At 35.2% G+C, this 72,089-nt stretch overlaps 2 protein-coding genes across 10 annotated transcripts; both read right to left on the bottom strand.

Annotated features, from left to right (window-relative positions):
- Positions 1-16,431: 16,431 nt before the first annotated feature.
- LOC113769498 (putative lipid-binding protein AIR1) lies at positions 16,432-16,878 on the bottom strand. The gene has a single exon (XM_027313954.1). It carries the CDS (start codon positions 16,876-16,878, stop codon positions 16,432-16,434), a length of 447 nt encoding a protein of 148 aa, XP_027169755.1.
- Positions 16,879-40,557: 23,679 nt separating this feature from the next.
- Positions 40,558-54,828, bottom strand: LOC113768466. Of its 9 annotated transcripts, none has more exons than XM_027312833.1 (14): positions 54,729-54,828; positions 53,605-53,755; positions 53,475-53,525; positions 53,069-53,339; positions 52,910-52,984; positions 52,769-52,827; positions 52,531-52,666; positions 49,306-49,402; positions 49,142-49,208; positions 47,424-47,522; positions 42,951-43,040; positions 42,323-42,477; positions 41,902-42,003; positions 40,558-41,167 (listed from the first exon to the last, which is right to left on the bottom strand). In XM_027312833.1, exons 4-14 carry the CDS (start codon positions 53,319-53,321, stop codon positions 41,053-41,055), a joined length of 1,248 nt encoding a protein of 415 aa, XP_027168634.1. In that variant the 5' UTR covers positions 53,322-53,339; positions 53,475-53,525; positions 53,605-53,755; positions 54,729-54,828; the 3' UTR covers positions 40,558-41,052. The 9 variants fall into 9 exon arrangements, with proteins under 9 accessions (XP_027168634.1, XP_027168635.1, XP_027168631.1 ...); XM_027312834.1 differs by having other exon boundaries at positions 53,616-53,755; XM_027312830.1 differs by lacking the exon at positions 53,475-53,525.
- Positions 54,829-72,089: the final 17,261 nt, after the last annotated feature.

Here is a 72,089-nt window from a genome sequence, read left to right as displayed (position 1 = left end):
TAATTTCATATGAACATATAATTTACAGTAATCAAGTAGTCAAGTAGTCAAGTAATCACGTAAGCAGGTAATCAAGTAAATTGATAAACAGTAAGTAATTACGGTTAACGGTTAACGGTTAACGGTAAGTAGTCACGATTAATTCATAGACATATTAAATAAATATGCCCTTCAAGGATTTCATGTCGAGTAATTCAAGTAGTCACGTAAATATGCTCTTCTAGCATTTCATATCGAGTAGTTCAAGTAGTCACGTAAATATGCTCTTCAAGTATTTCATATCTAGTAACTCAAGTATACCTTACTTAGATATGCACGAGTGTGGTAAATACTTAACATGTAGCACTTAACACTTAATGACTATGGGATAAGCATGTCATAGACTTATTCAAATTATGTACTCCTATATGGAACATTCACCTATTCAAAACAAGTGAGCAAGTACTCAAACAAGTGTTTAGGCATCCACCTCGAGTTCCTCTTGAAGGTCTCCTTGAGCGCCTGAGCAAATAACCATCAATTATTATACACTATCACTTAGAACCCCTACTTATCAAAGAAGGTTGTACTAGTGTACAATCTAAGGAGAATTCATGAATTGAGCCTTAATTATTTATAATCGAGGCTCGGAAGTGGGTTTCAAAAACACAAGAGAAATCTGATTTTTGCCTTTGAAATCAAGTGTAAAACGGTCTAGCAATATCGGAGGAAAATGGAGAGTTCGAAACCCTCAATTTCCTTTAAGTTCGAAAATTTCAGATTCGGCAAGCAAACTTTAAAAAATAAGATCTCACTCTCTATAAGTCCAAAATTGGAAAACTTGGTACCGTTGGAAACTGCTTCCAAAGTAAAAGTTTCTAGAAGGTATTCAAAATTTGTTTCAAAGTTGCTGTTTTGGCTTGCGAGACAGTTTCGGGGTTGGTTTTCGGCAAAATTCACACAATGTGAACCAGCCTCTGAAATTTGGAACTCAATTAGAGTCATAAACAAAGTTTAAAACACAATAAGCATAACAAGAATAGAAGGTTTGAGTACCAAGATAAAATAGCTCAAAGTTGCTGAAAAATCGAAACTTTTAGGCAATTTCCAGGCTCAAATCACAAACTTTGGGACTTTGGTTAAGTATTGAAACGGACTCAGAATGTCACCAAATTTGGTAGTAGTACACTACCATATAAGGGTTATTCCTCTGTCGAATTTGATAGAAAAATTCACTCGGCAAGTTGGTTAACAAAACCATCAAAGTTCCAAGAATTTCCAAGGCAAATCTGCCTTGTACTTCAATTTTTCTTTCCTCAAACCTTTGGCCAATAAAAATGCCTAAAACATGTCTCATTTTTGATAACCAGGTCAAATAAGAATCCAAGATACATTTGGTAGGTGATTAATGTGAGAACCCGTACATTTTCTTATTTTCTAGGTTTTATGTTAATTAATTGCATGTTATTCTGCATTTTCTTTATTAGGAAAATTTTTGAGGTAATTTGTACGAGTAAATATAGTTTTTCGATGATTTTTCTAGTATCGGTTAGTTTTTGAGAAATTAAGAGCGTATACCGGTTATGGGACCCACTAATGCGGTAAGTTGATAAAATTCGGCCAATTAGGTTAAGTTTTGTATACCGGGATTAATGTATTAGGTGATAAGAGGTAATTAGAGGTTACTTAGTTGTATTATTGTTGGATTAGCATTGGAGGGAAAAAGGATAAGCTTTAGGGCCAAAAGGTGACAAGTGTCACCATGCCATTTATTCTTGGACTTTGACTAACTTTCCTACTTTACCATTTAATCAAAATTTGACCAAAAATTCATCACATTTTGCTCCCCTTTGACCGAACCTCTTGCTCAAGAAAAGAAAAAAATCCTCCAACTTCCTACTTCATAATCTTGCTCCAATCTTCAAATCAAACCGATAAAACTTCAAATCACTCCATAAAATCCCTTTGCTAAGTGGTCTTGAGGTAGTTGGTGAAGTGGTTTGAGAAACAAAGGTGCTTAGTTGGCTCTTCTCTTGAGTTGCAAGATGAGTAGCTAAGGAGTTCGTTCTTTGGTCTTGCTAATGTTAAATTGGTAGCTTGTGTTAGTCAAAGATGTGATTTGGTGAAAGATTTCATGACTTTTAGGTGAGATTGGTGACTTTTATATTTATTCTTGAATTTTTCTATTTTCATATTTTTAATATTGTGTGGCCATGGATGATGACTTGGGATAGTTTAGAATGAAGCTATTGTGCGTAAATTGTAGCTAATTGCGGAAAATTCCAGATTAGGGTTTCATTTTTCCCCAATTCTGCCCGGAACTGTTTCTCCTAGTTAGAGGCCGAATTATCCTTGGATTAAAACATAAAAGTTGTAGATAATGAAGTTTTATAGTTGCCTGGAAAATTTCAGCCCAATCAGAGCAACGTAGCCTGTGAAAAGACCCAAATACCCCTGCTGCCCTGTTTCTGTCCGAAACTGATAATCCGCTTCTGTAATTGGTTAGTTTGACCGGGAATACTACTGATTTGGTTGTCAATGTCTTCTTAAGAAATATACCCTGGTATCTTAGCTTTCAGATGGTTTTGAAATCACTTGAATTGGAGTTGTATGTGCTGAGATATGATTGAATGAATCAGGACTGCTAGTTGAACTGCGAACTGGAAAATCTGGGTTGTTTTGGTAAATTTGACCTAGATACGTTGCAAACTGGACTGAGTGGCCTTCTTCAACATTGTAACCCTTTCTCTTAGCTTAGAAACGGTGTAAATTGCACCTGAATCCAACTAGTGTCGCTTCAGTTGTGTTAGTTCCGCTAAGCAACAGCAAATCTGCCTTTTATTTTCCAACCTAAACGTCATTTCCGCGCATGTCCTAGCTTCATTTGGTAATCATATGACCTTGAGCCTATTGAGTGGCTATTTATGTTGTGTGTAATGTTGGGATTGATTGAGGAAAACAATGAAGTCATAAATGGTTGGGAAATAGGTAAATACAAAGGGCGTGCTGCCCAAATTTTCGCTCGAGGGCTAAGTTTCTATTCGAACTTGTTTATTTTTCGTTTGGCAAATACTATGACCGTTTTCCATCTTAAAACATGATCCTTCTTCAATTGGAAACTCCAAATGTGTACTTACTCTTACCCAAATAAAGAGGAGTGGTTTAGGGTTTTCTTGGGTATTTTGACCTCCTTTTTTTCATGAATTTCATTAAGACCTTTAGTGTATAATATCTACTTGAATATGAGATGATTTTGAACCATATAAACGATTCCGAAAATAGTATTTCTTAGCCTATCTAGTTGGATTCCGACTTGTCTTTAGTTTGGTTTTACGTTTGGTCTACGAAACCCTAATTATTCTTGTCCACGGGTCCAAATGTCCTCGTTTCACTTTAAAGTCTTTTATACGTTCTACTCATCAATTGTTGAGTTTCTTTGATTTCACCTAATTGTTTGTGCTAGATGAGCTGTCATATTCCTTCTCGTTTAATCTTAGGTTTTCTCGGTGACTAAGGATAATATCCGGAAGAATATTTTGCAGGTTGTTTTGCGTACATAGGTGAGTGTTCCTTATTTGTTATATTCTCCTTGACTTCATGACTTGTTGTTATTGTTTGATAATGTGTTAAGTGTTTCCAATGATTTCCAAAACGAATTTTCTAGGCGAGCATGTACTTTATCGCGCTCGACCTAAATGAAACGTGAAATTTTTGACGATTTAATGATTGATACATTAGTTGTGCATGATGTAAGCCTTTTGGCTGAACTGGGCCCTGGCCTTCGTTACCGATCGACTCGAGCCAGAAGCGGACTCGGTCGGGCGATATGGTGACCCTGGGTGTGAACGTTGGTATACTTGAGTATTACCTTGTAGGTTGGTGGAGCTTGGCCAACCTCCAGGAGGGGGTGAATGAAATGAACAATCGAACGAGAGTTTTACTTACAAAAATGCATTTTCAAATGATTGGAGGAATAAGGGGAATGACAGGAGAACGAACGAACGAACAAATGGCTCCCTGTGAGCCCGTATCCTTTTAATGTATGTGTTATTATCGCTTTCCATTGTAAATGTTTCTTGAATTATTGATTATCGATGGTTAATGTATTGGCTTTGTTGTTGAATATGTGTTCGGAACCTCACTGAGCTTTTAGCTCACCCCTTTAGTTTTGTTTTCCTTAACAGGGGGATGCGAGCAAGGACGAGAGCCCAGTGTAGGTTAGCCTAGTCTAGTTTTTTTTGTTTTGTAATGGTTCTCGTCCTAGTGCTTGGCACGGGTTGGATGTATGACGAATTGAGAACCTTTGTAAATTCGATATTTGTACTTCCTTTTGAGATAGAAATGTATATAAGTTTCGCTTTAAGTTTTGGATTGTTATTTCGTTTGATCTTGTGGTTTTATTTCAGATTTGATTGAGGTTCGACTGAGTCCCGACGAGAGCTGGGCAGGCGGTCCGCCGAACCCTTTGGTTCGCCTTAGGGGGAGGTGGGGCTGTCACAGGTGGTATCAGAGCCTGCTTCGCGTGGTCTCTGCGCGGAGTGAGCCTGGACTGAGTGGTGAATAGGTATGAAGGATTAAGTGCTCGTTAGAGCATAAGCTATGAATTGTGAATTGTTATAGGCCTTAAATGTTGTTATGACATCTGAGGACCATAGATAGGTACGTCAGGTGGAAATTTCGATTGTAGATAGTTTACTCTTGGGACTGGCCAGCTCGAGATGTGAATTATCTTATTTCGGATTCTCGTGCCCGAGTACTCCAAAGTTGAGGTGATGCTAGCTACTAGGTACGTTAGGCTTGCATTTTGGGAACATGAACAGGTTTTGTCTGGCTAGAATGAGCACAAGAGGTCAATGGATAGCTAGTTTGGATAGTAAGTGACGTGAGAGACCGGACGGGGTTATTCAGCTGAAACTAGGACGATATCACCTTTTCTTTCGATTTGCCGTTATATTATTGTTACACATGACGTTAGTTGGTGTATTTGTGCATATGATTATCTGTCTAATTTGATATGCCTTTGTGTATTTGATCATCTGTCTTCTTGATATATGGTGTGTTATGTGTGTATATGTTTAATTGTGTATTTGGTATGCTGGAATTTGTTACTTTAGTCAATTTACTATGTTTATTCACTAAATTACCTTTTTGGGGGGAAAAAGAAAAGAAAAGAGAGAGGGAAAACATATATATGGACGGGAGACGTAGTCGTGGACGTGAACGTGGCCGTGGGAATAAACGAGCTCAAGAGCCAAGAGAGGAAAGGGAAACAACAGCTGCACAAGAGCAAGGACCGAGGGTTGAAGCCGGGGACCAAATGGCGACAGCAATTCAACAAATGACAAACATCTTAGCAAGGTAGGTGGACCAACAAGGTCAAATACCTGTGAATCAACCTCCGAACCCTGAAATAGGAGAAGATCGGGCTCTTGAGAGGTTTTAGAAGTTTGCCCCACCAAAATTCATTGGAGGGTCTGATCCGGATATAGCCGAACAGTAGCTGGAGGCCATGATCAACATCTTTGCAGTTTTGAACTATACTGAACAAAGGCAAGTGAACTTTGCGGTATTTCAATTTGAAGGACTGGCCCGAGCATGGTGGAATGTGATTAAGGCAAAGTGGGAAAGAGAACAAACTGTATGGACATGGGCTAACTTCCTAAAGGAATTTAATGAAAAGTATCTTCCACCTTTAGTCCAAGAAAGGAGGGAGGATGAGTTTATTGAACTACGCCAGGGAACCTTAAGTGTGACCGAATATGAAACGAAATTCACCAAACTATCCAAGTTTGCTTCCGAATTAGTGGCCACGGAATCGAGAAGGGTAAGACGATTTATATAGGGATTGACTCTGGAAATTCAAAAAGCACTAGCAGCGGTTCAAGTGAATACATTTACGGAAGCCCTTGAGAAAGCCCAACGAATCGAGAATGCAAAAGCACAGATAAAAGCCTCCCAAAATCGGAACAAGGGTACACCTGGTAGTGTGACTGAGGAACCAAGTGAATCGATGTCCCTTCCAAAGTGCAGAAAGTGAACTTTTTGTCCCACCCACCATGGACAATAGGGGCGTTAGATGAACGATCTACAAAAGGAAGTCAAGTAGGCCATGGAGAGATTTTTCAAAAAAGCCAACAAGTGGCTTCTTCCTTGACTTGTGGCTACTGTGGAAAGGCCAATCACACTGAGAGTGATTGTTGGAGGAAAGGCCGGAAGTGTTTGATTTGCGGAAGTGGTGACCACCAGGTTAGCAACTGTCCGAGGAAACAGTCACGTGAAAGTGGTACCCAACAACTGGAGGGCACTAAATCAAAACAAGCGAATGAAAGAGGGAACCGAACAAAAGTACCGGCAAGGGTATATGCTGTAGACAACCAACAAACTCCTGAGCCATCTGAAGGTAAAAATTTCGAGGGCGAAATTCTTTTAAGGGGGAGAGGGTGTGAGAACCCGTACATTTTCTTATTTTCTAGGTTTTATGTTAATTAATTGCATGTTATTCTGCATTTTCTTTATTAGGAAAATTTTCGAGGTAATTTGTATGAGTAAATATAGTTTTTCGATGATTTTTCTAGTATCGGTTAGTTTTTGAGAAATTAAGAGCGTATCCGGTTGTGGAACCCAGTAGTGCGGTAAGTTGATAAAATTCGGCCAATTAGGTTAAGTTTTGTATACCGGGATTAATGTACTAGGTGATAAGACGTAATTAGAGGTTACTTAGTTGTATTATTGTTGGATTAGCATTGGAGGGAAAAAGGATAAGCTTTAGGGCCAAAAGGTGACAAGTGTCACCATGCCATTTATTCTTGGACTTTGACTAACTTTCCTACTTTACCATTTAATCAAAATTTGACCAAAAATTCATCACATTTTGCTCCCCTTTGACCGAACCTCTTGCTCAAGAAAAGAAAAAAATCCTCCAACTTCCTACTTCATAATCTTGCTCCAATCTTCAAATCAAACCGATAAAACTTCAAATCACTCCATAAAATCCCTTTGCTAAGTGGTCTTGAGGTAGTTGGTGAAGTGGTTTGAGAAACAAAGGTGCTTAGTTAGCTCTTCTCTTGAGTTGCAAGGTGAGTAGCTAAGGAGTTCATTCTTCGGTCTTGCTAATGTTAAATTGGTAGCTTGTGTTAGTCAAAGATGTGATTTGGTGAAAGATTTCATGACTTTTAATTGAGATTGGTGACTTTTATATTTATTCTTGAATTTTTCTATTTTCATATGTTTAATATTGTGTGGCCATGGATGATGACTTTGGATAGCTTAGAATGAAGCTATTGTGCGTAAATTGTAGCTAATTGCGAAAAATTCCAGATTAGGGTTTCATTTTTCCCCAATTCTTTACGGTACTGTTTATCCTAGTTAGAGGCCGAATTATCCTTGGGTTAAAACATAAAAGTTGTAAAGAATGATGTTTTATAGTTTCCTACAAAATTTCAACCCAATCGGAGCAATGTATCATGTGAAACGACCGAAATACCCCTGCTGCCCTATTTCTGTCCGAAACTGATAATCCGCTTCTGTAATTGGTTAGTTTGACCGGGAATACTACTGATTTGGTTGTCGATGCCTTCTTAAGAAATATAGCCTGGTATCTTAGATTTCAGATGGTTTTGGAATCACTTGAATTGGAGTTGTATGTTCTGAGATATGATTGAATGAATCAGGACTGCTAGTTGAACTGCGAACTGGAAAATCTGGGGTTGTTTTGGTAAATTTGACCTAGATACATTGCAAACTGGACTGAGTGCCTTCTTCAACATTGTAGCCCTTTCTCTTAGCTTCAAAACGGTGTAAATTGCACCAGAATCCGACTAGTGTCGCTTCAGTTGTGTTAGTTCCGCTAAGCAACAACAAATCTGCCTTTTGTTTTCCAACCTAAACGTCATTTTCGCGCATGTCCTAACTTCATTTGGTAATCATATGACATTGAGCCTATTGAGTGGCTATTTATGTTGTGTGTAATGTTGGGATTGATTGAGGAAAACAAGAAGCCTTAAATGGTTGGGACATAGGTAAATACAAAGGGCGTGCTGCCCAAATTTTCGCTCGAAGGCTAAGTTTCTATTCGAACTTGTATATTTTTCGTTTGGCAAATACTATGACCATTTTCCATCTTAAAACATGATCCTTCTTCAATTGGAAACTCCAAATGTGTACTTACTCTTACCCAAATAAAGAGGAGTGGTTTAGGGTTTTCTTGGGTATTTTGACCTCCTTTTTTTTCATGAATTTCATTAAGACCTTTAGTGTATAATATCTACTTGAATATGAGATGATTTTGAACCATATAAACGATTCCGAAAATAGTATTTCTTAGCCTATCTAGTTGGATTCCGACTTGTCTTTAGTTTGGTTTTACGTTTGGTCTACGAAACCCTAATTATTCTTGTCCACGGGTCCAAATGTCCTCGTTTCACTTTAAAGTCTTTTATACGTTCTACTCATCAATTGTTGAGTTTCTTTGATTTCACCTAATTGTTTGTGCTAGATGAGCTGTCATATTCTTTCTCGTTTAATCTTAGGTTTTCTCGGTGACTAAGGATAATATTCGGAAGAATATTTTGCAGGTTGTTTTGCGTACATAGGTGAGTGTTCCTTATTTGTTATATTCTCCTTGACTTCATGACTTGTTGTTATTGTTTGATAATGTGTTAAGTGTTTCCAATGATTTCCAAAACGAATTTTCTAGGTGAGCGTGTACTTTATCGCGCTCGACCTAAATGAAACGTGAAATTTTCAACGATTTAATGATTGATATATTAGTTGTGCATGATGTAAGCCTTTTGGCTGAATTGGGCCCTGCCCTTCGTTAACGATCGACTCGAGCCAGAAGCGGATTCAGTCGGGCGATATGGTGACCCTGGGTGTGAACGTTGGTATACTCGAGTATTACCTTGTAGGTTGGTGGAGCCTGGCCAATTTCCAGGAGGGGGTGAATGAAACGAAAGAACGAACGAGGGGTTTATTTACCAAAAATGCATTTTATTTAATTGACCGGAGGAATAATGGGAATGACAGGAGAACGAACGAACGAACGAATATATGGCTTCCTGTGAGCTCGTATCTTTTTAATGAATGTGTTTATCGCTTTATTTTGTATTTGTATCTTGAATTATTGGTTATATGTAATGAATGCATTGAACTTCTTGTTGCCTATGTGTTCGGAACCTCACTGAGCTTTTAGCTCATTCCTTTAGTTTTGTTTTCCTTAACAGGGAACGGCGAGCAAGGACAAGAGTTCGGTAGAGTCTAGCCTAGACTGGTTTCTTTGGTTTTGTAATGGTTCTCGCCCTAATGCTCGGCGGGCTGGATGTAGGGTGAATTGAGAACCTTTGTATATTCGATATTTGTACTCCCTTTTGAGATAGCAATGTATATAAGTTTTGCGTTAAGTTTTGGATTGTCGTTATATTTATTCCTATGTTTTATTTCGATTTTAATTGAGGACTGAAGTGAACGACTGAGTCCCGGCGAGAGCTGGGCAGGCGGTTCGCCGAACCCTCTGGTTCGCCTTAGGAGGAGGTGGGGCTGTCACAGTTGGTATCAGAGCCTACTTCGCGTGGTCTCTGCGTGAAGTGAGCCTGGACTGAGTGGTGAATAGATATGAAGGATTAAGTGCTCGTTCGAGCATAAGCTATGAACTGTGAATATTATAGGCCTTAAATCTTTTCCGTGGTATCTGAGGACCGTAGATAGGTACGTCAGGGAGAAATTTCGATTGTAGATAGTTTACTCTTGGGACTGGCCAGCTCGAGACGTGAATTGTCTTATTTCGGATTCTTGTGCCCGAGTACTCCAGAGTTGAGGCGGGGTTAAGTATTTGAGATTTGCATTTTGGAAACATGAACAGGCTTTGTCTGGCTAGAATGAGTACGAGAGGTCAATGGACATCTAGTTTGGATAGTAAGTGACGTGAAAGACCGGACGGGGTTATCTTAGCTGAGACTGGGACGACTTCACCTTTTCCTTTTGATTCGCCCGTATATTGCTACCACCTGACGTTAGTATGTGTGTTTGTGTACATGGTTATCTGGCCAACTTGATATGTATTTGTGTATTTGCTTATCTGTCTTCTTGATATGGCGTGTTATGTGCGGATATGTTTATTTATGTATTTGGTATGTTGGATTTTGTTATTTTAGTCAATTTACTGCATTCATTCATTAAAGTACCCTTTTGAAAAGAAAAGAAAGAGGGAGGGGAAAAACTATATATATATATATATAGAAGGAAGACGTAGTCGCGGACATGGTCATAGCCGTGGAACAAAACGAGGCTAAGAGTCAAGAGAAAAAAGGGGAAACAACAGCTGAACAAAACACGGATCGAGAGTGCCACTTATATTTAAGAATTTATTATGACCCATTGTTTTGTCCGACAGGCTATCATCTGAGTTCCAGCAATTCTGCGAGATGGCACATTGGGTTGAGATGTATAAGGAAATCGTGGTTCTTCGAGACGAAATAGAAGTCCAAAAGAAACTAGCCGCATACTGGGAAGGGCGATGGAAGCACGAGTATTCAGAAAAAATTGAGCTCTTGCACAAGAACTTAGAGCTAAAAATGAAATACGAAGGAATTTCCTAGGAGGCCTTAGCAATGGCACCAAGCACTACTTCTATGGGGGTTCCAGAGAAAACTCAAAGGACAGAAATTGCAAGGCTACAAGTGAAGACCTTCCATGCAAAGAAAAGGAGCGCATCTCTTGAGAGTCAAAGGCCAGAACAGGGTAAGCAAGGTAGGCCATTTGCTAAGAAGGGTCGTGGAGCGGGTGGTGTGAAAATTTTGGAGACACTTAGGAAGGATACTCCAGGAGGAGACCCGAGTGGAAAAGGACCACTGAGAGGTATCTCACGAAGAGATCAAACCTCAATTCCTTTTCCATTTTGTAGCTATTGTAGAAAATCCAATCATATTGAAGTGGGTTGTTGGAAAAAAGGGGGAAGATGTCTGCGCTGTGGGAGCGCCGAGCATCGGATTGCTAATTGCCCGGTTCAATTGCGTGAAAAGAAAGAAATCCAGCAGCCAACCCAGACCGACCCTGGACCGTCAAATAGAGAAGGGACTGGAATGAAGACCCTCGTTTCTTCTGAGAACGTAGAAGGTACAGGCCATTGGTTACTTTAGATTTGATGGATCCCATTAAAGGGAAAATTTCGAGGACGAAATTTCTTTAAGGAGGAGAGAGTATGAGAGCCCGTAAAATTTTTCTTAATTTATACCATTTAATTCTATTCCTTTTCATGCATTTTCCTTATTTTATTTTACTACATTAATTTTCTGGACACTTTATAAGTGAATATAGTTTTTCCAACCATTTTTCTAGTATAAGTTAGTTCGGGTTAAATTTGAAGTGCGTTATGGACGTGGGACCCGCTAGTGCGATAAACTTTTGGTGATTAACTGATTTTTGTACGAAGTATTATTTTTGTACGTTATGGACGTTGCCTGCAAAATTTCAGCTCAATCGGAGCAACGTAGCCTGTGAAAAGACCGAAATACCCCTGCTGCCTGTTTCTGTCCGAAAATGAAAATCAGCCTCTGTAAGTGGTTAGTTTGACCAGGAATATTACCGAATTGGTTGATGATGTCTTCTTAAGAATTATAGCTCTGTATCTTAGCTTTCAAATGGCTTTGGAATTACCTGAATTGGAGTTGTGTGTGCTGAGATATGAGTGAATAAAGCAGGACTGCTAGTGGATTTCTGTAGTGAATTTCGAACTGGAAAATCTGGAGTTGTTTTAGTAAATTTAGCCTAGTTAGGGTGAGAACTGGACTGAGTGGTCTTCATGAAAGTTGTAGGTCTTTGTCTTAGGTTTTCAACGCCTCCAAGAATGCCTTAAAAGGACTTTGGTAGCCTATGATATGGCCATTTAAAGGTAGTATGGTTAATTAGCCGATTAGTTGGAACTTGGTTCTGGGAATTGGGAATTTGACTAGGTTACACTACAATTTGGACTAAGTGGTCTTCATCAAAATTGTATCCCTCTGTCTTAGTTTCGAAACGGTATAAATTGCATCCCAATCCGATAAGCGTAGCTTCGGATGTGTCCGTTACGCGAAACCCGTCAAATCTGTCTTTTGTTAAACTTCATTTCCGCACATGTTGTTAGCTTGATTTTTGTACTTATATGACTTTGAGCCTATGGAATGGCTATTGAAATGAGATGATATTGTGTGTGACTTTGGGATTGATTGAGGAAAACAATGAAGCCATAAATGGCTGGAAAAATAGGTAAATACAAAGGGCGTGCTGCCCAAATTTTCGCTCGAGGGCTAAGTTTCTATTTGAATTTGTATATTTTCGTTTGGCAAATACTATGACCGTTTTCCATCTTAAAACATGATCCTTCTTCAATTGGAAACTCCAAATGTTTACTTACGCTTACCAAATAAAAAGGAGTGGTTTAGGGTTTTCTTGGGTATTTTGTCCTCCCTTTTTACATTAATTTCATTAAGACATTTAGTCTATAATATCTACTTGAATATGAGATGATTTTGAACCATATAAACGATCCCGAAAATAGTATTTCTTAGCCTATCTAGTTGGATTCCGACTTGTCTTTGGTTCAAGTGTTTCCATTGGAAAATTTTATAACCCTTTTGAGTTGGGTTTTACGTTTCGACTATGAAACCCTAGTTATTTTTGTCCACGGGTCCAAATGTCCTCGTTTCACTTTAAAGTCTTTTATACGTTCTACTCATCATTTGTCGAGTTCTTTGATTTCACCTAATTGTTTGTGTTAGATGAGCTGTAATATTCTTTCTTGTTTAATCTTAGGTTTTCTTTGTGACTAAAGATAATATCCGGAAGGATATTTTGCACGTTGTTTTGCGTATATAGGTGAGTGTTCCTTGTTTACTATATTTTTCTTGACTTTATGACTTGTGTTCTTGTTTGATAATGTGTTAAGTGCTTTAAAGGATTTTCAAAACGAGTTTTCTAGGCGAGCGTGTACTTTACCGCGCTCGACCTAAATGAAACGTGAAATTTTCAATGATTTAATGATTGCTACATTAGTTGCGCATGAATGTAAGCCGTTTGGCTGAACTGGGCCCTGCCCTTCGTTACGGATCGACTCGAGCCAAAAGCGGACTCGGTCGGGCGATATGGTGACCCTGGGTGTGAACGTTGGTATACTCGAGTATTACCTTGTAGGTTGGTGGAGCCTGGCCAATTTCTAGGAGGGGGTGAACGAAACGAAAGAACGAACGAGGGGTTTATTTACCAAAAATGCATTTTATTTAATTGACCGGAGGAATAATGGGAATGACAGGAGAACGAACGAACGAACGAATATATGGCTTCCTGTGAGCCCGTATCCTTTTAATGAATGTTTTTATCGCTTTATTTTGTATTTGTATCTTGAATTATTGGTTATATGTAATGAATGCATTGAACTTCTTGTTGCCTATGTGTTCAGAACCTCACTAAGCTTTTAGCTCATTCCTTTAGTTTTGTTTTCCTTAACAGGGGACGGCGAGCAAGGACGAGAGCTCGGTAGAGTCTAGCCTAGACTGGTTTCTTTGGTTTTGTAATGGTTCTCGCCCTAATGCTCGGCAGGCTGGATGTATGGTGAATTGAGAACCTTTGTATATTCGATGTTTGTACTCCCTTTTGAGATAGCAATGTATATAAGTTTTGCATTAAGTTTTGGATTGTCATTATATTTATTCCTGTATTTTATTTCGATTTTAATTGAGGACTGAAGTGAACGACTGAGTCCCGGCGAGAGCTGGGCAGGCGGTCCGCCGAACCCTCTGGTTCGCTTTAGGGGGAGGTGGGGCTGTCACAAAAAGTACTCAATATTCATCCAAGAAAATAAGCGAAAAAGGGCAAGTTTTTCATGGCAAAAACTAGGGTTTTTCTCAATCAATTTGTGGGAGGTGTCTTGGCAATAGCTAGCACTAATCTAATTCGACCTAAGAAGGTTTTAGTTGAGAAGGTTCGTGTGGATTACTATCAGAGGCCAGACATTTGTGCAACTACGTGGATCACTTTACCCCTCTGCATCAAATCTCCACTGATTTCGAAAAGATCTATATAGATTGAGGTAATCTTCTTGAACAACTCTTTGTCACTTAGATTTAATCAAAGGTCGATCTACTAAAGGAATAAAAATTTTTAAATTCTCTGCTGTACATGTCTCTCTATGATTCCTTACAGAACATAATAGTTGGATACTCAACAAAAATTACTTTTATAATCTGTATCATTGCTACCTGTAAAAGTAACACAAAGTACCAGGCATTGAATGAAATACAATATTTGCTTCCAGATAAACATAAATGCCCCCTTCCATTTCCTTTATTCTCAACCATCAGCAATGTGAACAGAGAAAAATCAGAACTCTTCTTTGTTAGTTTGCTCCAATTGTCCAGCTCCTAAAGATAAAATGACACGAATAATAAGTGCCATAGAGGGCAAAGTTACAACAAATATATACATTAGTCCAACTATAAGCTTTTGTTGCCGCATATAGTAAATGAAAGTAAATCGTTTAGTTTCATAAGAAACCAATAACATGAACTCTAACTCAGACAATGCTCTCCCACTCCCCCTAAGTCATCCCTCATATGTGAGACAAAACAAGTAATCTTTTTACTAAAGAAACAAGACCGAACAATTGAGAACAAAATAACAGTCATCAGTGTACTTATCACCACAACTAATTGAAAGGCTTCACAGGAATGCTCATAGATTATATAACCAATAGTCAAGCAATAGAAGTACTACCAAGGAAAGCTTATAATTATTATATATGTATATAATGTATATTTAAGTATTTAATGAATTGTAACAACCCTGAATTCTCTCACTTGACAAGTTTTATATCAAAATCAAATTATAGTTCAAATTAAATTTTGACATTGACACTATCTTTTCTTGAGAACTCAGTATGTATCAACGATAAGATAATAATCCTATATGCAAATGTTTATTTGGAGCATTAACCCAAAAGATCAAAGTTTCCAACCAAGTACCCGAATCAATTTTAATATGTGCTATACAATTTGAGTTTCTCTTTTGCCTAACTGAGGCATGAAAGAAGACAGTATTAGCATCACCATACTTCATCCAATTGATGGACGATTTTTGTCTCCAGAATTCACCTTCAATCGCCAAATGCCTACATAAATTGCCCTAGCCTCATTGAGCCTCATCTTGGATTCCAAATCTCTAGAAAGATCATATTCCTTCTCCGTTCGAATAAGCTCCTGTTAGTCAAAACTACATTCCAAGAAACATTCCCAAATTTTTGGTAATTCCAACTATTAAGCCTCCTTTTAACAGCCATTAATTTACAAAAGAAATGGCCCATTCCCAAGCCTAAAGCCGACTGCAACCAAGCTACTCGAACCACATACAAGAAATCCTCATAACGAGTCCAAATATTCAAAAACTTGAAAGGAATCTTTTTCACTATTGTTCCTCCATTGGTGCAATTAATGAAAAGAGATCAACGATCAGATCTACGCATTTCATAAGTGTGACAAGTGAGTAAGATTAAAAGCATTTAACCAAGCAACATTAGTTACAGCTCTGTTTAAGCACTGGCAAACTCTCCCATTGGTCAAAGTAAATTTTGAACCATCAAAAGCATGAGGAGCAGCTCCACCTACACGCTCCACTGAAGGAGAAATAATATTAAAATTCCCAATAACCAGCCAAGGATCCAACATAGAATCTGCCAATAACTCCATCACAGCCCACGAATTTCTACTACCAGTTCTAGAGCACATAGCATACACAACGGAAAAGCATAACGGCTGACTACAAGATAAAGAGATCTGAACATGCACCAGCGCACTGATCAGGTCAGGATGAAAGTGAACAGTCCATAAAATTCTTCCAAAACAGCCAAATCTTGCCACCAATAAAGGACTTAGCTTCATCAAAATACAACTTGATTTAACGAGGACAAATGATGATCACCACACATAAGTTCAATCAAAGCTAAACAAAAAATAGCATGAGTTCGACAATGATAGGCAACATATCTCACTGAATCCATTTCAGTGTCACCTCTAATGTCCACACTGAAAATCTAAGAGGCATATAACATATCAACACAATATTTAAAGTAGTACTAGAAATTAAATGTGCTGATCTTCGACTGAAAGACACCTGCAGAAAATGACTAGCCTTGAACCCTTCAAAGTGCATGGATTTGATCTTCAAGAACGCATGAAATATTCAATCTCAAACATATATAAGCACACGTTTTGAGTACATATGTAACATTAATTATTGTAGAATATATAGTGAAGTGAAGGTACTTTAGATTTTCCAACCTTACATTATTCAAAAAGAACACAAGCACGACGAATACACTCTCACACATGAGAGTCACAAATCACAAATTGAAATGAACGCACGAACAGCGGGAGAAAATATTCTGAAGACGAAGAGAACGAGCCTAGTTTGCATGCATGCATGCAGGGGCTAAGGGCAGATGAAGCCGTTAGGAGTATTTCTACCGCAATTGTTGAGAATGAGACTGAGAGAAACTGGAACGTTTAGATTGATCCCCAGCACATTTGCTCGAATGGTGGTGCAAAGGCAAACTGCTGCCTCAAGGTCTGCTAGGCCTTGAAGCAAGCTGCAGCACGGTAGGGTAGGAGGAGAACCGATGGTGACTCCAATCAATCCAAGCACATTTGCGCACACACCCAGTTTTAGAGCATCTCTAGGGCACCTTCCTGCTGATCCTGCTCCTGATCCACTGTCATTCCCGCCTCCCGTTCCTGTTCCTTTTCCCATTCCACCGCCTCTGCCTGTGCCCCGTCTTGGGTTGCCGCAGGTGCCACATGAATATGAGGGGGTGAGTAGAGTGAAGACGAGAAGGTTGATGAGGAGAAAGGTTGCTGAGAATGGGGTTTTGGATGCCATGAGAATTTCTCAACTTAATTAGACAGGATATTTGATGTTTTGTGCAAACTTAATTGGATGATTTGAGAATCGGCTTGTAGGATAGGGTATTTATACTTGAAAAGGGTAGGTATTTTCGGTTAAATTAATACTTAACAATCACAAGAAATTGCTGTTTTCTTCCTGAATGAGGGTTCGAGTGGAAATTGGCTAGAGAGTCATAATTGCGGATGCATGACATGCGTGGAGTTGGAAATCTCGGATAATAACATCATATTATCAATAATGATCAATGGCAACATCAGGCACTGGTACTAATTGATCGTATCAATTTGCACAGCTTTGTGTTATACATCACTGTATCAATTGAGAAATTTATGTTATATTAGTTCAGAGCAACCTTTCAAAATTTCCACTTCACCTCCTATGTTATACATCACCGTATCAGGCATTGTGATTTCGTCTATTATCACATGGCCCCTTTAACGTTTCAAAATATTCACTTCACCCCTTATGGTTTTATGTAATGTGAAAATTCGACAGAAAATAACCTATGTAATGCCATTAATTGAAATATTAATAATACCTTTACTTCAATGTTAAATCAATCGATGGCTTAACTTCCTTGTATAAAAGTATAAAAGGATTACGTGAATAAATGTAAAAATCATAGAAGGGTAAAGTAGATATTTATAGAAACCATAAAAGAGTTACATGGAAATTAAGATTTTATCACACGTGCTTTTAGAGCGTGTTTGGTATAATTATCGTAATTGTACATTTCGTCCATTTTTCACTTTATATATAATCATGGGGGAGTTATATAGCAATTTTAAAATTTTAGGGAGGTCATCTGCCATTATATAAATTCACAAGGGGTTATAAGTAATTTATCCAAAATTTTATATTGGTCTAGAGCAACTACTAGACATGCTTAATAGTAGGTCCAAAACTAATAAAAATAAATAATAAAAACTCTATGTGGACATATAAAAACTCAATTTGCTAATTTACATGTTAGGTGGGATCCACTTGACACATTAAATGAGATCGAGTGGGATCTTTGTATATCTATGTCAAATTCTTTCATTGGTTCGGGAACAAACATGCCAAATAGTTGCTTTGGAACGGCATAAAACTTTCCTAGGTCAGTAGGTTACTATTACCCTCAAACTTGACATATTAGATGAGATCGAGTGAGATCTTTGTATATCCATGTCAAATTCTTTCATTGGTTCGGGAGCAACATGCCAAATAATTGCTCTGAAACAACATAAATTTTTCCAAGTCGGTAGGTTACTATTACCCTCAAACTTGACACATTAGATGAGATCGAGTGCGATCTTTGTATATTCATGTCAAACTCTTTTATTGATTCGAGAACAAGATACCAAATAGTTGCTCTAAAATGACATAAAATTTTCCTAGATCAGTAGGTTACTATTACCCTCAAATCACAAGGCAGGCCAAGAAGTCAGTGGCTATTATTTTCAATTCGTAGTAGGTGATTATTATTTTCAATAACATCTTCGCATGCGACTTTGAAGGTCTAATTGCGCTTGTGAATTGAAATTGATCTGGACATCGCATATTACATACTTGTGACAACCCCACCTCCCCTTAGAGCGTACCCTAGGGTTTAGTGAGTCGCCTGCCTAGCCTCACCAGGACTCATTCACGCTTAATTCGAGAAAAGAACTTACAACCATAGAAAAGAAATAAAATAACGATTTCAAACTTAGCATATACACTGATGCTCAAATCCAACTACAAGTCTCATACATGCCCAAATACATTAAAATGTTTACAATCCAAGTACAATCAACCCCTAGTCGGGTGCTAGCGTGAGAACAATTGTAAAATTCAAAAAAACTAAACCACACTAGTTTGTACAAGTCTCACGCCTCGCTCGTACCCCTGTAAGGAAAACAAATGGCGTGGAATGAGCTAAAAGCCCAGTGAGGTTCCAAATAGCAAGTTGACCATTATTTAAAAGTACAAGTATCAATGTAGAAAAATAGCGAGCATAATAAGTTCATAAAAGTGAGCAATAACACTTCAAGTAGCAAATCTCAAAATAGGCGAGTGTAAAAGTTTTTCAAAAGAAACAATAACCCAAGAGTAACGATCATGTCAAAATATAAGGATACGGATGGCTCTCAAGAGCCAAGTTCCTATTGCTTCACCAGAACTTGATCAAGTAGTAGTTGACACTGTGACGACCCCACTTCCCCCTAAGGCGAATCAAAGGGTTGGCGGGCCGCCTGCCCAGCTCTCGCCAGGACTCACGCAAGCATTCTAACCCAAAACCTTTCGAAGAATAACCTAATCTATTACAAAATAATTTTCCCGAAGAAGACCGTCACTAAAACCACATTAACTTCAGAGATAGCGGTGATTTAAAATAGCCAATCGAAGCTCTTAAACGTCCCACATGCTACAATCCAAGGTATAAAGTCGTACAAAACCGGATAGATAATTACATACATCACTAATACAAACTTATAAGCCAAACGCTCGAATTAGGGTTTACACATTTTCCAGCTTCAAGTGGCAATCCAAAATAAAAGTACATTATCCAAATTAACGCATTACAGCCCACAAAATAAGTCATAGCATTCAAATGCATTCCAAAAGGAAAACATGAGTAAGTTTCAAAGCTTTCAATTTCCAGCACCTGTTAAGGAAAACAAATAAACGTGGGGTGAGCTAAAGCTCAGTGGTGCCCCAAAGCATGCAATCACATAAGGCAAGTAACGAGTATGAAATTTAATAATTAAGAAAGCGTAGAACAGCACAAAGTAGGATACAGGGGCTCTCAGGAGCCAAATTCCTCGCTTGATCTGAAACCACCGTAGTTGACCCTCCGTCAACTCTCACTACTTATGATCCATGTAGAGTATCTCATTTTGTTTCCTAACCCGTCACCGTTCATACCCCTGTCCCGGGCCCGAACACCGACTAAGGAAGCAGTATACTCGAGATATACCCTTATAAAATTGGGAACAGTATACATGAGTATACCCTCAGGAATTGGTCGAGGGATTCACCCAGCGATGTTATGTCCAACACGTGGTTACTAGGTCAGGATAAGAGGCCCTCCCACCTTTAAGGTGTGGTACATTCCCCTGCCTAGTGATTTAGTACTTGAGATAGGATAAGAGGCCCTCCCACCCTCAGGTGTGGTACATTCCCCTACTCAGTACTTAGCACATGAGATAGGATAAGAGGTCCTCCCACCCTCAGGTGTGGTACATTCCCCTACTCAGTGCTTAGCAAGTATTCCAAGGTTTTAGCACTTGAGATAGGATAAGAGGCCCTCCCACCCTCAGGTGTGGTACATTCCCCTACTCAGTGCTTAGCAAGCGCAAGCAAGATATTTACGAAAAACACTTCACACAAGTCACCACTCGAACGGCTAGTGTGATAAAGTACACACTGCTCACTTCAATGGATCAGAAATTATTTTTCCCAAATTATCACGTATTGAGTCAAGAAAGCACTTTAACCAAATAAGCATAGAATAAGCAGGGACACTCACCAAGAGTGAAGTTCAGATGTCAAGTTGAGAATCAAATTCCGCGTCCTCGCAATATCCTAAAATACCAAATTTTGAAACTATAAGTTTTCTATTCAATTTTTAAACTTATTCGTATAGGGAATTATCTAATATATTACTAGTTTACTTTCTCAAGAAATTTCAAAAATCTACTTAGGTTGAAACTTGACAAAAGTAGTAAGAATGTTTCTTATAGTTTTCCTTGAGATACTTTTCCTTAGAAAAGGGTAACTAGTATTATTTTCTTGAAACAATTCGACCATCCACTTAGGATTGAAATTTTGTAAAAGTAGGAAATGTTTTATATGGCTTTCCTTAAAAATATTTTTCTTTAAACGAGTGCGGCTAGTACTATTTTTTTTTTTTAGAATAAATTTTCCTTGCCGAGGAAGTTTTCTGCTATTTTTAGTTAAAGTCACTAAAATCTTGTATTGGGAAATTTTCCTCTAGACAATTAGCCAGGGACAATTTTAAGGAAAGAAAAGGAAATAGATCAAGACTTAGGGTTTTAAAACTAGTGAAATCATTTTCTAAAAGTAATAAGGCTAGTTTACGCTTAAAGGAGAAATATCGAGTTGGCAAGGTTTAGAAAATCCCTACACGAAATTTCTAACTTTAACCTTCAGTGCTAAGTTCTATCGTACCATACTAGAGTGAAGATATATTTAAATAGCTTGCTTAAAAACTTCTCAAGTTCACAGGACCAAAATGGATTCCTTACGATTCCGATTTACAAGCGCATAATATTTAAGATTTGTCAATATAACCAACTCACATTTCAAATAGAAATCTCACTAGGGCTTCGTCAATCATTAGCCCTAGGTTTTCAACAGATTCAATTCTGATCAAGAATAAAACGAATGACCAAGGCTTCGTCAATCATTAGCACTTGGTTTTGGCAAGCTCATATCACATCTTAACTAAAACAAAATGAAGGTAAGGCCTCCAGAAATTCCAGCAATTAAAGTTCATCATCCTTTAATATTTATAACCCATTCAAATGGCCAAGGGCTTCATCAATCATTAGCCCTTGACAACCATCAATCACTTCCAACCACAATTCAATCAGGAATTCAAATCACAATTAAGCTAAATGTTCGATCCAAGTCAAAATTCAGTTTCATGAAGAAACAGGACATTCAAGCAGGACAGCCTACTTTGAGGAGTCACGGACAGCAGTACATATGGAGGAAAAATATGACATTTTTACAGAACAAAGGCCCATGATTCTAGTTTCAAATGCCACTAACGTCACCTTAAACGGATTTTCCTACACCAAGATATAAGCATTTTACTGAGACTGGTCAGTAAAATCCGAAAATCTGAAATCTCATTTTTCACTTGTGAAAAACTCCTTTTTCTCTTTTAACACCATAAGGTTTTTATTCAAACCATCCATACATTTCTTATAGAATCCTAAAACAACATATTCCAGGCATTTCCCACCATTATGTTTCAAAGAAAAGTTTCGAAACCAAGCTGAAATTCCAACTCAACCTTCGGCTATCACAAAGAAAAATTCCAGCATTTATATTCCAACATTCTTGGTTCAGTCTTCCAATATATTGCATATTTCATCGCTAAGCAACTTACACAGCTTAAAATACACATCTCTCATGCATTTCTAAACCATTACATTCCAAGGAAGAAATAAAATAACATTCCAGAACCCATTAAAATTTCCAAAAACAAACTGAAAATTCCTGCTCAAACCTCTCGGCTATCAAGACTTTTCCAGCACTTAGAGGTTTATAAATCCAGCTTTTCCTTGGCTAAAACATGGTTTTAGGTTCTCAAATTTGACATGCAAAAACTTGTCTAGCTAATTAACATATCCAGTTCAGAGTTAAGTTCAAACAACAGTCGTAAACCTCAAAAATTTCCAAGTTCAAACCTCGCGGCAGTTCACAAAATTTTCCAGCAATTAGATGTTCTTAATTCAGCTTTTTCCTCGGCTAAAATCAAAGTGTTAAGGGCTCAAGTTCAACATGCCATCACTTAACTAGTTAATTAACATATCTAGCTCAGGAATTAAATTCGATTAACGACGAAAGTCATCCAAAATTTCCAGAAATTTCCAGCTAGCCTCGGTTGCAGCTGCATGAAGACTGATTGCATTTTATTTTATTTTTTTTTTTTTTTTTTTTTTTTAAATCATCATCTGAGGTCTAGATTCCACATGCAACACCCTAATCGACTTAATCATTCACTTTTTAGTTAGCTAATCATGATCTCAAACTCAGATTATCAAAATTGGACAGATTAGAAACTGCATTGCCTTATTAACCTCTCAGCCGAACCATTTATCCTTCCAATCAAATTTTTCTTTTTCCAATGTCTCATCCGATGGTTTAAAATCAACATGCAAAGCTTTAACCAGTTTAATCAGCTAGTGATTAGTTGATTGGGCACCAAAACAAGCTCAGATTACTATGACTAAACAGGATTACATCTGCATTTCTGATTAAAGCTCACGGTAATTCCATGTTACCAACGCAGATTTTTCTCAAGCTTCAAATTTCATCATCCGAATGCATAATCCAACATGCAACCTCTTAAACACTGTCATCTACCACTGATTAGCTTAATCTAGCACAGAAATTACCTCAGAAGCAAGCTAAGCTTACGCACAAGAAGTCTGAAATTTTTTTTCTTCCTCTCGGTTCTCACGCACGGCCTGAAGTGCTGGTTTGCTTGGCTGTGGCAGCCGGTGGAGCTGGTGGTTGTTGCGGCTGGAAAACTGGGTGCAGCTGGAAGAAATGAAAGTGCAGAATGGGTGGAACTCGCTCACGGTTTCTCCCTAGTTTCACTCTAGCTCACGGACAGAAATTTGGAAGTGTTGCAGCTCGCGGATTGCAGCTCTCTCACTCTCTCTCTTCGTCGATGATAACAAGGCAGAGGGGAAATGTTGTTGTGGGTTTGGGGTGTGGTTTGGAATATGAAATGAAGAGGAAGAGGGATGGTGCCGCTGTTTTGAGTAGGAGATTGCGTGTTGAGATGGTTAAAATTTCTATTGGTCGGATGTGCGGTGCTTGTAATGCTGTCAGAGGGATTGTTTGGTTTTGCATGAAAATGTTGTGGTTGTATGGGCATTTTAGTCTTTTCACTTTTCTTCCTAACCTCTACTTAATTCCTCAATTCTAACTTAATTCCAAAAATTATCCCCAAGTGTGATTTGAATGCCTAATTATACACTAGTCATGCAAGACTTTAATTATCGTAATTTCATGCCTTGAGTATGTTTCGCATACTTGTATCATATTTATCTAAAATTCATTGATTTTGTCTTACCGTGAAAAATTTCCTTTAAACCTATAACGCTAGCAACTAATTGAAAATAGTCATTGAGTTTCAAGTAATTTATTTTTAAAGTAATAAGATTAATCGGCTCAAGTATCATTAATTTTGCATAAAGGAATTTAAGTATTCTAACATTTTATGTTAAGGCGAAAAATTTAATCTAACTCTAAAGATATTATTTTAGTTTAGCAAAACCAAGAAATTTCATAAATTAGAAAAATTATATTATTTTTCACATAAAATTGTTTTTACGTACTTATCTGCAAACAAGTGAAAATAATGCTAAAATTTATTAAAGAATTAAAAGAAATGCAAATGAAATATGCACAGGCTTATATATATTTTTGGGATTCTCACAGACACTCCGTCAACTTTCAAGTAAAGGAACCAGTCCAGTAAAGCACCACTTAGCTACAATCTCCGTCTACCAACCAAACCCCCTACTGGGCCCAAAATTCTCAATAAACACTGGTGGTAACACTCGAGTATATTGATTAGTCGAGGAGATAGCACTCCACTCGACAAAACTAATGACCCAGGGTTCGTTAGTGAATCGACCAAGCCCTTGCCGGCTCGACTCGACCAACTAGCCACAGGGTTTCTGGAATTCCAGACAAGATACAACTCATATGCATGTATATCAATTCAATTGAAATCATTGAACAAGAATATGTCACATTAGGGCAAGTGCGATAAAGTACACTCTTGCCCTATCAATCCACTCATATATCATGTAATCACATTGGTCAAGTATTAAACACAAATGTCAAGTTCAATCAAGTATTCGGAAGCACTCACCAAAGATGTAGTGCCTTTATGGGTCACGGTCAGGTATTACTCCTTGTTGGGAGTCCAAATCTGCGATAAAATATCGTTGATGAGCTTTGAAAATCAACTAAGGTTTGAAACTTAAACGTTTCGTTTAACAAGAATCAAGTAATTGAAACTCATTTAGAGAATATTCAAAAAAATCTTGCTCGCTTTTCAAACTGTAAAACTTTGAAACAATTATACTTTGAAATACCATTTGAGTCGAAGAAACGAGAAAAACGTATTTCTATTAGTCGTAAATTTCATTTTTCCAAGGGTACAAGTTTCGGCCGAATTCTAACTTATATACCTTTATGAAAGAAGACTTGAATATCCTAAATGATTCAAGTGATATTCGTTCTCAAATCCTTACTCAAGTCGCACTTACATCTACCTAGCCCTCGAGTGCAAATTTGGGCAGCACGCCCTTTGTGTTTACCTATTTTTCAGCCATTTATGGCTTCATTATTTTTCTCAATTCAGCCCCAAAATCATACATAAATAATCTAACCACAATAGCTTTTCAATAGGCTCAATGTCATTCAATTACAAAACAATGCTAGAAAATGGACCAGAACTAATGTTTAAGACAATTAACAAAATGACAGGTTTGACGTCTCTTAGCATTTTGGTCACCATCGAAGCTACACTTATCGGATTGGGGTGCACCTTATACCGTTTTGAAGCTAAGACAAAGGTTTACAACTTTCACGAAGACAACTCAACCCATTTCACAGTTGATCTAGGTCGAATTTGCAAATTACAGAACCAGAATTCATTATCAGTCTGGTTATAAGCACTGGATTTAAATGGCAAGAACTCAAACTACAAAATTCCGATTGAGAAGTTTTCAGATGCGTTGGAAAGCTGAAACATAGGTTAAAACTTTTATGTTTTGGCCAAATGCTGATTTGATACAGATCAAAGTGAAAAACGAAGCCAAACCTGTGAAATCTCAAAACTGCCTGCTGAAAAGAACATTTGGCAGTCGGGGGTATTTCAGTCATTTAACATGATACAGTGCTCCGATTGAACTGAAATTTTATAGGAAGCTATATAACATCATTTCCTACAACTTTCATGTTTTGATCTAAGCCTGATTTGGCCTCTAACATGGACGAATTACACTGGTCAGAACAGAGCAGATTCCACTATCAAAACTGGAAATTCAACTTTTAAGGCTAAAAATTACAATCAAGCCACTAATCATCTCACAAATTCCATATCCAAACCAATTACCAACATTTGAAAGTTAAACAACATATTCAAGGCTTAAAATTATCAAACCCTAGCTGAAATTTCATGAATCACCACCAAAACTACAAAATCTTCCATAAAACCTACTACAAACAAGCATAATCTCATTCAAGTGCAAGATTAAAGAAATAAAGTAGCTTCTTGCCGAAAGTACCTTTAAACCTCAAGAAAGATGGAAGTTTAGTGCTTTTCCTCCAAAAATCTCTCCACTCAAGTCCTTAATCTTCCCTAGTGAACCACTTTTATGGAGTATTTTTCAAGCTTGTGGATTGAAACTCAAGATTCAAGCATGAAGTTGGGGTTGAAGATGAACTTTTCTCTCCTATTTTTCCTCTCAAACTCACGGCCAAGATGGAGAAAAAAGTGCAGGAATTTTGGTCGAAAACAAAGTTAAGAAGATAGGAAAGTTTGTTGGTTAAACTTGGTTGGCCAACACTTGTCAAGCCGCCATTGGTCCTCTTGTTTTTTTTTCTTTTTTCCTTTTCTTTTGGTCAAAAATGGTGGCTGTTTTATAGGATATTTTAGGGATGATTAGCTGAAATAAAAGCAAGGTGATTAAGGTAATAAAGTAGTGTTCAAGTGGTGTACTCACTCGGTGACAAACGGCACATGTCGGTTCACACCGTTTTTCCTTAACTCACACGTACTAGGGTTTTCACTTATAATTCACTAATTTATTATTATTACTTCTAATCACACACTTTTTCTTATTTAAAATCCACTTTTAACCACCAAATTTAGTACACACTCCGTATCGATTACTCACACTACCAAAAGACGTAAGAACCCGTAAAAATCCTAATTTACCCTAACGATGAAAGTAAAGGGGAAATTCTTAATTCTATTCTTTATTTCAACTATTGAGGGAGTAAATAAATAGTAAAAAAAATATTATAAAGTAATTTAATCAAAATAAGAGGGAATTTTAAGAAAACATGAGCGAATTTTCCAGTCGTCACACTCTCTCCTCCTTAAAAGAATTTCGACCTCAAAATTCATACATGTATTCATAAATAACTTAGAGTATTTTCCTTGCATATCCGTTTCTAGCTCCCAGGTCTCACCGTAGCCAAAATTTAGCTAAACAATGAAAAACACGAATCGTACCTTCTACTACCTCCGATGGTTCAGGTACTGCCTGTTGGTCCAAGGCGTACACTCTAGGGGACATTAACCCTAGGTATTGCTCAAAACTTGACGAAGTACAACTAAGTACGTATGCGTGAATAGTAAGGGTCCCCAATCTCACTAATATTTTCAATATATCCCAAGTCCAGACTATTCGCATCCCCCTTGCCTTGGCTTTCACCATCCAAACTTATCCTCATATTACTCGGGATACCGACTTATCATAAAGGTATCACTCTTTGGTACTCGGGTATAGGAATTCGAAAATATGATAATTCACTACTCAAGTTAACTAGGCTCAAGAGGAAATCAACAACTTTTGAGATTCCTACCCAACATACATATCTAAAGTCCCCAACAATAGACATTTATTTCACACTTAACAAGCCAATCCCCACAGTCCGAGAACCCTCTCCCAGCACGAGCTCGATAGGAGCTCTGATACCATCTGTGACGGCCCCACCTCTCCCTAGGGTGTACCCTATATGACGCCCCCACTTCTCCCAAAAGCGAACCCGAGGGTATCGGCGGGACGCCTGCCTAGCTCTCGTCAGGACTCACTCACTCGTATCTCTAGAAAATAACTTACATCCATAGAAAAGTAAATAACACGGCAATTCAAGCTTATAATATACATTAATGCCCAAACCAAGATACAAAGCTTCTATACATCAAAATACTTCATAGCGGTTACACTTCAAGCACAAATCACCTAATCGGGATATAGCGCGAGTACAAATTCAACATTTAAAATAACTAGACTACACTAGTCTGTACACGTCTCATGTCTCGCTCGTACCCCCTGTAAGGAAAACAAATGGCGTGGAATGAGCTAAAAGCCCAGTGAGGTTCCAGACACATAAACAAACAATGAGTTCAATACATTAACCATCGATAGCAAGTAATTCCAGAAAGATGACAATATAAAGCAATAATAACATTCATTAAAAGGATACGTGCTCACATGGAGCCATTCATTCATTCTCTTTTCATTTCCTTATTCCTCCATTCGTTTGCAAATGCATTTTGATAAGTAAAACCATTCATTTCCATTGACATTCGTTCATTCATTTCATTTCACCCCCTCCTGGACATTGGCCAGGTTCCACCAGACTACAAGGTAATACTCGAGTATACCAAACGTTCACCCAGGGTCACCAAATCCCCCGACCGAGTCCGCTTCTGGCTCGAGTCGACCGACAACGAAGGGCAAGGGCCCAGTTCAGCCAAACGGCTTACATTCATGTGCAACTAGCATTTAATTATTTAATTATTAAAATTTTCGCGTTCATTTAGGTCGAGTGCGATGAAGGACACACTCGCCTAGAAAACTCATTTTAAGTAATCATTGAAGATATTTAACATGTTATCATTCGTTCGTAACAAGTCATATAATCAAGAACAAGCCACATAGTCAATGAAAATATAACAAACAAGGAACACTCACCTATTTATGCAAAATAATGTCCAAAATATCCTTCCAAATAACATCCTCAATCACCAAGAAACCCTAATATAATCAAAAGAACACATTATACTTCAACCATCAAAGATGTAAGTGATTCAAAGAAAATTTGAATACGTACTCGTATAAAGTATAAATATGATTTTGGTAGTGAAAAGAGGACATAAGTAATAAGTAAAATATTTGTAAAACTTATGCTCACTCGTAAAACTTTAAAATTTCCATTTGAGTCGAAGTGACAAAGAAAACGTATTTCTATTAGTCAAAAATTTCATTTTTCCATGGGTACCAATTTCGGCTAAGTTCTGACGTATATACCCCGATAAAAGACGACGCAAATACCCTAGATGGTTCAAGTGGTATTCGCTCTCAAACCTTACTTAAGTCGGAAGTATCTCTACCTAGTTCTTGAGCGTAAATTTGGGCAGCACGCCCTTTGTATTTACCTATTTTCCAGCCATTGATGGCTTCATTCTTTTCCTCAATCAATCCCAAAGTCATGCACAATATAAGCTCCTCACAATAGCCGTTCCATAGGCCCAAAGTCATTCAAGTACAAAATCAAGCTAGGAACATGTGCGGAAATAAAGTTTGAGTCAAGAAACAAAAGACAGATTTGACGTTGTTTTACGTAACGGACACAACCGAGGCTACGCTTATCAGATTGAGGTGAAATTTATACCATTTTAAATCTAAGACAGAGGGCTACAATTTTGTTGAAGACCACTCAGTCCCGTTTGCAATGTATCCAAGTCAAATTCACACATTACTGTACCAGATTCCTACCGACAAGCTAGTTAACCATACTATGTTTCAATGGCCATAACTCAGGCTACCGAAGTCCGATTGAGGTGTTCTTAGGGGCGTTGGAAAGCTAAAACATAGGGATAAAAGTTTTATGTTTTGTCCAAAGACTGGTTTGGAACAGATCAAGGTTAAAAATGCTGCCAACATGAGGAAATGTCAAAACTGTCTTCTGGACTCTACCTAGGGCAGTCTCAGGGGTAATTTTGTCTTTTCATGAGTTACAGTGCTTTGATTGAGCTGAAATTTTGTAGGAAACTATAAAACATCATTCCCTACAACTTTCATATTTTGTGATAAGGCTGATTGGGTCTCTAACATACTCAAACAGAAACGGGCAGAACTGAACCATAAGAAATCTCAATTCTGGAATTTCAAGAATATAATGTGCAACTTCATATTTCTAGTTTAAAACCACTACTACTACCTCCTATACAAGCCTACATACACCATATACCATCCAAACAACCATCATTCCAACAACCAAAGCTGAATTTTTTTACACTATAGAGCTGGAATTTACCAAAACTAATACTAAAACCATGAAAGTTACCTAACAAGCCATAACTTTCACTTGTAAACCAATAAGTAGCATAACCATGAAATAATACCATCCTTACCTAGAATTGGAGAAGCACAACAGCCCCTAGGAAGCTTGAACCACCAAAACTCTCCACTCCAAGATGATAATCCACCCTCCTAAGCAACTTCTATGGATTATTTGGTGAATCTATCGGTTAGTTTGCAAGATTGAGCAAGAAAGCAAGCTTGAATGAAGTGGTTTCTTTCTCTCTTTTTCCTCTCTAAATTTCATGCACAATGAAGCTTAGAAGACAGAAATTGAGCTCCAAGAAAGGGATAAGAAGCTTAGACTTGAGTTGGTCAAAAATGGGTGGATGCTTGCCAAGTGCCATCACAAGATTACATCTCACTTTTTTTTTCTTTCTTCCTTTTCTTTAGTCAACAAAGATGGCTGGATTAAGGGGTAATTTAGGGCTGATTAGTCAAGTAAACATAAAGGGATTAAGGTAATAAAGTGATGGTCAAGTGGTGTATTCCATCGGTAACAAACGGTACCCGTCGGTTCAACCCGTTTTTTCTTACATCGCGTATACTAGGGTTTTAACTTATAATTCACTAACTTATTATTATCACCCCTATTCACACACTTAATATCATCTAAACTCACTCTTAATCACCAAATTTGATCCCCATTCTGTACCGGATAATCACACTACGGATAGGCATAAAAACCCTAATTCGCGCTAACTTAAAAACCAAAGGGAAAACCCTTAATTCTATGTTCATTTACACTTATTGTCGGGTTATTATAAAGTAATCTATTCCAAATAAAAGGGAATTTTTGAAGAAAAATGTGAGGGATTTTAGAATTCCATTGATTACAATTAGGGTTTCAATTAAAAATGAGAGATTCAAGAAAACCGGTTAGTCACAAGTAAACGAGGGTTTTTATTAGACTTTAAGGTTTCTAGTTTTTAAACAAAAAAAATTTAAGGGTTTAACTCAAAACCAAAACGAAACAATTTCCTACCATTCGGGGTATCACACCCTAGGGTTTAGTGAGTCGCCTGCCCAGCTCTCGCCAGGACTCATTCACGCTTAATTCGAGAAAAGATGAAATGACTGAATCAAATGTTCTTTTCAGCAGGCAGTTTTGAGATTTCACAGGTTTGGCTTCGTTTTTCACTTTGATCCGTATCAAATCAGCATTTGGCCAAAACATGAAAGTTTTAACCCTATGTTTTAGCTTTCCAACACATCTGAAAACGCCTCAATCGGAATTTTGTAGTTTGAGTTATTACCATTTAAATCCAGTGCTTATAACCAGACTGATAATGAATTTTGGTTCTGTAATTTGCAAATTCGACCTAGATCAAATGTGAAATGGGTTGAGTTGTCTTCGTGAAAGTTGTAACCCTTTGTCTTAACTTCGAAACGGTATAAGGTGCACTCCAATCCGATAAGTGTAGCTTCGATGGTAACCAAAATGCTAAGAGACGTCAAACCTGTGATTTTGTTAATTGTCTTAAACATTAGTTCCGATCCATTTTCTAGCATTGTTTTGTAATTGAATGACATTGAGCCTATTGAAAGGCTATTGTGGTTAGATTATTTGTGTATGATGAAATTCTTAATTCTATTCTTTATTCCAACTATTGAGGGAGTAAATAAATAGTAAAAAAAATATTATAAAGTAATTTAATCAAAAGAAGAGGGAATTTTAAGAAAACATGAGCGAATTTTCCATCATCACAATACTAAATCCGGTAAGGATCGCATATGTCCTTTTTGCGTGCAAGTTCGGAATGCGCGTGAATTTTAGGTATCATTTACTGTTCACTTCACGTTCATAAAATTTTGTAAAGCCTCAATCATCGAAGAGGCTAGATAAAACTGGCAAAATAGGTGTTGCTACACTGAAATATTTGACAACTAGTTTTCAATCCCCGTTCGTAGAACAGGAATGCAAAGAAGGTCTACGCTTTAATAGTAATCTTAAGTTTTAAAATCGTATGATAAATCATTGAGATAAATAATTTAGTTTCCTTAAAATCTAAGAGGGAGCATTGTGATTTTTTGAAAAAATAAATTACCAAATAAGTCATAGCCCTATTTTTTGGCTCAGAATTATCAGTACATATTTGTATAACATGTTCTTCTATATAATCATCGGAGTGCCATGAATTTTAAGAATACTAAAAACGAATTACATCACTCAGACCTATAAAGGAAAAAAAATAAACTGTAACTTGGAGATGCAATAATAATAATAATAATAATAATAATAATAATAATAAATAAAAAAATGAAAATCAAATGAAGCATTGAAAAGTAATCTCATCCCTATTTTCACCGGTTGTGGCATTTGTTAACCACAAATAGGCATATCAATGGATCCGGTCTTAACCAAATCTAACCCAAACCCAATGTACTTGGGTAGGGTTTGGATTTAATTTCTCAAATCCAGACCCTATCTAGACCCAAACCCTGTAAAAGAGTCATGGGTCTGGATAGGATTTGATTTTCTAAGATCTATATCCAAATTCAAACTCATACCAGAACCTACCCAAACCCATGTATATATAATTAAATTTTACACACACGCATATATATATATATATATATTAGTAAATTTATAAAATATTCTCATATTTTATGGTTATTGGATCAAATACTATAAGACTTCATAACTGTTTTCTTTTTTCAACCTAATCCTAGTTGTCAATAATTAGTACAAAATTTTTCAAAAAAAAGGAGAAAAAGTAAAGGCAAATAAATGAAAGATTTGATATAGATACAGTTGAAATTTTAATAATAAATAGAAGCAGTCGAGGATAGTTATTTTTTTTGAGTTCATAATACTGCATTCAACTTCTTGAATATTAATTTTATTATTTAAAAATAAAAATTGGATGGCATTTATATTTTTTTGAAATCTATATATTTTTAATGTATTTTTATTTTAGAGCGTTTACAAAAATACAATGGATATCCATTGGATGCCCAAATCCAGGAGGGTCTGTGTTTGAATTTATTTTTTCAGACCCATAAGGGTTTTGGTCTGGGTCTAACTAAATTTAATGGGTCCGGATCTGGAACAAAGGAATCCAATCCAAATTCTATCCATTGACATGGCTAACCACAAATCAGGATGTTACAATTAATACTTCTTTTTTTTATACATAAAATGAAAACCCTTATTTTAACTCAAACTTCCTTGAAAACAAAAATACATAATACTTTCACTCAGTCAGTATCTAAACCTGTTCTGACACAATTGCGTCACTTGATGAGCTACCTAATTTCTCCTCCAGTAATCTACCGTTCTTTAACATCCACAATTGCCCATATGCCCAAAAATTTTTGACAAAATTTTTCCCTCCCCAAATTCCCATCCCTTCTGCACAAAACGAAAAAACAAACCAAAGTTATGCACCAAATAATGGAAAAATGTACCAAATTATGGAAAGTATAAGCACATACACAAACTCTATCAAACCTTGTATATCATCCATTATGTGAAACAATACAAATAATTAATCAGAAATTACTACTAAATTATACTTACTCTTGTGTATGCTTTGCTTTTCTTTTTCTTTTCAATAAATTTTGGATTTGTAGTTGCTTGCACGAAGATATGGGAGATACAGTCTTGCTAATTGTTGTGGCAAATGAGGCTTTCGTGAGTCTTTCAGGTTATACTAAAGAATCCAGAACTAAACCTCCAATTGATATAGTCTAACACACACAAATAATAGAGTTCACTAAAAAATTTAATGAAATTTGGGAAAAAAAATTTACTTACCTCATCAAAAGATCATTATGTAAGGACAACTATAAGATCATCACGAATTTCTTTTGAGACGTAGTAGTAATCAAATTAAAGAATTTTTTCCAAATGATATAATAACGGTAATTGAAACATAGGCAAAACATTCGAGATATGTACTTATAGGTGCAAGCACAAGTGCAAAACAGAATATGTAAAGATCTTGTAACCTTCGATTGCTATCATCACCAACTGCTATCTTCACCAATTTTCAAACGAATATTATGTTCAACAGTTTTTCAATAATTTTCTTGGCAAGATATGGTAACCATTAACAACAAACCGAGAAGGAAAAGAACAATTATCCATTGACACGATGGTTTTTTTATTTTTAAATTGACATGATAGCTTTTTTTTTTTTTTGAAATCAGAAGATACATAACAAAACAATGGTTCTTGACATCGATTATGATGAGGATGGCATATAATAAGGATAATCCTAAATCTTAAATTTTGTAAAAGAAAAGATAAATAACAGATTAAGTTGTTAGTTAAAATGTGAAATAGGTGAGGCATTTGATTGGAAGGAGAGTTGGATTGAGTTATAAACTAAGAAAGTATGTAATTTAGAAGATTTTGAAAACAATATCTCCAACTTACAAAGAAAAAAGGAGGAAGAAGAGAGGGGGATGTGAGTCATCGGATTTGGGAGGAATAAAAAGAGATCGTCGAGTGTTTCAGGAGAAGCGCTGACAGTAATTGCTGTCTGCTTAAGCCAAGTAGAAAAGAGAATGACTTATTATATATATATAACGTCCCTGTAAAACCTCCCTGTGCGATTCAGAAAATTTGCATGCTTAGAGCGTTGAAAGAATGGAAATGATGTTTTGACCATTTCTGATTCCGACAGAGCTTGATTTCAACCATTAATAAACACAGTCAATTCTTACCAATTATTTCTTAATTTAAAAAAAAATGAAAAAATGGATCAATCTTCTGTCGGGCCAGTTAACGCTGTGTTTGGCTTGGGCTCATTTGACATGGTTGTTCTGTAAAGCCCGTAAAGTTTGACGCTCAACCAGATTAGTGGTGTATGATATTTCAGGCGTGCACTCTTTGTTTGCGGCTGCGGATATTCTGCTGATAAAGTTCGGATATCAGAAGGGCTCCAGGCCCAAATAAACACTCATAGGAGTGCCTAAAATCGTAAAATCTTCTAAAAGTTCAATAGTCACACTGCAAATAAAATCGTCACCACTATTAGGTCTTATGTGTTTATTTTTCTTTATAACGTGGCCAGAATTATCGTGTTTTTAAACAAGCTAACCTCAAACCAGTTCACTTCTTCAATCTATAATGGCTATTTGTGAGTTTGGGATAGAAAAGAAAATATGGGAAATGTTAAGTTATGAAAGAAAAGAAAGGAAAAAAATAAAGTCTTATGTTGTCTGGGAGTTTTAAGAAAGAAATGGAAGTATATTAGACATACATGTCATTAAAATTTCTTTCAATAGCCATCTAAGGACAAAATCGGCATTTAAAACATTAGTGAGCTTTTTTTTTATTAGCAGTAGGACAAATTAGTGAAGCTTATTCTATCTTTCCGTCGTTTCCTTCCCATATTTGGGTTGAAAGCTTCCTTCAATTGGTTACAAAAGTATTCCATCCTTAAAAATCTCCCGAATGACAAAAATCTTCCTCAATTTCTCACTTTCCATTTTTTTTGATGAAATCTCAACTCCCAAATCAGCTGTCAATGAAATCAAGACAAGAGCCTAAAAATTCTTAATTTAGGGGTTCAGGAATAAATTGATTCAAATCACCTTGTTTTTGAGCCATGTTGAATGGACATGAAAGTTAATAGGTCCAAACCTCAAGAATTTGATGATAATTACTTGATAATATTTTTGAACAAAATATTTTGCCCCTTCAAAACAATCAATGAATCAAATATCCAAAAATCTTGTGTTTAGATAAGAGATTATTTAAAATATTATTTGAAATAATTACTATAACACTTATTGTAATGTGATATATATGATATAAAAAAAGTGATTAGAAAGATCAAAATGTGTTTGTAATGCCAGAAAATATATTTTTGACAAATAATTCCTATCCAAAACACACTTAATTGCCCGCAATAGTTTAAGACACAACGAAAATTTTGTGTTCTATCTCAATTAGAGTATACATAAAAAGGCACAAAAAGTACAAAGATAAGCATGCCGAATAATTTGCATTGACTTTGTAGCCTTCAGCACCTAAGGTTTGTGTCAAAGACTTCATCAGGAACATGCAGTTTAAATAGACGTGTGATTTAAGGCAAGTTTGGGAGTTTAAGATAGAAAAGACAAGAAAAGAAACCCTAAGTTATGAAAGAAAAGAAAAGATGAGAAAAGAGAAGAAGAGATTTTAATGTTGTTTGAGAGTTTAAAGAAAGAAGTGGAAAGATTTTAGATATATATGTCATTAAAAATTTGTTCAATAACCATTTAAGGACACAATTGGTATTTCAAAAAAAAATTATAGTCACTCTTCCACTTTCCATCCAAATCAGCCCAAAATGGGCAGAATGTTTTTCTCTACCGTAGCCTCAAAACAAATCCAACCAAATCAGCTCATTTCCCTTCTTTTCTGACACAAAGAATTTCCCAAATGGTGAAAAATTGATTCTGTTTATCACTTTCTTTTCTTTTCTGGCCAAATCTCTCCTCCCAAACGCACTACTAGTTAAAGATGGACAACAATTTTGGGTCTTTTTTATGTTTATATGATTGTTTCATACTTGTAATTATTTGGTTAATAGTACTGAATATTAGCTTCAAAATGAAATATGGGTGAGTACATGGATTAAGTTCCTGTTTCTACAAAACTGGTTAAATTTGGTGCATAATTTTCTGTAACTGACGTATGACAAGGTTGTCATTAGATTCCTTTTTTTGGTGCCTGATGAAGTTGTAGCCACTTAATTGTCATGTGATGGTAATGGGATCGCAATTCACTTCAATTTTTGGGATAATTTCTTTTCTAGGCCGACGGACGAAGGTATATCTGCTTCTTCTTCCATATTCCAATCCTAGTACTCCATTCTTCTTACAGAAAAAGGAGCTCGAAAGGCTAATTCCTAACCAAAAAAATGATAAAAAGAAACGAAACTGCATTTAGCACAAAAGATGTTATCCTTTGATCCAGTTTTCTACAGGCACTTGCATCTAACTTTAAATAAATTTTAGGGCAAAATACACTTTTACTTTCCTATGGTTTAGTAATCCTTCACATAACTCCCCTATAGTTTCAAAGTTATATAATTCTCATAGTTTGAATTAAAGTGTCAAAATGACGGAACGATTATTTGTAATGAAATTCATAAAAATGTCGAAATTACCCTTATTTAAAAACTAAATACCAAAACATTTAAATATAATATGCATGATATTCTAATCCCATATGATTTTATATTTACCATATAACCCCCTTATAATTTAGTACTTTACCATATAATCCTTTTATAGTTTTCAAAATATATACATAATTCCCCGATAGTTAATAAATTTTAATTGACTCTGTTATGGATTGTAAATTCCGTCAATTTTACACCTTAATCCAAACCATGAAAGTGTTATGTATAACTTTTGAAACCATATAGGGGTTATATGAAAAAGCGCTAAATTATAGGAGAGTAAAGTTACTTTGCCCTAAATTCTATTGGAAACCATACTTCGGTTGCAGCATAATGGGAGTTAAGAGAAACGTACTTGGATTGCTTTGATAGCTAATCCACTTCTACTCCCACTCTAACAGAATTCTATTATCCTAGATGGAGTCCCTCTCAACAAGAATTCTATCATGTAAAACTAGAAGAAACCAACTGATCTGACTCTGAAGATTCATTTTGCAGGTTAATTATGCACCAACCTCCCATTTGGTATACATTACGGAACGGCAATGGCAATAACTATCAAATATGGCAGTGAGTTTTGACAAAACCTTAGTGGTTGTTTGGTATTTGTAATCAAAAGGAAAGGTATTAAATTTTTTTTTCTTTTTCTTTTCCTTTCCTTTCCCTTTCTTCTTCCTTCTGATAATAAACCCTAACCTCGTTCAACCACCATCACCACGACCACCGTCGCAACTCCACCATTTTAACCTAATCGAAAGTATGTTGCCAACCAAGCAGCATTAGTTACAGCTCTATCTAAACATTCAGAAACCATAAAAGGAACCTTTTTCACTGCTGTTCCCCCGTTGGTGCAATTGATGAGAAGAGGACGACGTTCGGATCTGCCCATCTGATAAGTACAACAGGTGAGCAAGATTAGAAGCATTTGACCAAGCAGCATTAGTTACATCTCTTTCTAAGCGCTGAAAAACCTGTCCATTGGTCCAACTGAACTCTGAACCATCAAAAGCAGCATCTGATAAACCACATATGTTTGTAAAGACAAATTGAAGTCTTCCATTTCATGAACACAAGAAGCAGCTCCACCTACACGTTCCTTTGAGGGAGAAACAAGTTAAAATCCTAATAACCAGCCAAGGATCCAACATGGATTCTGCCAATAACTCCATTGCAGCTCATAAATCTCTAGGACCAGTCCAAGAGCACATAGCATACACAACAGAAGAGTATAATGGCTGACTAGAAGATAAAGAGATATGAACATGCAATAGCTCATCAGCTAAGGATGAAAGTGAACAATCAATAAAATTCTTCCAAAACAACCAAATCTTGCCACCGAGAAATAGCATGAGTTCGACAAACATCAGCAGCACATCTCACTGAATCCATTTGAGACTTTTGAGTATCACCTCTAATAGTCCACACTGAAAACTTAAAAGAGGCATATACATATCAACACAACATTTAAAGTGGTACTAGAAATTACTTTAATTTCTTATTAGAATAATGGTTTACAATGTTACTTTACTTATCCCGGAATTGATCATTGTGCATGTGATGAATTTAAGATTTTTTTTTCAACCATAAAACATCCATTTTTAAAAAGTATCCACTAGTTTATAATTCACTTTAAGGCTGAAGAGTTTTAAAACTTCCTATAATTTTCAATTAACTAGTACAATAAATACTCAATCACATGGAAAACTAGAAAAAGTCTTCTTCAAGTGACAAAGCACTAGAATTTGGTATAGATTTGAAATGATAATTTTTCAAAAACAACGGATGGTTTTGAGTTGGAAAAAATAAATTTTGCCATTATGCTTTTGTACGCTATAGAAAAAGATCAATCAATTTTTATCACATTAAAATTTAAAAATAAAAGCCTAAAACAAGTATTATAAAGCACCTATAATAGTGAATCAGAGTGTTGCTTAGCAAATTGACGATAATATTTTGCTTGACATGAATTGCTGAGCTTTTAAAATAATTCTTAATTAGTTCTATTCATGCTAATTTGTAATTGCAAAAAGTTGCTAAAAAACAAAGAACAGTAGTTTGTGCAGAATAATTGGGAATAATATAAAATAAGTTTCTTGAAAATGAAAGTCTACTCTACAAAGTTTTTCATGTTATGTTGACTTTAAAGCAATTTATAAATTGCAATAATTACCCTTCGTTGAATAATTAAACAATGGTTTAGAAGTGAAACAATATTAAGTTGTAAATATTTCCAAAAAACAATTCCATTCAGGATTCATCTAGTTTCATCAAATCCATTAGCTTGAGAACTCATAAAACTAAAAACTCGTGATCACACATAAAACACGACTGCAAAATTCCAGCAACAACCTAAATCTTTTATTGGCATATTTGCATGTAACCAAGTTGCATGTAAGGTTGAACAACTAACTTATAACCTATGGCTATTTAAGAAAAGAAATATAGCTTTAAGACCTATGGTTCTTTAATCTAATTTCAGTACTAGATCGGTTATCATGAATACTTAAACTTACATCTAAAATAATTACCAAAACCAATAAGATAAATCTCATAAGCTAGCATATGAACTAGATCAAAGAAATTTGTTTTAAGACAGAAGTATATATGCATGAATAAAACTTCTCGCAAACTTTGCACCCCAAGTACCAATAATATCATTTTTATTTAATAAACTTACACACTCCTAGCCTTGCCTCTCTTTCATATCTCGCTTTATAATGTAGTCTCATCTTCCATTAATGACGAAATTTGGAACCCCATCATTTACACTTAACGAATAATCATGTAGGTTACAAAAACATTCCAACTTTGCCATCTTTGTTAATAGGTTTGATATTAATCCAATTAATCATTAATCAAATATTCTAGAACTCGTTCCTTCTCATTACTTAATTAAATTCTAAACTCCCAAATGACAAGTTTTCCTTCTCTAATATTAACCTTCAGAATTAATTCAAAATCATCAATTTTTACTCCAAATACTTAATTCATTCTTATCATTCGTTTCTTTTAATTAATCTAACCTGGTGGTTTTGGTTACAAAAGAACCATTACCATCCATATGCTACACGTGAATATACCCTCTCACAAGTTATTAGGCCTAATGTTTTTGTTCTTTGTTCATTATTTGCTCCAGTCAGTAAGTTGTCATGTTATATTCGTAGTTTATATTTCTAGAAGAACAGCTCTTTTATAATTCGTTCCAACTCCTTGAATAATCTCAGAATAAAGTTTTTTTTTTTTTTGCTTCAACATTAAAATTACATTCCGAATTTTAACTATACACTTAAAAATTTAAACTAGAATATGTGGGGTGTCACTTCTTATGTGCTTGTTTCTCTTTAAAATGTGACCAGCATTATGGCGTTTTTAAACAAGCTGACCTCAAAATTGGTTCACTTCTTCAATCTGTAAGTGAAAGCGAGACAAGACCCTGAAAAATCTTGGATTCAAGGGTTCAGGAATATCCATTACAAATTCCCTATCCTTAACATCAACACCCACACTAGAATGGCTAAAAAAAAAAATTCCCCAAACACCTACTAAATCAAGGAAGTAGATTCTCACCCTGTTCTCCTCAACATTAGATGTCGTTCATGGCACCAATACATCTTGAATCCTCTGAAATTCACTTTGAAAAATGCAATATGGAGCTTAAGGGGCAGCAATCAAATGCAACATTGATCTTGTATGCAACCATTTGTTGCTTTTATAAAGAAAGACGATTTTTATAATGTATCAAATTTTTCCCCATATATTCATCACCTTTTACACATAACAAGGACTTCTACACAGAGGTTTTCTATTAACAATTTCAGATTCTACCTTCACTTCTTTTGAACAGAAGCATACCAATTATTTGGTAAGTTGGCAAAGAAAAAATTCCCTTCTCCAGAAATTAGGAGACTACACACAAAATTTACTTTGTACAAGTCTCCGTCATCAGGTCAACGATGAATCATGCGGGAAAGGGATTGGAAGATTCACCAAGGCAAAAGCAGAGAAAAGAAGCCCAAGAAAGTAGGAAAAGAAAGACGAGCATGCCAGAAAAACAGCAAGTAGATAATTCTTCAACGGGTCAATCATGGCCAGGTAGTGTTCTTTAACCAGTCTGCCTGGGAATCTGCTATCTCATGAATTCGTTGTGTTTTAAATCACCTTCTAAGCTTTTTGGGGCGGAATTACCCGTTATTTGTATTCTCTTCGTTCCATGAAGGATCCACAATTGGTAGCCCATACTCTTCAGGTTTGAGGGCCAAAGCAAAATCAGGTAGCGTTGGCGCTGTCTCCATGATTCTACAATGAATTTTTCTAATGTAAGTATTACCTAGTATGCAAGTAACGTGGAATGTACCTAGAATTGAGTTATACATAATGCGTAGTCTTTGATATGTTTCTGCATAATGCATGAGTATACCCTCTATTCATAGAAATATATCTGCGACACATTTTTGTGTACCAGAATTAAGAAGCTGAAATATGAGCTATTCAAACATAATGAGAATCCAAATAGAATTTTATGAGCTGCATCAGAACGTTATACACAGATGGGAAATGGTTTCCAAAGTATGCTAGAAAAGATCAAGGTTAACTATTACTGTAATAGATAAAATTTACTAAAATGCTATTGACATCATGGATTGAGAGGGAAACAGACAAACGAGGAGGTCATAGTAAATGGACTCCCTTGTGAGTCATACAACAGAAATAAATCTAAACTTAAATATTTCAAATATAGCATAGATCCATGTTCTGATGTAAACTTGCTCCCTCTACATATTACCTTTACTTAGCAAAGAAACGAAGAAGAATGGCAAATTAAGTCTACATGTAAGAGTGGGTTCCATAGTGTCAATCACAATGTACTCTCCTACTTGTCTCGCCTGAAGTGCTATTAGTAAGGAAATGATTTTCCAAAGATTAGTTAGTTCTGCGATCGGTATCCTAGACAGCATCCCCCACTGTATGCTGGGATGTGTAATGCAGCTTCTCCCAACCAAATACCAAAGTGAGCAAAAAAGAACACTTACTTCTCATGGGAATACAGATCCCTGTTGATTCGCACCTTGCTAGAAGTATCCTTTGGAATTTTCTCAGAGAGGAATTTCATGGTTCCCCAAAGAGGTGGATTTCTGCATTAGAAATGGCAACAGGTCAAATTCAAAACAAACATTTTGCTGCTATCTTCACAATGAACTATCATGACTGTGTTGAATTTGTAGAGTTTATAGAGGAGACTCATTAACTTAATAACATTCTTCTCCTTTTAATTTCAACTTGCGTACAACCATTCAGTTCCAATTAGAAGGGCAAGAGGAGAACTACCAAAATTAATACCATGAGGATGGCAAGAGAACCATAACTTACCCTAATGCACAGACATAAATACACGTACTTTAAAGAATTCTGCTATATATTTGGATCCATTGAAAAAGGATGCCAGAGGATTACCTAGATAGAGGTATTGCAAGGTTAAAAGCTTCACATGCCTTTTTACTTTCTTTCAGATACTCGTCCGCTGCTTGCAGAGCAGCCACTGCCATTCCATGAGATTTTTCTGTGTTACCCTCATCAAGAATCAGACCATGGTAATAGTAAGCTGCAGCCTGGATAAGAATGCAACGTTGCACGAACTTAAGCTTTAACATCCACGATGATAAGCATAACAACTCTGCTGACCTAATGTCCCCTCTCCCTCTCCCCCTCCCCCTCCCCCTCCCCCTCCCCTCTCTCTCTCTCTCTCTCTCTCTCTCTCTCTGGAAAATGTTTCTTTTTGCCCTTAATCAACTTTAGTAGGCAATGAAATCATCATCTCCATTTTCATACTCTAGTGGTGAACTTAAAACAACAAAACACTTTATTTTTTTTATGTTATATTTTATATTAACCAGTTACCAGCCACATAATGATAGTGTCTGGGCAGTGATCTACTGTCAAATTGCAGAAACAAAAGCACTCTGGCATAAACGTCTTTGCCAAGATTGCCAACCAATTTAGATATCAGGTGAATGAAATTATCAAGCTCTAGAAAGAAAAAGGAACTAAACGCAAATAGTAAGCAAAGGCAATCACAAGTTACCTTCGCCTCAATATACTTCCATTTAGTGAAAAGTCTATGCTTTTCTCCCCAGCCATTTGATAATGGAAGATTCATTAAATTATCTTGAGCCTACAAATAACAAAGATGAGATAAATGTTCATGTTGCCCAGTAATCAGAATTCACCATGATAGAGTTGCATGACTTCAAAGCTTTCAAAAGAATACAGAATTGAAAAGAAAAGAACTAAAATAGAGATTTAAAGCTGAAAAGAAATTCAGAGTAAGAGAAAAAGTGAAATTGAAGCTCAAAGTAGATAATTACAATAACCATATTGATATTAAACAAGCAAGAAAAGGGCTGCTAAATTCAATCACCATGTAACAAGATCAAAAAATAGCCACAAGAAGTTAATTCAAGCTAAGATTCCTATTCAAAAAGCAAATTCTGCAATATCGGTAAAATAAATGTATCCAGAGAATGAAGAACATAGTTGAAGACATAAATTCATCAGAAAGTTCAACCAGGCTTAAAACCTAAAACTCTGTCGACTATAATTCACCAAAAAGGTACATTCAACCTCATTGAACTAAATAACAACTTAACCATCCTTTTGAGACTGGTTTTATCCAGAAACAACCCCATGCTTCATAAACCATATCTCATACAAAGATGAGTTACACGACCCGTCCAGATAAGTTATAAGCACCAAAACGTATAACGAATAAAACAGGCACCTTGTCTGTTGGTGAAAGAGGAAATCCGTGTATTCACATAAAAGTTTCAAGACATGACAATATTAAATTTTACCAATGCATAACAGGTCAAAAAGATGAGTCTGGAAAACAAGACTAGAGATATGAGGGCAGTATATTTGCAAGGCGCATGCTAACACTTATCACTCATTTGCTGTTCTGTTATTCATGTTTATATGTGACTATTGCTCATAACATTGGAATCCCTTTGATATTCAGAAGAAAAAGAAGAAAAAGAAGGTGACTATGTGACTATTGCTCATAACATTGGAATCCCTTTAAGTCCAGTGTATGCTAAGCCTTCTTTTGCCAACTGGAGCTACTCTTTACTTCAATTCTGGTAAAAAGAAGAAAAAGAAGGTGACAAGGCTTGACAAAATATCCATCAAGTAGAAAACTGGACTAATTCGTAGATTTGCTCAGTCAGTAGTAAATGCAGACTTCCTCCCTTAAATTGCTTCTATCAATTAAAGAAAATGCCTAAAATGAAAAAGTATGAGCAATGACATAGTTGACATAACTTTATGAGTATACCGCATATTGATTAAAAACTTTTTAAGTGACGAGCATCAATTGGCTTTTCAGCAGCAAATGAAAGTACTTCAAATGCAACAAATATTTTTATGAAAAAAACACTCCGAAGGAAGCCTTATTGCTGATCAAATCCATATAGGGGCAGCTTAATTATTTCTGCATCACAAGTAACAGCCAGTTCTTTGTCAATTTGCTGCCTCCTCGACAAGCTATGAGATAGTTTCCTTACTTCTTTTCTGATATAATGTAGTTTATTGCTTTAGTATAAATGCTTTAATAAGGGTGAGCATCGAATTCGAATTTGGTAAATCGGTAGAATGAATTTGGCAATTTCGGAAAATTCACTCCCACAGATTTCAACCTTTTTCGATTTCGAATTTCTTCTATTCTGATTTAATTTGTATTGAATCCAATTCAGAAATTCAGTAAATGTTCCGTTTTTCAGAAATAGGTAGTAATAATAATAATGATGATGATGATGATGATGATGATAATCGTGATGATGATCATGATAATAATCATGATGATCATGATCATGGTCATGATGATAATGATAATGATAATGATGATAATGATAATAATGATGATAATGATGATAATGATAATAATAATGATAACGATAATGATAACAATAAGGATAATGATAACGATAATAATGATGATAATAGTAATGATGATAATAATAAAGTTAAGGATAATGATAACGATAATAACCATCATTATCATGATAATAGTAATGATAATGATAATAATCATGATAATAGTAATGATGATAATAATAAAGTTAAGGATAATGATAACGATAATAATGATGATGATGATGATGATGATAATAATAATAATAATTTGTTGATCAGTTGATCAACCCTGTGGATCATGTGATGAATTAACCCAAGTCACAAATTCAACTAAGCAACTGGTGACTAGAGGAAGAAGTTCGATGGATGATGGCTTAGACTTCAAAGATGAGGGCCACAACTAAAGAATAAAAGGGCAAAAATAGAAATGGGAGGAAATGGAGAGGACTGAAAGCAGGCCGGTGCTGGTGGCAGGTAGTGGACTGGTGGTACCAGACTTGAGTGGTTGCAGTGAGAATAAACAAAAGAAATAGAGATTTGAGAAGAAGGGAATGAGTAGTGGTAGGAAATGGGGGCTGTTTCATTAGGTCTTGTTTCTTCAATTTATCTGTACATATACATCAAAAGACATAGATAATCACGAAATCAAGTGCAGAAACCCAAAGTGAATTCAAGATAAGAAATTCCAAATTCAAAAGTGCATAAAAAATTTCCTACCTACTTCGAAGCTATGAATTCAGAATTCCCTGATTTACTGTCCATTTTACCAATTTCAAATTTTCGAATTCAAATTGAATTCAGTCGGTTAATCAGTATTTTTTGAGTATGCTCAACCCTATGCCTTACAGCACTTTCAGGAATGGAATCTAACCAGTTATCACTACCTAGAATCCAGCAACTAAAGCTTTAGCTTAAAAGATGGGAGTGAAACGCCTTGTCCTGATACTCTCCATTTTAAGTGTGAGATAAACAAGAAAACGAAATTGTTGGGATGATAATGACTCCATCAGATGACATCTTTCCAAGATTAACTAGGAGGAAGAGTTCTTATTGTTCGCTGACCACCTAAATTGCTTATAGGAATTTGATAGGCTTGATTTGAGCTGACTAATTATAACGACTATAAGATTCTGTCAGGTTTGTTGTAGAAAGTAGACCAACTCTGCATTTGTGCACATATAGACCTCTTGTACATCTTAAAAGTGTGAAAATATACAGGATAATTTCTCTCAGTACTATTGTATCAGAGCTATTTCAAGGCAGTAGGACTGGTGGTTGAGGACAAGATGATCAAGAATCTCTATCATTGTCAAACTCCTAGTCTGACGAAAAAGCATGCATATGGTTACTTCAGAGAAACCTCAATAGCATTCCCAGGTTGCTATTATTCCAACTCAAGAGAGTAGCCATGTATTTACAATGTCCTTAGCTACAGATACAATACTCATTTCCGCTGATAAGTTTGCTCATTTTACACAAGTGCTGAGCCTAATTAAAATCAGCTTCTCCGTCTTCTATGACAATGTGAGGTAAACCTACTATCTTATGTCATCCTCTTGCAAATGGGTCATTGGTTTAGGTGCTACAGACAATATTACAGGTCATAGAGGTCTTGCTTCCTCCTCTAGTTCTCACAAATATCTTCCAAATGTTACTATGGCCCATGACTCAAAGAACATCAGTTGTAGATTTTGGAACGGTTGTACCTACAAAATTTTCTCTATTGTCATCTGTCTTGCATTTGCCAAAAACATCATAATTTTCATTCAATATACTTTCTATTTTCTCTCGGTCTGAATTGTTGTACCTTATTTTATCCACAAATCCACTAGACAAGGAAGATTTTTGATAGAGGGACAGGGTCATAAATCTGGAACTTCCTTTAGTCTGTTAATTTGAAACATCATAGTGCCAAAACCAATAGCCTTTTCCTATTCCGACACCCTTTGAATTTCACTGTAGTTTTGTACCATACAGTAATCATTGTCATACTTCCTATTGATTGTTTCTGAGATGTAATTTGTGTAGGTTCCAAAATTGATAGAAGATCTATGGAGAACTGTATCTTTGCTGGATGCCTTGGCTTTCACACTTACTGCTTATGAAGCTGACTGACAATCAAGCAGCTATCCACATTGCATCTTAGTTCAAATTTTTAGCAGAGGACTAAACACATTACAATTGATAGTCACTCCATTCATGAACGGGTATACCAAAATTTAACTTCAACTGGTCATGTCATAGAAACTTACTGGTACTACCATTGCTTACATCCATAACAAGATGGACATGCTTAATATCTGTGCTCTATCTTCATGGGGTTGTTTTTACATGATAAGTATCAACTAAATGACTTGATTGCTGTCTGTTCAAATAATTGATCATAGGACCTTGACCGACTTCTTTTTTTGGCTGGTGAAATATGCTGGTTGGTTCTTGGAAGTAGAAGATTCTATAATTGTATACTTATGGACCTCTTATACATCTGAAAAACGTCAGAGAATAAGCAAGGTATTTTTTTGATAACAAAGAAATAGTAAACAAATTCTATGATTAGCATGGAACATGAATCATGGATGCACCAAATTAGAAAGATGACCCATATATAAGGCCATGCTCCCACGTGCTAAAGTATAAGAAGGCCTACCTGCTGCCAATATTTCACCATCTCACATGCAAGCCTTCGCTTTACTGCCAGGGTGGCCTTAGTGCTATCAATTGCAAGTCCAAGTTGGATATCAACCCCCTAAAGAGAAATCAGACAAATATTATATGATCCAATCGAGAAACATTTGCCACAGGGATTAGGGAAATAAAATTTCTTGTTTACATTATCAGCTGATTGACAATAAAACCAAAATTATACTTAATTCCAGAAGCACTTAGACAAAAATCTCCAGGAACAATTGACACTGCACTTGTTTTTATTAAAAGAACCCAATGAAGATATAGTTTTGTTTCTCCAGTAAATTCCTCATTATACTGGTTGTACCATTTAAAGAAGCCAATGAAGCAAAACTATATCTAAGAATAAGTCGTCACTTTTTCATACCTCACATGAACAATAGTACTGTTAGATTTTTTTTCTATTTTCATATTTGGCCATATACCTCCAGAATTTTAGCTTCACCTACATTTAGAAATCGATAAAAAGTGACATGACTATATTGATATGCTTTTACACACATTTAGGTGATGAAGCAATTTGATTGTACCATTTACAAGAGTACCTTTATCTTTATATACATTGTTGAGAAATGTCATCACATAATACGAAAAGTTTCATGGTTATTATGCAATATTAGTAATGTTGTCACATAATATTAGAGAAAAGAAAAACAACATATGTGACGTTTATACTTGGTCCTAATTTGAACTATCTTAACACTTAGATAAAATGAAAATAGTTATAAAATATGACTGTGGTTCCCTTCTCCTTCATTTTAAAATAATTTTTTTTACCCTTTAATTACATACAATTAAAATAACAACATATAGAACAATATACATCTAAACCTCATAAGATTAAGTAGTCCAATTAAAAGTTAGTAGTAATTACTATAAATTCATTTTAGATTTAACTTATATAACATATGTTAGTGGGTGCAGAAGTTCTTAAATTACCAAAATACTTCTAAATTTCCAAAATTTGTGCATAGAAATATAGAGGGGAGGAATCGCTCAGTGGGGGAATGTGCACCACTGCCAACAATGTGGCTCCGCCACTGCTGTCTGGTCAATTGTATTTGGGATGTCGGTTATTGAGATTTAGATGCAAATTGATGACAGCATTAGTACTTTTCCTTGATGACAGCATTAGTACTTTTCCTTGGAAATTTGGGGATTCCATATGCCAAACTTTGTGGTATGAAGCTTAGAATATTTGGCTAGGCCATATGCATAATAAGATATCCCTTTCGTAGTGGTGCTGATTTGCATTTCAACTCCTTATCCATTACTGCTATTACATGCCCAACTTGCTTGATTCTACCAGTTCTTTGCATTCTTATACGACTATCAATTATGTGTAATTTGATGTAGGACTTGTCTAGGCCGTCCAGGATAACTTAGCTAACATAGGGTTGGTATGAGCATAACCTCAAAAATCTTACATGTGCCCAATATTGTAATGTCTCGTGATTGCATCATCACAGGATCACTATCATGATACATTAGACACCTCATACAGCTGTGGTTTTAAACATCCCTTAGAGAAGAAAAGCAAATAACACAAGGCCTTGGATTATCTAAGTGACAAGAGCATTGTAAAGATGCATTATTGGATTAAGCTTTTATAATAATACGAATCTCTATGGCAAGGCTCTTTTGCTAATATAAGTAAGATGTACACTGAGTTAGAAATACCTGTCCTAATGCTTGAAGGCAAAGTGCTCGTAAAACTCCTTCTGCAAGGTCTACTGGTAATTTTCTCCTACAACACATACGTTGAAAAGATTAAACTCTTCAATCTCTCATGTTGGTTTGAATTAAAAAATGGAACTTAACTGGAAAAGTTAAAGATTCTAAACCTCAATTCACTGGGAAACTGTGGGAGAACTTGTCGAACAGCACAATCAAGATATCCGGCTGCTTTTAGGAAGACATCAATACAACATCGTCTGCTCTCTGTTACACATAAGAAACAGGTTGGTGCACAACTGGAAATATCCATTAGAAGCATTTGACAGAAAATAGATCCATGGAACAAGTATGCAAGTATTTTGACTCCCAAGAGTAGTGACAGATGCATCAAACTTCAGGAAAGCATTCAAAAATATTGCATACAATCAATTATATGGTGAAGCATCTTCTGACATGATCATATGTGATCAAAGCATTTGCCATACCAGAACCAATATAGTGCAATTTATTTATTCCATGGTGCCATGGCATCGTTGTTGATGCTTAGAAAAGGCATTGATCCTTCTCATCATCGAGTGACAAACACCCATGAACAACAAGGAAAATGTCAAAGTAAAATTTGGACACGGAACAGCTTGCCCATACAACCAACAAGAAGAAGAAAAATAGAAGATTATATTGTGACAGAAATTTTAAATCTCAAGCTGCAAAAGCAAGGTGTGAAAAGATCAAATAGTGATCATGCAGTGCCTTGAAATCAAATCCCACACTTCACATTCTTTATCCATCATCAAGAACATTGATTTACATTTCCTACATGACAACCAGATAGAACATGCTATTGAAGATTGCAGTGGATATAATTCAGTTTGAACATTTAACGTCACTTTGCTCGCTATAGTGGACAATGTAGCGGCTTTGATAAATTTCACTATTAAGCAGATTCATACATTGGTGATAACCATCCATAATTGGTCAGACTGACAGGATTACATTGCAAAAAGAGATTCCCCTCATATTCACTTGTTAAGGAAAAAAGCCAATGCAGCAAAACCAAGGGAAAAAAACACACGAACAAGAGAGAGAGAACTAAACTCATGGCCAAGGAAAAACTCTAAATGATGAAAGAAACAATTCAGGATGAAGGGAGACAAAAATGAAAGAGAGAAAGGGCAAGAAATTCCCAGAGTGTAGAAAAGATGTCAAAAGTCTAAAATAACCCTTAAACATAAAATTGAAACATGAAAAGTACAAAAGAGACAAGCCACAAGCTATGACAGTTATGCGATGGCTAGATGAGATGGGTGAATGCGTATAGTATGTTTACAAGAGGGGCAAATTTAGTGGAGAAGGAGGCATGGCAGTGGCACAAGAGATGAGTGTCAGGACTGGAAAGTGCATTTTCTGTAACTTATCGTCCCTGCCTCTGTACTTGTTTTCTTCTAACAACTTGGCCCCTCTCTAGCTTCCTTCCTGTAACTCCTTTAAGTGTTTTGAATCCTGTTTTGGGTTTTTACTATGTTTCAGACTTTCCGCATTTCTTAAATGTTCTTTTTTTTTATTTTTTCACTTTCTGTTTCTTGTGAATGTAAAATGATGAACAAAACCATTATTTTAGAAGGTAAAAGTAAGTAACATTCTATCCAAAATGTATACTTTGCCCATTACCAAGATTAGTCTAAAAGCTTCAATCACCTCAAAAAGTAGGGGTAACTCTTTCCCCAAAGGTCAACATAGTCAATCCAAGAATTCAAAGCTTTTGCCGTATTACAAGAAAAGATATTAAACTGAAGGTTTACCTACTCTCTAACTGCTAATTCAAGCTAATAATTGAATGACCAAATCTCCTTTTCATGTATGATATTGATCAAATTTCATTTTGATCTTCCGGAAGAATTCATTGTTGCTTTTTTGTAGTCAGAGCTGTAACTCAAAAGAGGCATAAGAATTTTTCTAGCATTTGTAGATTAAATGCTCCTAGAAACAGACTTTTGTACAGTGTCATGTGTATGATGATTTGAGTTGGTGGCTGCTATTGTTGAAAAGAAATCTCATACTATGTAGTGAATGTATACATAATTAAGAGCTTCAGAAGATCTTCACAGAATATCATGCCACCATTGCTACAAGAACTTCAAACAAATTGAAATGACTGGAGTTCTTCTATCTGGAATCGTGTTAGATCTAATTTATAGTCATGCCTAGTGCTTACAGCTTCTGCTGTGGGAGAAGAAGTGAGTATACATTTCACATGCACTAGATACTTTTGCATGTTACAGTCATTACTGCAGCTTCTTTTCTAGCATTGGCAAGTTTTCAGCATCAATTTATACTAAAATCAGATCATATGAAATAGGTATTCCTTCTTTTCCATTTACTTATACTTCACTCAAAGCTACCTATTTGGCTATATTTGGTATTTGGGGTTATGGTTGCACCACATCTCACTTTTGCCTATTTTACTAACAACTCAAGTATGGTTAACAACCATGTAAATTAACTTTCACTTAAAAAAAAAAAGTATCTGTACGACCGGCTACAATACAACTGTTGATGGCAAAACAAAGTTAACAAAAAGTCAAAACTTTTTTCTCTAAATTTTTCAAATTTTTCAAAAATCTGACAGAAGTTGTATTCAGATGTTTTAAGTAATGGGAAACCTAGAATAGAAGATACAGCTTAGTCTATGTTGCTTAAGACTCATTTTGGACATGTTAAAAGGGCCTAAACATGGACAGTACAACGACTAGAGTCAAGCTGTTGTTCAAAGCTCAAGACAAAGCAAAGTTAAGAAAGAACTCAAGAAATGGAATACAAGCATGGTTCGATTGAGACCTTAAATAAATGGTTTATGATTTAAATGTATTCTGAACTTCAGTATAACTTCTAATCTGTACAATTAACTGATTCTCCTGTCCATTACACATGTTTTCCAATGCAATAACACATCACATGGTAATGTGCCATGGCCTCCAACAAATGTATCCATCATTTCGTGATTTAACAACAAAATTGCATCTAAGTTGAGTTATTTTATTAAAATCATACTAATATTCTTTCACTTTAGTAGGATATTTGAACACAAAGAACCAAAGTATCTCTAAGGAATCATCCAACATCAAGTGTTGATCAGTGAACAATGATATCTACAGTCGACAAGAAGCAGAAGGTGTAGCGTATAGATCCCAAAAATGACGAAGCAATCAGTTTGGCTAATGAAATGAGATCAAGAAAAGTGACTGCAAAAGCATGACTTCCTTGAAACTTGATATAGATAAGGAAATCTACAACACCTCAAAAGCTTCAGAATTCATTGTGTTGATTAGGTGCCAACGTGCTCTGTTGATTTACTTGCAATTTCATGCAATTGTGACCAAAGCATAAATGCATACCTTCTGATACCTTTGGCTGATAACCATCTGCTGAAATCCTCGGCAGAAGCAGCAAATTGGCTTGAGATAGTGACAGCATTGCCATCAAGTGCAAAACTGACAATACTTCATACCAAGCGCTATGCATTGCTGTTTCCTGGAATATCAACAATTTGCAGTACGAGTAAGCACAGTGGAGAGTACAATGCACTAATCATCTCATACACCCGGATATGCAAGCATAAATATTAGATCTCACCTCATCGTCATCCTCCTGATTGATCCAAACAAACTGCACTTTGTGCTGTAATGGACTTCCTGCACGAAACAATATAACAAACACTCAGGAACATGTCCAGAATGTGTGTCTCTATTTAGTCATGTATCCAATGTGTAATACCATCTTTGACTAATCCCAAAAGCACTGGCAAATAATCTTCAAGAGCCTGCAGAAGATCAGCCAGTGTAGAACCTCCTGTAGAGACAGCCAATGGTGCATCAGTACCAGTTGGCCAACAGAAATAAAAATGAGACATAAATGTAACTTGGTGAAACTAACCATGCTGAGTGGCAGTTCTCCTTCTTGTTCTTGTAATTGTAGGAGCTTCTTGGCCAGCCATGACAACTATTCTAGTTCTAAGGGCAGAAAGGCGCTCCACTAAGCTTTTGGACAAGTAGTCACCAAGTGCTTGAGAGAAATCCACAGCCTTTGGTATCCGCAATCCAGGAACAAACACAGAAACTTCTCCAATATTTCCAGGCCGCCTTCGGTTTCCACCAGTATCCTTCGGTGTTGATACCAGGCATCCCATAACTTTTTGTATCCACTACTGCAAGCAATAAGCATTCAGAATTGTCATTCTAAGCATAAAGAAAACAGGGAAAACACTACTAAACTTGAAGATCACAAGAAAAAAATTATGAAAGTGCACGAATCTAAGACCGAGTTAGGTATGATGCTATACTTTACTCTGCTAATGCAGCCTAAAGATTGCATTGACAATCACAAGGAAGATCTGAAAATTTTGTACCAATTAAAAGTCAAACAGTTGACAATTCATTAAATGAACAACCAGCAAACAGTTGGCTACTCACGAGCAATATACCAGTAATTGATGCCAGGACCAATCTGTCCAGTCCAGACTTCACGCACCCGAGTAAATAATCTTTGAAAACTGGATCGACTAGCTCACCTGTCTTCTAATGATCAGAGAATCAACTCAGCCGTCAAATTCTCTAGTACCTTCTGTACAAATTTTTTAGAAAAAAAAAAATCTAATCTATTAGAAAGGCAAATGCAAACAAAAAAGGGGGGGGGGGAGAAACGAAAGACCTCGGAAAGCAATATTATCACAAGAAAGACGTGACAAAATAAAATAACTGATAGCTGCTACGCTTATAATTTCCCATCCAACTTGTATTTCAGGAGCCTATTTGTAATGCAACTGAAATGCCAATTCACAAAGAAAGGAAAAAGAGAAACAAACAAACAAAAAGGAGCAAAGCCCTTTGCAAAAGTTTCCCTTTTCCCCTCAAAATCTTCTTTGTAAAACCAAGTTTCTTGTTTATTTAACCAAAACGGGTGGACACTATTGTTGGTTTTAGAAAAGGGTCATCAAAAATGCTCATCTGATTTGCAGCTTTTCACTAAATTCCATTCCAATACTAACCGTGGAAAGCATAAAGACAAGGAAATCATAAAGAATCTCAAGTGGGCGTTGCAACTTGCAGGTGAAGCAGTTGCTAAGGAAAAGTTGAAAACCAACCACAAACCCAGGATAGAAATTCAATGACGCCCAATTCAATTGAAAAAACCCATAATTCTCAATGAACCCACCTCAAGTCTTCATCTTCCTAACACAAGTACACGTGCAAACAAAGAATTGGAGAACACGAAATTCAAATTTGACACAGTCAAGGACTATAAAAATACCTGACAGAGAAAGAAACTTGTCAGAGGAAACAAATATTCCCATGAAAAACAAGCCAGTTAAAAACCAAAAAGAAACAATTTTTCCCTTGAAATTTGTAAAACTCAGAAACCCCAGAATTGAATCAAATGATAATTCAACCTTTCTTATTTTCTTTTCCTATTGAAGGCCTGAAGCAGCAGAATTCTGAGAGCATATGGTAGAAATGGAAGAGGAAATAAGGTGGTGGATCTAACATACATACACAGTAACAGAAAGAAACATATGATGAGTCTTAGAAGTCTCAACCTTTCAACTTAGAGTGGAATTCTTGATAAGTAGTGTGGGCAAAGCAATAGTTTTGCTGCTAGTAATCATCAGAAATACTAGAGAGCAAGCAAGCAAGCGAGCGAGCCACACTTCTTTCTTTATTTGTTTGGTGTTGTTTAAATAGTAGTGGAGCCTGTCCTATATTCTGCTATATAGTACAAAATTGTTTATTAATTAAAACTAATGGTAGTATTAGATTAGATTACCGCAAAGAAAGTTGAAACAGTATAAATTAGTACAAAATTATTTATTAATTAAAACCAATGGGTAGTATTAGATTAGATTACCACAAAGAAAAGTTGAAACATATAAATTAATACAGGGGAGCTGATTGCTGATAACGGAGAGTTGTTATAGGATGTTGGCAGTAATAAAGACAACTGGTCAACATATTTAAATATAGTTGGTGGATTTAAAAAAGAGTTAATTTAGTTTTAGCCTTGTTGGTTATTTTGTTTACTTGTTTTTTTCCCCTAATGCTACCTGTAGGAATCAAATATGGCGCCATTTCAAGCCTTTTGAAGGTCGTTTTCTCTCTAGGTTTAAGTTTGGTTGATTTCTACCATGAATATTGTCACATGAGGGCAACATAGCCTCTTCATATCTCCGATGCTGCTCTTTCGGGTCCCGGCAGGAATTTTTCCATTGCGATTTTCTCGGTGAGTCGGTTAGGAGAGAGAGAGATGGCTTTTGTAACTATCAATTTGTGCAAATATGAGAATCAATTAGGGGTGTCAATTGAGGATTTTGAATCGGATTCTGATAACTAACCTCTGCTTATAAATTAGATGAATTTTAAAATTTCGAACTTTTGAATTTCGTATTTAAATTAAGAGATTCAAACTCACTTCATACTATTATATGAATTTTGGAGTTAAATCAGATTTGACCCAAACTCATAATTAAATAAATAATTATATATAACATATTTTATAATTATGGATTAATATAAATTTATATATAAATTATTAACATTTTATGTCATAATATGTATAATTATAAATTATAGATATTATTATATACATATAATTATTCTTATATATGAGTCGGATCTTAATTGAACCTGAGTCTAATATGACTCAAACTTGACTCACATTTAGTTTGGTCCTAATATTTATGCCCAATCTCTGCTCAATCCAATTAAAGTTTAGGTTTAGTGAACTTTTTTTTCGGGTAAATGGGTTAAGTTAGATTGACCCAATCCTATTAACAGCTCTAAAATCAATTGAGATCAGACCTATATTAATTTATTCACTCCTATTTCGATTACTTTAGACGAACTAAAATACCTATATAACATTATGGTAAAACCTTTTATTGAATTTTTATAGGCAATGATGTCCACGTACTCCTTAGTGATGTTCGTACAATCTTATCACCCTTTTTTCTGATCAATGAACTAAAACACCCTTTTTTTCACATGTCATGCTTTTACATATTCGAGTTGCATTTTACCCTCTTGAACTTTTCTATAGACACTTAAGGGCCTCTTTTAATGCGTTGGACAAAACTACCTCTAGTGCCTCGTTTATTTATGTATTTCTTTATTCTCTATTCTTTGTTTTCTTTTTCTTCCCTTTTTCATTTGCTTTCCTTCTTTTCCCATTCTTGTATGCCACTAACCAATTCTTGCCCTTTGATTTAAAAATACTTGCACTAAGGGTCCGTTTGTTTCGGGTGAAAATGTTTTCCAGGAAAATATTTTCCTAATTTCCCGTGTTTGGTTGCCCAAAAGTTACTGAAAACATTTTCCTGCCTGTAGTATATTCCAAACTTACTGAAAACATCTTGTAGTATGTTCTTTTTTTTTTTAGTGTAAACAGGAGGACTCGAACCCAAGACCTTTTCCTTACACTCCCTCCCCCGTACCACCCAACCCAACCCAACCCTCCCCCTAGTATATTCAAATTAAAAAAAAAACCTCATCCTGCTCATCCTATGCTAGTAATTAATTATGTATAATAGGGACATTCTTTTCTAGAGAAACTTTCAGTAGTGAGAGTGCAAAATATATGTCACAATAAGCATTGCATGTGATTGATATTTGACACTAAATGGCCAGCAATTTGTTTATTGCTTAAGGAGATATTTTTTATTCATATATACATTTCTCCAAGATTTTTTAAAGTTAAACAATGAGATAAATTTTCTTATTTTGCATGGGAAGAAGTATGTAGTTATAATGTGTAGAAAGTAAAGATAGAGATAAAAGTGAAAATATTTCAAAAGTTAAACAAACACCAGAAAAATGAAGTAAGAAAATATTTTCAATAAGCTAACCAAACACCTGAAAATGATGAAAGGGAAATGATTTTCATGGAAAATTACTTCCACGGAAAATATTTTCCCAAGGAAAACATTTTACTTCCAACCAAACAGACCCTAAATCTTCAAATTTTCTTATACGAATCTTTTATTTTAATTGTGATTCGTCTATTTGATAGACTTAATAGTTAATAATTTATCATAAACTCTATAATGCAACAAACTCATGTTCCTTACATCAGAAGTCATATGAAAATTAATAAACTGAATAAAGTAAGTACATTACAATCTAATTAGAGTTCAATATTACTCAACCATTATCATAAAAGTAATAGATAGATAGATCATGAAAGGAATAAGGGTGACAAGTAATTAATAGTAAAATATAAAAATAAATAAATAAAAATAGTAGTCGATTTATGTATGTGTTATTTATGGCAATCAATAATTGATTGGAGGCAGCCAAATTTATTGTAATGAGATGTGAATGGAGGTTCTACGGCTAAGCGTGATTTTGGCATGGCAAAAATGATATACGGGTATTTTAGTCCTTCAAATAAACGAAAGGTAGTAAGGGTGCTTGGATATCAATTAGGGATGTATGAATATCATTATTCATTTTTATTTGCGAAATAGTCTTAAATTCTTTATGTAGTGATACATACATCATGATTTTCAAACTTTTTTAAGGTATTAAATTCTAATGCTAATAATAGTTTTTTTTTTTTTGAAAAAGTAAAATATTCTAAAGAATGATATATTTCTTACCTTACAAATTAGTTTGTGTTTTTGAAATAAATGTAGTAAGCTGTTAAAAATTACTACTTATTAGTTTCATTGGCTTGTATTACAATTCACAAAGGTTGTGTTTAAATTATTTTCTTCCTTTACACAAGTACTTTTGAGATTAAAGTTATTAAAAAATTAATTTAGAGGTATTTATCCCATTTCTGTTAATGAAAAAGGAAGAGAGGAGTATCTAAAATTAATTTTGAAGTGTTAAAACCATTAGTCTTTATTTTGCAGATTTTTCAAACAATCTTTGTACATATAGTCTAATCCAAATTGTCAATTGCACCCTCCAATTACATTTGCTTATTGTATGGAACATAGTCCCCTTTCTCAGTTGCTAACACTCATAGGCATTCTCTAGTTAGTATTTTTCACCTGTCTTTTTCAGTTTTTCTTTTGATTTTGGATGTACTGGAAAATGAAAGAATTTCAATCCTCTAAAATTGATTTGAATCTTAGATGGGGATGGCAATTGGGATGGGTACCTACGGGGAGTTAATGAGGTGGGATGGGAAATAAAATTTTCCTACCATTGAAAAACGAGGCGGGACGGGTAACATACTTTTTCCAATTCTTAGAGGTGAACATTTTTCCTTTTTCCAATTCCTGTTGATCTTTTTTGTTATCATAATTTTACGAATTGCATTTAGTTAACTCTCATCCTTATTTTGTTTCCTTGACTCTTTTTTTCTTATTCTTTTATTTTTGCGCCATAGTTGGTTGGCCAATTGTTAAGTTAGTTTCTTGTGCATGTGACAATGTGCATCCACTAGTTTATTGTATAGTCGAAAAAAAACCTAGGTTATTTCTTTTTTTTTTTGGTACTTAACAGCATTCCCATACCAACCTTGTGTGCTTGAATCTTCTTCTGTTTTAAGTTGTTTACACAAAGGGATCGAATTATGCAAGACATTTCTCATGAATAAGTTATATATATCCTTAATTAGTTACCCTCTTGGTTGTTCAATTGCACTGACATAGTGACATACTTAGTTCAGTCGAGTTGATAATTGTACCATCAATTTTTCAAAAATTTTAAATTTATTTTCCGATTTCAAGTGTGAGAGCTATGAATTCTTTAAAACATCTTGGACTTCTATTGTCTCTCGTGAAAGATAGAAACATTTCCGGAATTCGAAAAAATAGCATTTTGGCTTTCAATTATTGAGGTTGAACCATATTTGTCTTATACTTATGGGCCAAGACATGTAATCTTTAAAGTTTTTAAATTTTTCGAAATTGGTTCCTAATGTTTCAGCCTAAACCGACAAAGCCTTTGAAGTATTCAACTCCAGCTAAGTGGATCCCTGATGTTGCATAGTAATCTTAAAAAGCTCATGAAACAAAGATAAACGTACATAAAAAAATCATAAAAACGATAAACATGATACAAAAATTATTAAAAAAAAGACTCACAAATACTGTAAAAGTCATAAAGGTAATATTTTTTGATAATACATAAGCCAATATTATTAATAAACTAGTTGAAAATCATCTAACATGATTTGTTTGACAAAGATAGTTGCACTAATGACAAAAAATACATAGAACGTATTATAGATATATATAATCTGAAAAATTATCAGATTTAATAGAGTTATAAAATATAAAAAAATTACACTATGAATCACAACCATTAGATTTGATCAATTGCACTAGCTGCTCTCTATAAACATCTGTGCATGCTTATTCTCTCTGATCTACTATCCAACTGATTCAAGTTCAAAAATGATGATGAGATCTAACGAGAAGACCCAAGAAATTTCAGATCTAACATATAGATCTAAAAAAACTCTTAAATCTAAGAAAAAATAATGAAAAATTAAAGAAAATTTTCACTAGGATAGGTTAAGAGAAAAGAAAACTCTCACTAGTAAATAGTAAAAAAGAGAAAACTCTCATTAGAATACCTTAAAAGAAACTTTATTAAACGTAAAACGAAAACAAAAAAGGAAAAGGAAAGGAGATCTTGATTTGAGGCCAAGATCTTTCTCCTATGGAGGAAGAGCAGTGGTAAATAGGGCTGCAACTTATTCGAGCAACTTGACTCAAACTTGTGATTGCTCGACTCGAGCTCAGTATTGACCGAGCTCGAGCTACTCGATTGGAGCTGCGAGTCAAGCTCGATTAGGAATAATATGTGCTCGTGAGCTCTAACGAGTACTCATGCAAATATTTTATTAATAGTTTAAGAATAATCAATTGACTTCTTTGGGCTGGTTGTTTGAAATAATTACTACCATAACCAATTTCATTATAAAATTTGTAAATTATTTCAGTAATCGAACTTGAGTACTCGAGCTCGAGTACGGCTCAATCTCCAACGAGCCGAGCTCGAACCTGGAATACAATATTTCGAGTCGAGCTCGAGCACATTATAATGAGCTCATTCGAGCTCGAGTTCAAGCACTGTGTATGGCTATCAAGCTCGAGTATTGGGATACTCGAGTTCAGCTCGACTCGATATCATCTCTAGTGGTAAGAATGAGAGTAGAGAGAAGGCAATAAGAACGGGGGTGGACAGACAAAGAAAGGTAATAACTTTTTTGCTAAACGGTTTGTCATAAAGGTAATGTAAGTGCCCTATCTGTGTGTTTGTACTTTAGGTAATGGATTTTACACTTAAAACAGAAAAAGCTAATTTTACAACTTATGAAATAACTTTTCTATTACTAGATTATCTACACCTAATAAATGAAGCAATTGCAAAAGTAACTTTTAACAATTATGTACTAATTATATTACGTAATCTATCTAAATCAAAGTGCAAAAAAAAGTAAATTAAAAGAGCACATGCATAACAAATGATTTATGCATTTACTGAATTGAAAAAATATATCATTTGTCTTCATTTAATCAAAATTGAATACTTTGAGTTTATTTTTCATTTTTCAGACTCTTTAAAATTTCTTTGATCTATATGTTTCTTCTTTTATTTTTGTGGTATCCTCTACTATGACTTTTGTGCAGTTTTACGTAGCTTTTATAATTCTATATGAATTTTTTCAAAAATTTTTATGGAACATTAGGGATCAATTTGATGAAAAATGAATATTTTAATGATTAGTTTGGCTAAAGTCGGAAAATTTTTGGCAACATTTGTTTTGGTAGAAATATTAGGGATCAATTGAGATCATACCTCAGAGTACGGATATTGCATTTTTGTTCTTTCCCTTTTTTATTGCCGCAATGGATTTTTTTAATCTCATCTATCCTATTTTACAAAAGAGAAGTCTAACGAGGCTGTGTAAGAGACTAGTAGGTATAAAAATCTAATTAAATCAAATGCGTGTTTTGACAACCTCCCTTTGAATTTTTTTTTACTGCAAATAGAGTTCGAACTTCCGACCTTCAGTCCAAGAGAATTTAGTCCCTTTTTAATGTTCAGTTAGTGGTTGCATTTTTTACTTTCCTACATAATGGTTTCTTAGCTGTAGATGTGGCCCCTTGTCCTAAAGAACAGAACTGCTACCGCCTCTTAGCATATGGACCACATTCCATGAATGAAGCACGGCAACATATATCCGCTTGGGCAACACTGACGAGTGTTATGTTGTTTCAGAAGGTATCATTCGCCGTAAAAGTTAAGAGAAATTTGTAAAAAGAGAAGAATAAAAACAATGCTGCTACAAGAATAAGATTTGAGATTATGGTCTTCAAATTGAGAACTCATTGTATTGATGAAGAAAAGAAACTTAAAACCAACTGTTCAGCCTTAAATCACCAGACGGCATCATGCATTTCCTAGCAGTGTGTTCCAAACTAAATAATAGAATGTTCGGTGATTATTAACTTAAGCATACTCACCTTGTAAGTCAAAACACAATTTGCGAGATACTATGGTGTAACTAAGCACTACTAATTCAGGAGCGTTCAAGCTTGGCTTGACTAAAAGTAGAAGCATTCAAGCCTGATTTAAATACGTTTACTACTAATTTAAGCTCAATAATGAGTTGAGCCAGATGGAGCTCGACTTTAAAGTTAATCATGTTCTAGCAATTTGACGTAATGACTTTTAAATTTTTCAGAAAGGATAGAATCGACATTGGAACAAATATATATATATATATAGAGAGAGAGAGAGAGAGAGAGAGAGTTAAGAGTCGATTAAGCATTATTTCAGCATTAAACAACTTAACCTTGATGTTATTAAACTGAACAACACGTTGAGCCTAATTGAGCTTGGTCAATTTCCCCTCTTTAAATGGAGTATGTGACTGCAGCCGTGTGCGTAAAATATGGGTGTATATTCCATGCACAATGTACATATATTACTTTATATTCATATTCATTTTACATGATTTTTTTTTTCACGTAAGAGAGAGGACTCGAGTAGAGAATCTCTCACTTACTTTCTCTCTTCCCGAGTCACCCAACCCATCCGTCCCTACATTTTACATGTATATGTATATCCTTAAAGAAGTAAAATGTTTATATAACTGAAAATTTTTTTGGCTACATAACTAAGTGACTATTGTGTATTTTATCAATCTATTAACGTTCATACCTTGAGTGGTTTGAGCGTTAAATGTAGTATTCTAGTATAGTTTGCAATATTTTTTTGTATAGCTTCAACTTTCTATTAAACTTTGAGTTAGAGGTGGCAATTTGTCCCAAGTCCCAATGGGTTACCCATACCCATGGGGACTTTGGGCGGGATGGGTATTGGATTTTGATATTGGATTTAAAATGGGACAAATCCCAATTGTACCCATTAATTGATGGGAATACTTGGGAAATACTTGGGTACCCATTGGGCTCAAATAACAAGGGCTCTGTTTGGTTTAGCTATTTTTGGGGGGTATTTTTGAAATATTTTATTATAGCAGTGTATATGAAAAATTTTTACTATAAAATTTTTTTGAAATATTTGATATACTAATATGGATGGGATGTTTTTTGAGTTATTGTATATTACTGTAACATTGTATTTGAAAAACTTATTTTTTGAAAAAATAACCAATCCAAACGGAGTCTTAGATTCAAAAATTATCTTTAACAATTTTTATAGTCATACTAGAGAATATAATCTTATAGTTTTCCTAGTCATTATCCACAAGAATTTTCAACATTTCAGTCAATTTAGACCTGCCATCTTTGGACAATGATAAGGATAAATATTCAACACCTTAAGTACTTTGGCCATCTTGATATATGTTGGAATATGGCTGTATATCTATTTTTTCCTTTATTTGTTAATCCAATTTTTGATGGGAATCCTGAGTATAAAGCACTTGCATGTTTATTTAATAAAACTAAAAAAAATTTAATAAATCAAAAATATTAAAATTATATAAAAAAAAATAAAAAATGAATTAAAGAAAAAAAAATATGTAGAAAATAGATTTGGGTATTGGGTGGGATCAATCTAAACCCATCCCAAAGTGATCCCGCCCAAGTTAGTCCCAAAACACATATGGGTAAGATTGGGCCCAAACCCATATGACTCGGTTCCATCACAAACCCAAGCAAATCCCGCCCATCCCGCCCATTTTGCCACCTCTACTTTGAGTGATGCTTTTTTAATATTCTATTGGTTTGTTCATTTCACCTAATTATTTCACTCTTCCAGTAATTGAAAATTGTAAAAACAAAAGCGCAAAACGGGCATTCATATGGGACTGCCGGGGATGTGGGGTTGGATCGCCCCACCCAAGCCCATGCCTAGTCCTACTTGCTTGCTGCTTGTTACTTCGAACCTCAACACAGATGCATAAACTCGGTTTGATAATCTAATTTAATCTAATTTAATCCAATAAAACCTAATATAAATTTAAATATATCGAATTTAATACTTAATAATTTAATAAATTCAAATTTTACATTTTGATTTTCAAATTTTAATTTTATCAAACTCATCCTTAGACCACTTCTTTCTTTTTCACTATCAGATTCAAGATTTGAATCTTCTACCTACCATTGTAAAAGATAAAAAAAAAAAACTTTTATTGGTAAATATAAGAGACTTTGTGCCTGACAAATGTAGAAAATAAAACACTTTTTATTGGCAAAAATGAGAGGACTTCTTGGGAATGGAAGCACCCACGAGCACGAGCTACCTGTTCTGCTTTAACTGGGTGGGAGCTAAAATCCAAGAGTTTGGGGCTGGCAACCATTATTGAATGGTTTACAAGTTTTTTAACAACAAATATCATGTGCAACTTTTACACTTCTAGATGTTAGGATCCATTGTAAGAGACTTACATATCCTTATTCAAAATGTACATTTTTAAAGTCTTGCTTTGTTGGCCGAATCTTGACCTTTAGAAATAAGGAATGATTGCCTCTGGCAATCATATCTGGCCTAATACCCCGCGTGAATGATCCAGCGGTAGCACCTCCCACCGGTGACCGAGAGATTCCAAGTTCGAGTCTCTGCTCTGCTGGATTCCTTCGCGCACATATCGTGCTTGGGCTGGGTTGGGGCGCCTGACCGGGCCGCAGGGGATTAGTCGGGTCCCGTAAGAATTGATCCGGACACCCCTGTGTAGACAAAAAAAAAATATATAATTCATATCTACCCTAATATCCCCTCGAATGCCACTGCTCGTAAGTTAACCTCAATAACTTGAGTAAAGGGAAGGAGCAACCATTCCAAAAGATCATTTTTTTTGGCTAAGATCCCATCTTATTACATAAAATAACAAGATGAAATGTAAAGAATGGGGACCAAACCTTATCCTCTCCGAACTCGAAAATTACAAATACCAGTCTATCTAAATGCATCAACCCTCTAGACAATTTAGGAAGACTATTTCGCGAATTAAACAACGCAAAGGAACCAGAGGATAAAGAAAAAGAAGCTAATGAGTCAGCCACCGTATTGCTTTCAACCATTCCAAAAGATCAATAGTTAGTTTTGGTCCAAATTTCAAAGTTGGCAAAATGTGCCATTATGACAACAAAATGTACCTTGTCACCATAATTTCTTTTATGCGGTGATGTACATTACACAAAATATCAAAATTAGTTTGTCTGGTTAGTAATTTTGCTCCAATCTGCAGTAGGTTAGTTGTCCATTCGCTTGCATTAACCAATCTGTTTCCAAAACAAAATTGAACGTGAACAACTAAATGTAAATGCACCATGTCAGATTCGAAATATCCAATTGCTACTGTCATAATTAGCCATCCAATATACTGGAGTCCATTTTCTTCATCACACAAGTACGAATAAAATCCATTAGAATGATACGTGCAAATATCCAACAGAATGTTTTTCAACCACTCAAGGTAAGGAGGAAATGAACTCATCAAGCATGAAGATTTGGAACTTGGATATTGCCCTTAATATGAGGAAAGACTATGGATTCTGTCATGTTTTTACCAAAGTACATGATACAAACTGAAACAGATACATGTACGAGTAGCTTTGCTGGACAGCTTTTAGGAAGGTTAGGACCGATTAGATAGTGACGAAGCACACCCCATTCAACACCACCAAAAAGGCCATATCTATGTTAAGCCTCTTTCGCTTGCTTTTTTGATACAGTTTTTTCCCCATGTCACGTAGCTATTTCATCCTAGACATAAAAATCTATTAAAAATCTCAAACTTGGACAGCGTATGAAATGCTTGTTTTGTGCCACGTAACCAATATCTAGGACAACAACTAATCGTACTGATAGGAATAGAATATGGATGTTGACTATTCAAGTTTATATATTTGGAAAATTGAACTTCAATTTTTTAAGTGGATATTTTATTATATACCAAGGCACTTTATTTTAAGTGACTATTTAAGTGAGATTTTCTTTTGATATATGGTGAATACTTTATCATATGCCAAGATACTTCTTATTGGCGGATAAACGACAAGCAATTATAATCTTTACAATTTTAGAAATCTCATTATATTGCTGTAAGATATTAAATGTTTTTACTTATATCTTTGTTAGTTATTTTTCTTTTACATACAACCCTTGAATACATTATCAACTAAAGTTCTAACAAAGCTGAAAAGTATTCTTTGAAAGAAAAAAAAAGCAAAGTTGAAAAATACATTCATGCACTAGAGTTATGAAGGAAAATTCCATAAAGAACTTTATGAATGAACCATTGCAGTTGGGTCCACATTAGGAGATGACTTGTTCCTACGCGTCAACAAATATCGACGGTGTATGTTTGAGTAATGTAGTTGACCTAAACGTGGCAAAGAATGAATGGTGTTTAAGTCCCGAGAGAGGGAGAACCTGTGGTTCTTTCCTCGTTCCAATCAAATGATGCCAAATGTTGGGCTTAATTGCATGTACACCCTTTAGGTTTAGCAGTTTATGTTTGGACACTTTAATCTTTGAGAAATATTATGATCAAGATGATAAAATGTCCTTGCATGTAACTCTGCTACCTAGTGTTTTACTCCCTCCTTCCTATTTAAAGGATCAACTCTAATAAGCTTCTCAAAAAATGCCTATTCCTCATATCGTTTTCCTAAATGTTCAACTGAGTCCGATTCATCATTATGCTATTAAATTTTTTCTAATCAGGTACAATTAAGTTGAGCAGCCTAAGCAGAATTTATCATGTGCAATGAACATGGTTTTGGGAGATGACCAAAATACCTCCAAATGCAAATTAAAAAGGACCATGAGACTTTTACCTTCAACACATTATTGTGGCTTGTATACTTTGAACCACCATGCAGTTATAAGAGCTCAAGCGCAAGTTAACAGTGCATAATAATGAATATAGTTTTTCATACAATTTTTGTTAAGGAAAAATACTAATTTTGAAAAACATCTCAAATATCAATATGGTGGGATACCATACTTCTATCTTAGAACTAGCAGTGACTATTAATGCTTCATAATAACTTGAAATTTGGGAAGCAATGATGTTGAGATATGCCAGTTCCTTGCACTTTCTTTTAGATTCTTTCGATACTAGAATAATTTATTTAATTGCTGAATAAATGTGTAGTTGTTAGGATATTTATTAACAAAAAATCATGTTAAATTGTTAACAAATATTTTTGCTAAAATTTCTTATGTAAGATTTGTTAAGTAGAAGACAATATTAATTTGCTAGCAAATGGTTTTATTGATTTTTTTGGGAGAATTGTTAGTCAAAAATTATGTTAGTTTTTTTTTTTATAAACACCATATATAGTGAATTGATAAATGAAGAACATGAGCTCATTTTCAAGTCTCAATATAAATCTTATCGAGCTATTTTTTTTCAATGCTAAGTGTTGTTTAGCAATTTATGCTCTAAATTCCAAAATATGACCATAAAAGTCTAGGGTGGCTGAGCCTAATTTTGAACATTGGGAGCCATGAGAGCAAGACAATCAAAGCAAAGGGATGCAAATGTAATTAACAATGGATAATTTTAGAGACCTCCTCTGAGGCTTTTGACAGTTTTACTGTCCTCCCTCGACATTTTAAAAATTTCACTAACTTCCCTTAAAACTAATTTTCTTGTAACAAATTAGACCAATTTAAAATTTTAATAATAAATAATGATTTCAATGGTGAGAAGAATATTTCATATCAAAAGTGCCCATCAACTTATTATTAGTTGGTTGATTTAGAATAAAAAAGGAACATTAGTTAAGAATAGAAACTAAAAACTATAACACTAGTATGAGTCAAGTAGAATTCAATAACAATGGCTCGCAAAATCAAAGAATTGGAGAGGAAATTTTATTAATTTAGAATCAATATTTACATGTAGAATTCCTAAATTCTTAGTAGTGGAATTTGGAAGATTTTGAACAAGAATTGGACAAGACAAAGTATGGCCACTTTAAAAAAATGCCATAATAAATAAAAAATATGTTTTTTAAAATTATTTCTTTCATTTACGAGGTTCATTATTTCACATGATTACTAAGAAATGTCCAATATTTGTAACAAAAAAATAACAACTCTCAAGCAATGTTTGCATGAATATAAAGGAAATGACTTTAGTGGAATAAGTAAATCAATGTGGAGAAAATCATTTTTAACAATCTTGTTGGGATTACGTATGCAAAGAAAAAAAAAGATATTTTGGAAAAGAAGTAAAGAATAGATTATGTGTAGTTACATTTTATCCATAACTTAATAAAATCTTGTAAGTCCCAAAGACAACCAAGAGGGGGGGGGGGTGAATTGGGTTGATTAAAATCTTAACCAAATTTATGCACTTTTTCTTTAATAAAAATTTACCTTCTTTTCTAGTAATGATCAACCAAGTAGATTAGAAGACAAGAGCAATATTGATCAGAAACACAAGTATAGACAAGCAATGAGAATTTTATTAAACAGAAAAGTAAATTAGGGAATCAAACCAAGTGTCTACCAAGCTATCCTCAAACTTGAAGACCACACACTAGGAAGAGCAACTTCTCTTAGATGAAAGAAGATCAACTAGATGTACAATGGAGGGAGCACTTCTTCCTTGCCCTAAGCCTCACTTAGTCAAGCTAAGAAGTTTTACAATCACTCAGAAAAACCCTCAACAAAGCTACACTAAAGATCCTTTCAGTCACAAAAGAAATGCTCACCAGAAATTCACACCACTTTAAAACAAATCTTGCTTTGGAGACTATTTTCTAGCTAAAATATCTCTTGAGATCTTGTAAACAAAGTGTGCAAAAGTCCTTCCTTCGTTCAGAACAGTTTGCTTTTAAAGGGGAACAAAAATGGGTTTCATTAAAGCTTCCAACGGATAGAAGGCAGATGAAGGATCAGCTAGCCGTTGGGGCTTTCGGACGTCCGACGATCAAATCATCGTCCGAACCAAACGTCCGAAAACCGCCAAGTTGAAGTTCGGACGTCCGATGAGATTTTTGTCGTCCGACAGCACAGCGTCCGATCGTAGGCCGAGAGTTAGCAAGTTATCTTGGAATTTTTCGGACGTCCGATCTGGTTGATATGCGTCCGAGGTGTGCGTCCGATCCTTCCGGACGTCCGACAGTTTCCTTTCGGCCGTCCGACCTGATTGTCCTGTTTTTGCTTCTCATTTTGGTTGTCTTGCATTTCATGACATATTTGAACCTGATTCTTGGATAGACAAAAACACTTGTATTTGAAGGAGGTTAGATAAACATTTCAAAGTACCAAGAATGACAAACTAGACATACTTAAAAGACAGTATCTTTGATCGGAACCAAAACAATGACTAAATTCGTTTATATTATTTCAATCTTGTTTGCCACATCCAAAGCATCGTAGACTGGAGTCAATCAAACATATGCTTTCCTTGTTCCATCAGGCCTGATCAATCTTGGTCAGTATAAACGAACTTTTGTGATCATCAAAACCAAGAATAACAAATCTAATTGTAAACATATTTTAACAATTTATCCTTTTTTGTGTATTTCATATTTATCTTGTTATTCTTATGAAAATTTTATGAAATAATAATATCTCAATAGGAATTTTAATCTTTTTTACGGAGAAGAAATTACAAAAACTACTAAAATTTAGAAAAAGAAATTTAAAATATTAACAATTATCGTTATAAATTTTGGTATTCAAGATTTTCAATTTTTTTACATTCCAAATTATGGCGGTACAAGTGGTTCTATTGTTTCTCTCCGTATAATTATATAAAATTTTCTAAGTTGCTTGGGTGATAAAGTCATTTGAGCATCAATGAGGTAAGCATTGGATCCCAATTAATTGACAGGATAGGTAAGTGATATTTTAAAAACCTTGAGAGAGGACAGTGAAATTGTCAGAAATATCAAGGGAGCTTTTTGAAATTATCCCCAATTAACAAAGCAAATTTCTCTTGAATGCAATTACCAAACAATAGCCCAAAGGCGTTGCAGGCAGATCCGCAACGGAAAGCTGAAAGCAAGCAATTGCCTTGCCAGAAAGGACAGCATCACGTGGTGGCCACACCAACCAGCTATGGATGATCACCACGTGTTAATTTCTACTTTCGGTAATTTTCACAATTAATAATTGCTGCAGCCAATAATAGCCTTGATTTAGATCCGGGCACGTTTTCTCAACATTCTAAGTGGGGTTTGCTTGCGCCATGGTCGCGCGAGGCTCCTGAAAGAGTTCACGTGGCAAAAGCTGGGAGCTTGGACGGCCAAGTGTGGAGTCCAGGCAGGTGTGACTCCACAGTTTGCCGCTATCAACGAGAAGCAAAGAAGCTTCATTCATTCAATCATTCCACAAATATCTTCCTATGTCTTCAAGTTTCTTGTAGGATAGGTTGAACCCAAAAATAGAAAAAATCTTAGAATAAGATTTCAATCCATATGGTCGCACCAAATACAAATATTAGTCTTTTAAAAAAATACTAATATATTAGCATGCAACATGATTACAACCAATATAAATTTTTTTTAGCGGGTATTCAACAATCACCCGTTAAAACACCTAACCCAACTTATCATGTGAAAGTATATAATAACAAATTTTTTTTTATAATTATATACTAACAATTTTAAATCTCCCTTTCATTTGTACATCTTCTCATGATTACAATTAATACAGTTTTTTTAATGGATGCTTAGTGTATACTTGTTAAGACATATAAATTACACCCAATTTATCACATGAAAGTATACACAAACAAGTATAAATCTCCCTTGCATTTATATACTTTCTCTAATTAAATTTACTTTTCCAAAAATTTAACTCCTGAACTACATGTGGGCACTTGTTAAACAGATTCATTAATATACACCAATATAAAGATGCACTAATAACTCGTGAGACTTGCATCTAAAATTTCTAACTTTTTCTGGTTTCAATTTTGATTGCTTCATGCTAATTCAAAACCTCATTACATGCCAATATTCTATGTGTATGGGTAGAATCAAATACTAACATATTATGTTCAACATGATCACAATTAATACATAAGATTAATTTTTTTATATTGTCAAATATATGCACTAATAATGCATAAAACATTTATCTTATTACATATATGATATAACGCTGTACTAATGATTTATGAAATTTGAATTTAAAACCTCTAATTCTGATTGTTTCAAACACTAAAACATGCCCTCATCAGTACGACGGGTACCTATTTGATTACTATGACTGAGGCGGAACTGAGATGTTACAAACCCCAAAGCCGAGTCGAATATGCTTTCATGTTGTTTGGTGCTTAGTATATTCAATTCTGCATTCGTCATTGAGGCAAATTATACCAATGATATCTTCATGCCCTCTCATCCGTGCAAATTTGTCTCGTACTCCTTCAATGTGACTTACTTTCTTTTACCTTTAAATTAACCCAACTTGATGCTATAGAAAAAAAAAAAAAAAAAATACAACACGGCCTTGAGATTTAATAGCATCTAAACAAAGTCGGCAACAATCTGATCGAAGCCAAAACAATAATACCTTTTTCCTCCCTCCTTCTCGTTATTACATACACTGATTGAGCTATTAGAGAATGCATTGCATACTTTATAACTTGGGAAAAATCTCTGTCTCTTTAGGAAACCATTCTCTTAATTTTTATCTCTTAGTGACTATTCATGCTATGCATGGGAATCACAAACGGTCAAAAATCATTTAAATTTTAGAACAAAGTATTTAATATTATTCTTTAATATTAATATAATAGAAATATCTAAAATCCTATTCGTGTAACGCAATTATTGATTATTACTTTATTATTGAACTTGAAAGCATAACATTAGTCAAATTTATCTTATAATAAAAATAACTCAAAAAATTTAGAGGGAAAGATATTCAGAACAAAATAGATAATACTAGATAGATTCTAGAAGACATCAACCTGTGAATAATATAACAGTAGATAGTGGTTCAAATTTTAAACAATTAATGTCAGGACAAACTAATGGCTCAAAACAATTATTTCACCATCCCAAATGCTAAATTTTACTTGAGGGTTTGATACGTAAAAACACACAGTAGAATATCCCTATGTCTTAAGATTCTTCGTAGCCAACTTCCTAAATTTAATATATTATCACACTCTTATCCATTTCCGTCCAACTTTTGAATTGAATTGTTAAAATGTTAGAACTCCAAATTCATGTTGTAGCTTTAATCATGGTCAGCTTATATAGCATGATAACATTACAAATGCTGATGACAGAATTCGTACGGTCAGTTCACTACACCTCTCAACAGATTGTTAATGTATCTTGACTCAAGAGGCCTTCATAGATAGAATCAGTTATACTAATTGATCATTTTATTGTAGGGGATAATATTAGAAACCTCCCTTTAGGTTTCTCCTAATATCACTTGGCACCCATGATGTTTTAAAAATATCACTACATCCCCTGATAATTATAAAAAGACTATATTAATCCTCACTTGATACATAATTTACATATCAAATAAATGGA

The sequence above is a fragment of the Coffea eugenioides genome, chromosome 4 (genome assembly GCF_003713205.1).
Source record: "Coffea eugenioides isolate CCC68of chromosome 4, Ceug_1.0, whole genome shotgun sequence".
NCBI classification, from domain to species: domain Eukaryota; kingdom Viridiplantae; phylum Streptophyta; class Magnoliopsida; order Gentianales; family Rubiaceae; genus Coffea; species Coffea eugenioides.
The sequence above is the reverse complement of the archived record's forward strand: the minus strand, read 5'-3'. Positions and strand labels throughout refer to the sequence as shown.

Coding starts and splice junctions, on each gene's coding strand:
- LOC113768466 (XM_027312833.1), bottom strand. CDS start 53,321: ATGGGATGCCTGGTATCAACACCGAAGGATACTGGTGGAAACCGAAGG. Junction 47,523..49,141: donor GCCTTCAAGCATTAGGACAG/GTATTTCTAACT, acceptor ATTTCTCTTTAG/GGGGTTGATATCCAACTTGG. Junction 42,478..42,950: donor GGAAGTATATTGAGGCGAAG/GTAACTTGTGAT, acceptor ATTCTTATCCAG/GCTGCAGCTTACTATTACCA.
- LOC113769498 (XM_027313954.1), bottom strand. CDS start 16,878: ATGGCATCCAAAACCCCATTCTCAGCAACCTTTCTCCTCATCAACCTT.